Source organism: Piliocolobus tephrosceles, chromosome 1 (assembly GCF_002776525.5).
Source record: "Piliocolobus tephrosceles isolate RC106 chromosome 1, ASM277652v3, whole genome shotgun sequence".
Taxonomy (NCBI): domain Eukaryota; kingdom Metazoa; phylum Chordata; class Mammalia; order Primates; family Cercopithecidae; genus Piliocolobus; species Piliocolobus tephrosceles.
This window is the reverse complement of record NC_045434.1, coordinates 88,198,697-88,259,941: the sequence shown is the minus strand read 5'-3', so window position 1 is coordinate 88,259,941 and position 61,245 is coordinate 88,198,697. Positions and strand designations below refer to the sequence as shown.

At 46.5% G+C, this 61,245-nt stretch overlaps 2 protein-coding genes and 2 pseudogenes across 4 annotated transcripts in view; 3 read left to right on the top strand and 1 right to left on the bottom strand.

The window, feature by feature from the left end:
• The first annotated feature begins 576 nt into the window (after positions 1 to 576).
• On the top strand, positions 577 to 32,185 carry ENSA (endosulfine alpha). Of its 2 annotated transcripts, none has more exons than XM_023213616.3 (4): positions 577 to 782; positions 2,605 to 2,730; positions 4,403 to 4,569; positions 32,099 to 32,185. In XM_023213616.3, exons 1-4 carry the CDS (start codon positions 726 to 728, stop codon positions 32,118 to 32,120), a joined length of 372 nt encoding a protein of 123 aa, XP_023069384.1. In that variant the 5' UTR covers positions 577 to 725; the 3' UTR covers positions 32,121 to 32,185. The 2 variants fall into 2 exon arrangements, with proteins under 2 accessions (XP_023069384.1, XP_023069385.1); XM_023213617.1 differs by lacking the exon at positions 32,099 to 32,185 and adding an exon at positions 7,639 to 8,371.
• LOC111544044 lies at positions 31,234 to 31,308 on the top strand (annotated as a pseudogene).
• A 19,832-nt stretch (positions 32,186 to 52,017) lies between the features above and the next one.
• Positions 52,018 to 53,682, bottom strand: LOC111543619 (annotated as a pseudogene).
• Positions 53,683 to 60,794: 7,112 nt separating this feature from the next.
• The window catches only part of MCL1 (MCL1 apoptosis regulator, BCL2 family member), a 5,209-nt gene continuing 4,758 nt past the window's right edge, over positions 60,795 to 61,245 (top strand). For both annotated transcript variants that reach the window (XM_023213614.2, XM_023213615.3), the window contains exon 1: positions 60,795 to 61,245. This exon is cut by the window's right edge and continues 505 nt beyond it. In XM_023213614.2, coding sequence (XP_023069382.1) covers positions 61,063 to 61,245 — 183 coding nt within the window. In that variant the 5' untranslated portion in view covers positions 60,795 to 61,062.

Sequence of the window (61,245 nt, the reverse complement as noted above, 5' to 3'; positions counted from 1 at the left end):
ATTGGGATTACAAACGCCTGGCTAATTTTTGTATTTTTAGTGTTGGGGGGGGGGGGGGCGTTTCGCCATGTTGGCTAGGCTGGTCTCGAACTCCTGACGTCAGGTGATCCGCCCACCTCGGCCTCCCAAAGTGCTAGGATTACAGGCGTGAGGCAACGCGCCCGGCCTGTTAATACTATTTTAAAATCGAATCTGACCTCCAAATCATTCTCTGGAGCTTGATCATTTTCTGCTAACACTGCGCAAAGTTTAATCCTCTCCACCTGATATGAATAAAGGGTTCCATCCTTTCGCTCTCCAGTTTGACGCCCCACTAAGCCTCTCGGGTGCGGGGCGCTGGAGTGAAGGAAGCCGGAGCCCACCAAAGGGGCAAAAATACCACAGCCAGCAGCCCCGCCCCCAATATCGCCCACAGGCTTCCAATTGGTCCTTGTGTCTCACTCTCTTTCCAGGTTGGTGTTCCAGCTTGCCGGTCGCCTCTATAGAGCCCACCTTTAGACGGCGACTATTGGTAGATCGTTACGTCATTGCCCCATCTACCTCACTCCCACTGGCTCTCATAGGAAGGGGCGGTCGTAACGTCATGGGCAAGCGCCGCCATTTTGACTGAGCAACACTAGTGACAGGAGCCGAAGCAGCAGCGCAGGTTATCCCCGTTTCCCCTCCCCCTTCCCTTCTCCGGTTGCCTTCCCGGGCTCCCTACACTCCACAGTCCCGGTCCCGCCATGTCCCAGAAACAAGAAGAAGAGAACCCTGCGGAGGAGACCGGCGAGGAGAAGCAGGTGAAGTGGAGGGGATGCGGGCGGGCGAGCTGGGGAGACCGTGATGGGGCGGGAGACGGTCTCCCACCAGTGCGGATTGGTCGCCATGGTCTCAGGCTCCGCAGGGGTTGGCCACTTTTTGCGTCACGCAGGGTGAGCTTCAACACGACCTGCTGCTTTGGCGCTGGTTTGTTGGGTCCTTTGTCACTCAGTACTATACTCTTCCTGATTGGCCAATAGGCCTACTGCTCAACCCTTGGACGCTGTGCTATAATTGGCCGAGCATGGACGCGGGGCGGGTGTTTGGAAAGAAGGTGAATGGAAGGGGTGAATGGAAGGGGTCTAGCTGGTGGTCCTGGGTGTGATGTGTGTTATGGGTTAGTAGAGGTAAATGACCCAGCATCCGGGCTGGGGCCCGCAGCCTCAATCCGCAAAGAGAGGGGTCGAGGTAAAGACGTTTAAAAAGGACGAGTATTGGGGGAGGGGAGAAGTGTAATTATTATTATGGCTAGTTTAAGGCGGCAACTTTCTCAAGAGACCTATTTTAGTAGCTAAGGATGGTCTATTGGACCCAACAAGATCGAAGAGGACTAGAGTTCCAAGCAGAATCATGGTGATTAAACTTGGAAAAGACTCCAACAGGGTCGTGAGAAAGACGCCACTCTCTTCCCCTAGACTTCCAAGGCAGGGACTTAGTGCACCCGCGATTCCGTGATGGAAACTTGCCAATAACCCCCTTATTGGGGTTTGTATTTGACTTCTAAAATTTAGCACTGGGTTCAGGCACTCATTAAATACACTTGGTGTTGTATCTATGCGTGATTTTCAAGAGAAAGGAATATAATCCCACTAAAAAGAGCCATACGTTGACTTCAGATCTTTTCAGAAAGTCACTAAAGGGCAGCAGGGACCACAAGAAACAAAAAGAGATTGACTACAGTAGTGAGAGCCCCTGCACCACCAGGGTAGGTATTGATTTTTTTTAATGAAAGCTGGTGGGTAAATACTAGTGAGCCTACTGTATCTTTCTTTTCCTGAGGTTAAAAACAGTGTCATTTTCCTCTCTGTTTATCAGCTTGCTACCATAATATTTGTGGAAATGTTGAAGCAAGGCTGTGCCATTACTCAGGTGGAGATCTTTGAAGAAGGCCACATAGCTAGCCTCCTCCACAGGGAGACCTAACAGGTGGCTTAGACCCTGAATAAGGAAGGAACTGCTTTGTTGTGTAGCGATTTTTAAAAAGAAAGAAAAGAAAAAAATGAATAAGGAGGGAACATTTAGCAAACTGTTTCTTGTTGTTGTAGAGACAGGGTTTCAACATATTGCGCAGGTGGGTCGCAAACTCATGAGCTCAAGCGATGCACCCGCCTCAGCCTCCCAAAGTGCTGGGATTACAGGCATGAGTCACTGTGCCCAGCCCCAAACTATTTTTTTTTAATTTCTCATGTGACATGTAGGATAGCCTAGGGAACCCTCCTACTCATCCTGTATCACCAGAAGCCTGCTAGCTCTTTTTTCTGTCTTTCTTAGCATTTGTGCTGAGTGATATGGCCCATTCTGTGATTAAAGTATTGTGTTTAGTATCACCTTTAGCCCAATACACATAGGTCCCTGGCTGGTTCCTTGGGTGGAGTGTGAGAAGCAGCTTGTCTTTTTCTTCTCACAGTAGTCATCTTGAGCTTTAGGGATTTTAACAAAGATCTGGCTTTAACAGCAGAGTGGAGATAGCATATTTACAAGTGGGTGGATCTCCAGGAGAAGTTGATAGTATAGTTGTTATCAGACGTGAGAAGCAGTTGTTTCTCAGTCTTTAATTTTATTTGGCTCATTTGTTTTCTCCAGGACACGCAGGAGAAAGAAGGTATTCTCCCTGAGAGAGCTGAAGAGGCAAAGCTAAAGGCCAAATACCCAAGCCTAGGACAAAAGCCTGGAGGCTCCGACTTCCTCATGAAGAGACTCCAGAAAGGGGTATGGGGCATAATCTCTTACCCTCTTTCTTTGGAGCCAAAGGGGGTTCTTGGAATGAAGTCTGTAGAGGTTCTACTGGATCCTTTCTGGAGGTTTTGTTGTTGAACAGAAGTAGAGAGGAATTTGAAATTTGAAAAGAGCAAGTCAAATTAATGTAAATCCCTAATGTGGTATCAGTTCCCTCCTGATTTCCTGTGTAGGAAAATTAAGGCCTAAATTGGAGCATTTGGGTATGTGGGGGAATGAGGGAAAGATGTTAGAAACTGAAATGCAGACTGCCCCCAGGCATTTGCCTGTTTGAATGTTGGAGGTTTTAGGATTGTGTACTTTTTAAGCATTAGAGATAAATTTTGGGATGCATCATTTCAGAAGAAGATCAAACCATCTCTCCTACAGAAATAAATCCTCAACTTGAAGTGAATCAGTTTCTTCATACTCTTGAAGTGAGCACCAGCCATTAATTATACTCCTGCAGCAAACGTATTTTTCCTGTTCAGAGTGGTCCTCCTCACCAAGAGAGAGTCTACTTTCATAGCCATGTAGCTCCTGATCATATTTTTAGTTCCCAAAGGTACCTAAAGCTGACTGAGGGATTATATTATCTTTAAAAAAAAAAAAAAAATTTGGGCACAGTGGCTCACACCTGTAATCCCAGGACTTTGGGAGGCCAAGGCAGGCGGATCACGAGGTCAGGAGATCTAAACCATGGTGAAACCCCATCTCTACTAATAATACAAAACATTAGTTGGGTGTGGTGGCGGGCGCCTGTAGTCCCAGCTACTTTGGAGGCTGAGGCAGGAGAATGGCATGAACTGGAGAAGCGGAGCTTGCAATGAGGTGAGATTGCGCCACTGCACTCCAGCCTGGGACTCCATCTTTTGAGAGCGAGACACCGTCTCAAAAAAAAAAAAAAAAAAAAAATATTTCCTTTACTCTCCTCTGCAATGACTGTAAAATTATAAATCATCAAATTGAAGTGTGCTTCTCTGTGTAGATAAAATAGAGGGTGAAACATCCCTGTGGAGGATCCCAATTATTGAGTCTTAGTCACAGATGATAATGTGACGCTGATTTGCATTTACCTTGCTGGAGGCAAGGCAGGCGTGGGCAGGCTGTCACAGTCATGGAACATGTGTGGGAGCTGTGAGAGCCAGAAGGAAAATACATTATCCTCATGAACAGGCCCAGTTTCTATTCCGGGTCTGGGAGAATAATCATCTTGAGGTTGTTGGCTTGTGGTTGATCTCCTGGTGGCTAGGATAGCCCCATATTTATCCTTCTCTATATCTTACTCATTTCTGTCTCTCCAGTTCCAGGTTATTGCCCTGTACCCAGTAAGGTCCTCAGTTACCCTTTATGAATAAGTGATTTGGTTGAACCATCCTATACTGAGTGGGGTACAAAGGATGGTAGGGGCCCTCCCTTGACTCCAAAACTATTTACTCTAGCTGGGAAACTGCTTACGTACCTGAAACAGTCAGAACACACTGGGGAGAAGACATAAGTACATGTAATTAATGTTAAACTGTGTATGCATGAGGTTAATCAAGGAAGACTTCTTGAAAGATCCGAGTGTGCATGAGGGTTTATAATGGATGTGAGATGTGAGTCTCCTTGTTTTTGAGGAAGGCCAGAGTGCCTCACTCACCTAAACCTCCCTCTTATCTCTTAGCAAAAGTACTTTGACTCAGGAGACTACAACATGGCCAAAGCCAAGATGAAGAATAAGCAGCTGCCAAGTGCAGGACCAGACAAGAACCTGGTGACTGGTGACCACATCCCCACCCCACAGGATCTGCCCCAGAGAAAGTCCTCGCTCGTCACCAGCAAGCTTGCGGGGTAACCTGAGCCCCCCTCTCCTCCCCTTCCTCAACCACTGGACTTTTATATATTATAGGCAGGGATGAAATGGGCACCTAGTCAGATCTTGTCAGCTTGCTAGCCAGAAATGACTGTGATTTTGCTGGGGGCTGCTGAGAAGGTAATGTAGGTTGAAAAGGGGCTCTAAGTTGATTTCTTTGGTTAGATTGAGACTTCCACACACTCCCTGTAGTCCAGGTAGGGCCCAGAAATAGGAAAGGCTAGGATTGGATAATGCTGCAAATGTTTTTTTTGTGTGAGAAACTGGAGAGATGTGATTTCTCCTTTTGGGAGAGAATGTCCCAAAATTGATTAGACTGAGCCTTGGGAATAATTTGGCAGGTTTAACATCCCAAGGCTAACCTAACATAGTTGGGAAAGGTAGATTGAATGAGACATGTTTTCTGTGCTTCTAAGTGTTCTGTCCCTTAGGCTGCTATTGCTTCATGTTTCCATTGTGGCAGGTTTAGAGAATCCTTAAAAAGAAAAATTGACTTGCTTGCCTAAAACTACAGTGCCCCCTTAGCCTCCATTACTTAGTATCTCTTACAGTTTGCTCTGGCTCTCAAATAATATAAAGATTGATGAACACTATTCACAGAAAATGGGCACCTTCTCTCTCTTTTCCAGCATGTTGCTTTTGAAAGTATCATGGGATAGTGGGAAGAGCACTGGTTTAGGAGTCAAGATACCTAGGTTCTCGCTCTACTGAGCCCCAGCAGAGCTGATGTATAACCTTGGTTAAGTCGTTTATCCTCTTTGGATTTCTATTTCCTCACCTGTAAAATAGAGTTAAATGTATGTAAGATTGATTCTGATTCTGAAGTCACAACTGCCAACAGAAAAACTCTGTACTGTTCATTGTAAAACTAAAGGTGAGGAAGGCTTGTGGGTGGTGAGTCTCTGCTCTGTAATATTGGGAAAGTACTACAGAGGGGAACCATTTGAGGGATACATGAGGAGAGAGTAAATTGAGGTTTGGGGATTATAAATTCAGGCAAGAGAACTTTACAGATATCACAGTCTTGAGGGTCAAAAAAAAAAAAAAAAACAATAAGCTAGCCATGGAAGCTTCTTGCCTCTGACCCAGCCCACTTTCCCAGCCTACCTCTGGGCCTTAGCTGCTAAAAAGCTTCTCTGGCAGCAGAGCTGCAGGCCTGAGGAAACATGCTCAGTCATGCACATATGTTGACCCATGTTTCAGATGCAATCTGATGCCAGATATATTGTTAGGGAAAGAGGAAGAAGGGTAAACTGAGCTAGCCCCTGGGGCTGAGTACTCCTGCAGGGCTGGAGGAGCAGGTTCTTAGAAGATGATTCACCTTGGAGGAAGCTAGGGAAAGTGGTTAGGGAGGGAGAGGAGGAAGACTGAGAAATCTCTGCATTCCCAGAACTCAGCAACCCAGCTCTTGTGTGATGAGGAGAGGTAGCCTTGCTCATTTGTGAATAGGTGGAGGAAAGGGGTTGCAGGTGACCCGCATCTTCAATCTAGTTATCACCAGCTTAGCTAGAATCTTATTGAATGCAACTTGCTAGTTATGACAGAGAGGGCCAGGGTGAGAACTAATGTTCAAGAGAGCAAGATTCTGTAATCCTCCTGCCCTCCCTCTCACATCACAAATTCTGATATGCCAAACATTTGGCCCAATGAGAATGACTGACAGACTTGCTGATGTGCATGTGGGGGGGATGAGGTGTGTATATACTTTTCTTCTGACTGGCCAGTGTTCAGGCTGTCATTCAGATTGGACAGGAAAAAGTTGGTGAGGAAGGAATGGAGAGAGCAGGATCCCTGGACTCCCTGGTCCCCAAACTCCTTGACTGTCACTTGTAATTGTATATAATTTTTGTGTTTCTTGCTCCATTTCCTCATGCTGTCATCCTTAAAGTCCATGTGGGAAGGGGAAAATGCTGAACACCATTGTATAGTTTCTTCAACTGTCCCAGCCATGTTGTACATAGATATGTCATGTTATTATATATATAAATATATATATAATTTTGTACGTTTTCTTCATCTCCGATCTTCTCGAATTCTGTACTTTTTTTCTTTTCTGTTTGAGCTGCCTTCTGTATCATTCAGCTTGAGTCCTCAAGACTACTGGTCACAATGAGTCTGCTTTTTAGGAAGGAATAGGAGGAGCAGGGAAATTAGAAAAACTGTTGGTCTTACTCTGTCTCACTACCTGGTCATCTTCAAGGCTAAGAAAACAAACAAGCTACATTCTGTATTTGCCAGTTTCCACAGCATGAAGTACATAGCTTCCTTAGCAAGGAAATCCAAATGCAAATTGCTTTGATTAAACCTAGATTATTGGCCAGGCACAGTGGCTCACGCCTGTAATCCCAGCACTTTGGGAGGCCGAGGTGGGCGGATCACAAGGTCAGGAGATCGAGACCACAGTGAAACCCCGTCTCTACTAAAAATACAAAAGATTAGCCGGGCGCGGTGGCAGGCGCCTGTAGTCCCAGCTACCCGGGAGGCTGAGGCAGGAGAATGGCTTGAACCCAGGAGGCGGAGCTTGCAGTGAGCCGAGATCACGCCACTGCACTCCAGCCTGGTGGACAGAGAGAGACTCCGTCTCAAAAAAAAAAAAACACCTAGATTATTAAATCCACTCAGAACAGCATGTATGTGGTCTGGTTCTGGCCTCCACACAGTCACCATGTCATCACTGTGCTACTTCAGTCTTTGCAAGTAGCTGTGGCCATGCCTCTGAAATTGAGCCTGCTCTGAGTCAGGCAGCTTACCCACCTGGAAACCTCCAGTTATTTTCATCTTATCTAAAGAATTGTTTTTCTATGTTTGTTATCCATGGATATCCCAGAAAGGCAGATAATGTTGTTTCGTGGATAGGAAAAGACTGAAATTCTCTTTTTTGATTTTTTGCAACTCCCTTATGGATAGGATTGAGACACATGCCAGGTTGCCTAATGGTTGTTAAATGTGGAGGAATCATGGGGTAGAGACTGGGATGGAGTTCAGGGTTTTTTTCCCCTATTACTTGACAGTGTTTTGTTTTTTTTTTCTTCTGTGTTCGTCCGCAGTGGCCAAGTTGAATGATGCTGCCTGGGGCTCCGCCAGATCCTGAGACGCTGCCCTCCCCGCACCCGGGTCCTGTGCTGGCTCCTGCCCCTTCCTGCTTTTACAGCTGGGGGTCAGGAGGTGGCTCGGGTGCGGGCTGGAGAGGCAGAAGCCCTTGCCCGTTGGTGTCCCAGCACATGGAGCCCCTTGGGCTGAGCACCAAGACCTTGAACCTTTTTTGTTTTACCTTTTTTCCAAATAACAGTTGGGAGAAATCTCAATGAAATTCTGGGGGTGGGGGTGGGGTTGAGAGGGTGGGGTGGGAGATATGGAGGAATATGAATTAGGGCTTGGAGTTGGTAAAAACATTCCTGACTATCCCGCTTAACCACGTGGCTGGTGTGGGGTAGATGTGAGGGGAAGGAGGTGGAGTAGACTAATGAAAAGGGGTTCTACTTGAGCTCTGTAGATAAATGCCTTGTTTCAGTGTGATTGGAGACCTGGTGTCAGATAAAAGAAACTCCATCTGCACAGACAGATGCAAACAGCTCCTCTGGTTCTGCAGAGCTAGTTGAGAACTCAGTGTTAATTATTTTTAAAAGTACTGTCCTTGAAATAGATTTGCTGTGGGGAGAAGAGCAGTGAGTGTGGGAGAAAGGAGCCATGAGCATGGGGAACCCCACAGAGCCCAAAGGACTTTTTCAGTATTTGAAATAAACAAAACAAAAACCCATGAAAAAACCCAACTCAGAAATACTCTGAAGCAGTTGGTGTGATTTATTGGGGTTTGGGAGGGGGAGGAAAACAATACTGAAGACATTGCTAATGTGAGATGCGGCTGAGTTACCCAATACCATCACTTAGGGAAAGGGAGCAGGAATGTTGGCATAAACCTTGTCCATCCCTTTGTTTCTGTAGCTAATGTAGAAGATGCATCAACCTCAGTTTGTGGCTCACAAGATGAGGCATTTAAGGTATTTGATCTAAATGGTTTCTTGACACCTAAGCCTAGTCCAGGCTTAGCAAAAAAGGAGGCCTATTCTCCTTTTTCCCTTTGTCTTCCATTCCTTTTCAAGTTCCCATGTTTGTGAGGGAGACGTTATTTCTTTGTAATAAGACAAAAGAAACTCAAGTCTTTCTGCTGGTGGCCAGCAGGAGGCAGAGTGATTTCTTTCCTCATGATGTCCCAATCTGCTTTGCTGGAAACCTGCTACTGAAAGAAGTTAAAAGCTGCCTGTGAATGTATTATACAAAAGAAAGGTTACCAAAGGAGAAACAAACTCCAGCAGGTACGGTGGCTCACGCCTGAAATCCCAGTACTTTGGGAGGCCAAGGTGGGTAGATCACTTGAGGTCAGGAGTTTGAGACTAGCCTAGCCAACATGGTGAAACCCAGTCTCTACTAAAAATACAGAAATTAGCTGGGCGTGGTGGCGCTTGCCTATAATACCACTTACTTGGGAGGCTGAGGCGGGAGAATCGCTTGAACCCAGGAGGCAGAGGTTGCAGTGAGCCGAGATCACGCCACTGCACGCCAGCCTGGGCGACAGAACGAGACTCCATCTAAAAAAATAATAAAATAAAACAAGTACAAACTCAAACTAGAGACACAAGTTAATGGTGTTTATTGTGGTGGGGTTAGTGAGCCATCCCATGATTTCCTCCTGAGTATATTATCCCTGGTTTGTGTTTGCCAGCTGGGGAATGAGGTGAGGTCTGTGAGGCTATTTCTTTCTCTTTTCTTTTCTTTTTTTTTTTTTTTTTGGCAGAGTCTTGCTCAGAATGGAGTGCAGGGTGCAAACACTCACTGCAGCCTCAACCTCCTGAGCTCAAGTAATCTTCCCATCTCAGCCTCCCAAGTAGCTGGGACTACAAGCACACGCCACCACACCTGGCTAATTATTTTTTGTAGCGATGAGGATTCACCGTGTTGCCCATGTGAGTCTCAGAACACAGGCTTAAGCACTCCTCCCATCTTGGCCTCCCAAAATGCTGAGGTTACAGGCATAAGCCACTGCGCCTGGCTGAGAATATATTTTTTTTTCCTTTCTTTTGTAGACAGGATCTCGTTTTGTTGTGTAGGCTGCTCCTGAACTCCTGGCCTCGAGCAGTCCTTCCACCTCAGCCTCCCAAAGTGCAGGGATTACAGGTGTGAGCCACTACACCCAGCAGTTGGTGCAATTTCATTTTAATACAAGTGAGGAATTTAAGATATAGAGATAAGTTACTTGTAAGGTAGAAAAGCTGATTAGCTGAAGAGCTTGAGTTAGTATCTTAGGCTTTTATATTATTTCTTCCCACTATTCCTGGCTTCCCTGGTCCTCAGTTTTAATTTGTGGCCTTAAGAAGTCTGGGGTGTGGCCAGGCATGTTTGACTCACACCTGTAATCCCAGCACTTTGGGAGGCCGAGGCGGGCGGATCAGGAGGTCAGGAGATCGAGACCATCCTGGTTAACATGGTGAAACCCCGTCTCTACTAAAAATACAAAAAATTAGCTGGGCATGGTGGCAGGCACCTGTAGTCCCAGCTGCTCAGGAGGCTGAGGCAGGAGAATGGTGTGAACCCAGGAGGTGGAGCTTGCAGTGAGCCAAGATTGCGCCCCTGCACTCCGGCCTGGGCGACAGAGGGAGACTCCCATCTCAAAAAAAAGAAGCCTGAGGTGCCAAAAATGTTTAGGGCTATCTATATTTTGTGTTACTCCTTAGCCTTTTTTTTTTTCCTTTTAGTTCTTCACCACTGCACACTTGGCAGGATGTATTTCATTTTAAAACTTGCCAATCCGTGTCCTTCACTCCCATACTATAGGGCTAAGCAACCAAAGCAAACTGATTCTGCAATGCTTCTAAATAGTCATTCCTGCTCATTATTTTAGCTAGATGTATTCTGAAGTCTTTATCCCAAAGAGTTGAATCAAAGATTCGTCCACTCCTCCAACATGATTGTGCTGACAAGCCTCTCAGCTGAGCCATCTAATGTGCAGGGTGGCTGGGATGAAGTCACCATTACTGTCCAACAGCTTTTATTTTAAGCTGGTTGTGGGCTGGGCAATATTAAAGACAGGCAAAAGAAAAATAACTTGGAGAGTTGCCATTGAGGATATATCCACAGTGAGCCAACAGCACCCACACAAGCAGCCCTTGTCTGTATAATGCCTTGTACTGGGTCTTGAGGGAGATTAAAAAGAAAGATCTCTTCCACCCTGGGGAACTTGAGATGTGGCAATAGCACACAAATGTAGTCAGATTTATAGTTTTAAGCAGAGTTCCAATAGCTAAGCTAAGGGAAGGAGAGTCAGGAGATAAGCTGTTAGCTGAATTTTATTAAAGACAGGTGACTTACTAGTAAAGATAAGGTGGGACCTCCCATGCTTGGGCTGCAATATTTTAAGTCCCAAGTGACTGTTGAATTCTCGCTTTGCAATTGGAAAAATAAGCTGTTTTTGGCCAGATAAACAGTGTAAGAGGTCATTTCTGCTCTAGAGGAACATGTAACCTAATTGAGACACTTCTACATATAATGCAAGATAGCATATGGTTAGTCAGGTAGTAGAATTCTGAGAAGAGAAAATCTGACTGGACTCATTAGGTAAATATAAGTGGTGGAAATGGAAATTTAACTGGGCCTTGAAAGGTGGGTAGTATTTAAACAGTCCAGTTACTTAATAAGTGCCCACAATATGCCCAGCATTGTGCTAAAATACAAGGTAAATGATATGTGGCTGCCTCTTTCAAGGAGATTACATTGTAATGGTGGAACTACACATGAAGAAATCATATTACAGTGTTATACTTGCAGCAGTGGTGGTCTAGCTATACAGAGGAATAGGGATGAGTAATTAATAAGACTTGCTTTTTTTTTTTTTGAGACAGTCTCACTTGGTCACCCAGGCAGGAGTGCAGTGGTATGATCTTGGCTCACTGGAACCTCCACCTCTGGGTTCAGGTGATTCTGCCTCAGCCTACTGAGTAGCTGGGATTACAGGCATGTGCCACCATGCCCTGGTAATTTTTGTATTTTTGGTGGAGATGGTGTTTCACTATGTTGGCCAGGCCAGTCTTGAACGCCTGACCTCAAGTGATCCACCCACCTCGGCCTCCCAAAGTGCTGGGATTGCAGGCTTGAGCCACTGCTCCTGGCCTGATTTTTTTTTTTTTTTCTTTTTGAGATAGAGTCTCGCTCTTGTCGACCAGGCTGGAGTGCAGTAGTGAGATCTTGACTCACTGCAACCTCCGCCTCCTGGGTTCAAGCTATTCTCCTGCCTCAGCCTCCTGAGTAGCTGGGATTACAGGCGACTGCCACCGCACCTGGCTCATTTTTGTACTTTTAGTAAAGACGGTGTTTCTCCATGTTGGCCAGGCTGGTCTCGAACTCCTGACCTCAGGTGGTCTGCCTGCCTCAGCCCCCCAAAGTGCTAGGATTACAGGTGTGAGCCACCATGCCCAGCCGTGGTTTTTTGTTTTTGTTTTTGTTTTTGTTTTGAGACAGAGTCTTGCTCTGTTGCCCAAGCTGGAGTGCAGTGGTGTGATCTCAGCTCACTGCAGCCTCCACCTTTTATGTTTAAGCTATTCTTGTGCCTCAGCCTACCGAGTAGCTGGGACTACAGCTGTGCACCACAATGCCTGGCTAATTTTTGTATTTTTAGTAGAGACAGGGTTTTGCCATGTTGACCAGGCTGGTCTTGAACTCCTGACCTCAAGTGATCTGCCTGCCTCGACCTCCCAAAGTGCTGGGACTACAGGTGTGAGCCGCCATGGAGGCCTAGTATTTTGAGTACTTACTATGTGTCAAGCCCCGTGCTAAGTGCTTAATTTACATCTCATTTAATCCTCACAACAATTTTATGAAGTATATACTCTTAGTATATACTTCATATACTATAAGAGTATATATGAAGTATATACTCTTATATGTCCATTATATAAATGGTAACACTAAGACAAAATATAACTTGCCTAAGCCCTAAGTCACACAGCTTCTGAGAGCAGTGACAGGATTTACTCCACTGCCTGCAGAGGGATAGGGAAAAGAATGGTCAGGAAAGGTTTCAGGAGAAAGTTCTGAAGGATGAGCAGGATTTCTCCAGAAAGGTAAGGTGAAAGGGGGCATTTTGGTAGAGGGACCAACAAGTAGAGGAGGATCAGAGGGATGGACTCTTTGGTGTTTCTATAGTGGCAGTATCACGTGAGTCCTGGAGAGTGTCTGGAGACCTGGCCAGGAAGGTAGACAGGAGTCATGTTACAGAGGATATGATATGCAGGCAGGCCTAGGTTACAAACAAGGGATATAGTCAGATTTGTGTTTTAGATAGGTTGCTGCCAAGTTGTGTGGAAAAGAGATTTAAAGGGGGATGGATTTAGTGATGGACTGCTTCTAGTGTTAGACTGCCTGGTGTTAAATCCTGATTTTGGCTGGGCATGGTGGCTCACACCTGTACTTTCAGCACTTTGGGAGGCCGAGGCAGGTGGATCACCTGAGGTCAGAAGTTCGAGACCAGCCTGGCCAACATGGTGAAATCCCTGTCTCTAGTAAAAATATAAAAATTAGCCAGGCATGGTGGCAGGTGCCTGTAATCCCAGCTACTCGGCAGGCTAAGGCAGGAGAATCGCTTGAACCCAGGAGGCGGAGGTTGCAGTGAGCTGAGATCAAGCCACAGCACTCCAGCCTGGGCAATAAGAGTGAAACTCCATCTTGAAAAAAATAAAATTTTAAAATCCCGGTTTGTTTTTTTTAATAACTCTGGACAAGTTTCTTTAACTTTCTGCCTCAATTTACTTACTTGCACAATAGTAAAGATATGGTACCGACCATGAGGGTGACTGTAATGATTAAGCAAGATGAGGCTTATAAAGTCCTTACTTCAGGGACTACAAAAGCGCATAAAACATGGTTCCGGCTGAGTGCAATGGCCCACATCTGTAATCCTAGCACTTTGGAAGGTGAAAGGTGCGTGAATGGCCTGATGACAGGAGTTGGAGACCAGCCTGACCAACATGGTGAAACCCTGTCTGTACTAAAAATACAAAATTAGCCAGAAGTGGTGGTGCATGCCTGTAATTCCAGCTACTTGGGAGGCTGAGGCACGATAATTGCTTGAACCCGGGAGGCATAGGTTGCAGTGAGCCGAGATTGCACCATTGCACTCCAGCCTGGGGAACAAGGCGAAACTCCATCTCCAAAAAAAAATAAAACACGGTTCCTGCCCTCAAGGAGTTTACAGCCTATAGAGGGATATAATAAAAACAAATAGACAGGGAATTAGAAGGGATTGGTGCTGAGACAGGGATAAACACAAAATGCTCTAGAAGCACAGAGTAGGGAAACCTACCCAATTTGAGAAGGTGGTGAAGGACAGGAAAATCCTCTCACAGAAAATAGCTTCTAAGCTGAGATCTGATTAAGTAGAAGAATTTATTCGGGTAAAGGGGTTAGATTGGGAAAGGGGTCTTCTGGGTGGAAAGAACTATGTAAAGTGATTCAGAGTTATTACATTCTGCAAACTGGGACTAATTCAGAGTAACTGTAGTGAGAATCCAAGGGGCAAGGCCAAACTGGGCATAGTGGCAGGTGCCTGTAATCCCAGTTACTCAGGAGGCTGAGGCAGGAGAATCGCTTGAATCCGGGAGGCGGAGGTTGCAGTGGGCCGAGTTAGCACCATTGCACTCCAGCCTGGGCGACAGAGTGAGACTCTGTCTCAGAAAATAATAATAAATGAAGTATCAATGGTGAAGTTTGAAGTAACTCAGGTGAAGTAACACCTAAGTGGAAATTCCATACTCCACTCAGTAAACCATTATCATGGGCTAGTTGAATTGTAAGACACTTTATTATGTTGCTACAATATTTCAGGTGAGAGATGGTTAGGAACCAAGGAAAGTGATGACAGTGGGTATAAAGAAGAGTAGACAGGGCTGGGCACGGTGGCTTATGCCTGTAATCCCAGCACTTTGGGAGACAGGTAGGCGGGGATCACCTGAGGTTGGGAATTCAAGACCAGCCTGGCCAACATGATGAAACCCCGTCTCTACTAAAAATAGTAAAAATTAGCTGGGCGTGGTGGCGGGTGCCTGTAATCCCAGCTACTACTCAGGAGGCTGAGACAGGAGAATCACTTATCGCAGGGGGCGGAGGTTGCAGTGAGCCAAGATCGCACCATTGCACTCCAGCCTGGGCTACAAGAGCAAGACTCCATCTCAACAAAAAACCCAAAAACCAAATACAAAAGAAAAAGGACTTGAGTATCCATTTGATTTGTCAGTTAATAACCTTTTTGAGACCAATTTCAGTGGATTTGTAGAGGTGAAATCTGGCTTGTAGAACTAAGTAATGTGGAGAGGTTTTGTGGTTGTTTTAGGATGGGAGCAACTCAGGTATATATTTATTGAAACAGTGAAAGGAATAAGTAAAACCTGGAGCTCAGTAGAGAAGGATAACCAAAAAGCAGGGTTCTGAAGAGAAAGGAGCTGAAATGAGCACAGGTGGATATGGTTTAGTTACATGGTCTACTTCTGCAGACATTTGCTGAGCACTTACTATGTGCCAGCTGTGTGGGGTTAGCCTAGTTGGGAAGCCAACTGAGTAAGAAAGTGGTCTCAAGTAGGACTGTATATGCCTCATCCTGCTGGAGACTCAAGGTGAAAATATAACAACAGTACACTCCCAGCTGTTTGTTATTGACTCGGGCTAAGTAATTTATAGGAGTCCTTGTCTGACAGCTTTAGTCAGACTTGTAAAGTAGGATGTTAGAGAGGTGGGAGTGTAAAAAGTATAGACATAAAAGGACATAGAAGAGAGGAGGGGCTAGGCCCAGTGACTCAGGCCTGTAATCCTGACAGTCTGGGAGGCTGAGGCAGGATTACTTGAGTCCAGGAGTTCAAGACCAGCCTGGACAACATGGTACGAACTCATCTCTACAAAAAATAAAATTAGCCAGGCCTGGTGGCACACGTCTATAGTCCCAGCTACTTGGGAGGTTGAGGTAGGAAGATCTCGACCCAGGAGTTCGAGACTGCAGTGCACAATTACCATGCTTGTGAATAGCCACTGCACTCCAGCCTGGGCAACATAACCAAACTCCATCTCTTTAAAAAGGTGGGGAGGGGCGGTTAGGAAGCAAGCAGTGTTGAGGTTCTAATAGATTGGTACCATAAACATGTGCCAATCCATATCTTTGTGCTATTTTCTCGAGAAGCACCTAGCTCCCTGGGCACAATAGCAGGGAAGACATTATTGTTTAGATCCTGGGTCGTGATTTGTAGATGGATAAAGTATACTAAGAAGGAAGCAAGGGGTTGAAAGTGCTGGTGAAAGATTGTAAGCCGGGCGCGGTGGCTCAAGCCTGTAATCCCAGCACTTTGGGAGGCTGAGACGGGTGGATCACGAGGTCAGGAGATCGAGACCATCCTGGCTAACAGGGTGAAACCCCGTCTCTACTAAAAACTACAAAAAACTAGCCGGGCGTGGTGGCGGGCGCCTGTAGTCCCAGCTACTCCGGAGGCTGAGGCAGGAGAATGGCGTAAACCCGGGAGGCGGAGCTTGCAGTGAGCTGAGATCCGGCCACAGCACTCCAACCTGGGTGACAGAGCAAGACTCCATCTCAAAAAAAAAAGAAAGATTGTGTAAGGAATCTCTCTGATTATGGCTTGATAACAAAATAGGCTAAGGAAGGGGTGATAAACTGGTCAAGCCAGGTGCAGTGGCCCACACCTGTAATCCCAGCATTTTGGGAGGCTGGGGTTGGTGGATCACGAGGTCAGGAGTTTGAGACCAGCCTGGCCAACATAGTGAAACTCTGTCTCTACTAAAAATACAAAAAATTATCTGGGTGTGGTGGTATTCCCCTGTAATCCCACCTACCAGGGAGGCTGAGGCAGGAGGATGTCTTGAACCTGGGAGGCGGAGGTTGCAGTGAGGCAGGATCGCACCATTGCACTCCAGCCTGGGCAACAAGAGCAAAACCCTGTCTCAAAAAAAAAAAACCTCTGGTCAAGAGATCTATTTGTTTCTTTATTATTATCTATTTTTAAGAGAACCCTTTATAAAGTCAAAGAGCAGATGATTTAGAAGCAGAAATGATTAACCTGGAAGTTCAGCACATTGTAGCAAGAATATAAAATTTTAGATTGGAGCCAAGTAGTGGCTCATGCCTATAATCCGAGCACTTTGGGAGAGGAAGATTGCTTGTGCTCAGGAGTTCGAGACCAGCCTGGGCAACAAAATGAGACCCCCCCCCCCCCCCCCCCTCCCTACAAAAAAATTAAAAAATTAGCCATGCATGATGGCATGCGCCTGTGGTCCCAGCTACATGGGAGGCTGAGGTGGGAGGATAGCCTGAGTCCAGAAAGTGAAGGCTGCAGTGAGCTATGTTTGCACCAGTACACTCCAGCCTGGGCAACAGAGTGAGACTCTGTGTATAAAGAAATAAAACTAAGGGAGTTTCTTCACATCCAGCTCTGAAGGTAGTTTGCTAATGTATCTGGAGTTTTACTGTTATCTGTTGTTAAAAATCAGCTTGCTTAGGCTGGGCGCGGTGGCTCAAGCCTGTAATCCCAGCACTTTGGGAGGCCGAGACGGGCGGATCACGAGGTCAGGAGATCGAGACCATCCTGGCTAACACTGTGAAACCCCGTCTCTACTAAAAAAATACAAAAAAAAAAACTAGCTGGGTGAGGTGGCGGGCGCCTGTAGTCCCAGCTACTCCGGAGGCTGAGGCAGGAGAATGGCGTAAACCCGGGAGGCGGAGCTTGCAGTGAGCTGAGATCCGGCCACTGCACTCCAGCTTAGGCGACAGAGCGAGACTCCGTCTCAAAAAAAAAAAAAAAAAAAAAAATCAACTTGCTGGGGTGAGGTGGCTCACGCCTGTAATGCCATCACTTTGGGAGGCTGAGGTGGGAGGATCACTTGAGTACAGGAGTTTGAGACCAGCCTGGGCAATGTAGGGAGACCCTGTATGAAAAATTTAAAAAAAAATTAGCCAGGAGTGTTGTGTGCCTGTAGTTCCAGCAATGGGAGGCTGAGGTGGGAGCATCGATTGGGCACAGGAGGTTGAGGCTGTAGTGAGCTGTGATTATACCACCGCACTCCAGCCTGGGCTACAGAGCAAGACCTTGTCTCAATAAATAAAATAAAGTGCATCAAATTGATACATATCCTAGAGTAGTTACCTTTTTTTTTCTCTGAGCTCCAACAGGAAACAATAGTATTTACATTTTTAACTGGAGACAAAACTCTGCATAGGAGAAATTCAAACATCAGACATACAAGGGTGTTTTTTGGCAGAGGCAACTTACTGTCAGTAAAGTCACCCCTGGGGAATACCACCTGCTCAAATGTACAAAAGGAAAGTCATATAGTGATCATGAGTCCTGCTTTGACCTTAAGGTCCATGTCCGAAGTGTCGTTTATGAGTAGGGAAGTCTGAGTCATCCTTAGGCTTCCTCTATTGCATTTGAGTCATTTCCTTTTCTACACACCCAAACTGTACAGCCCAGGATATTTCTTAAAAGAAATATTCAAAATTACAGAGTTTTGGAACTAAAGGGACATTTGAAATCATTGAGTTCAGTATACTCGTTTACAAATGGTGAAACTAAGGCCACGAGGAGCATGTCTTTGGCCTGATTGCACACGGGGCAATTTTGCCTATATCAAGAAGGGTATAGGAAAATATCCTATTCTCTAGAACCACCTGATTTCACAGCAAATCTGGATTCTGGCTTGAATTTATTTCTGTCAGAAGTAAACTAAAAATATTTGGTCTGAAAGTCTGAGAGGGACTCAGGGCCCAGGGGAATAAGCAGGCATCTGTAGTATATCCCCCTCAAATGGTTTTTGGTTTGTTTTAGACAGAGTTTTGCTCTTGTTTCCCAGGCTGGAGTGCAGTGGTGCAATCTTGGCTCACTGCAACCTCTGCCTCCCGGATCCAAGCGATTCTCCTGCCTCAGTCTCCCGGGTAGCCACCATACCCGGCTAATTTTTTGTATTTTTAGTAGAGACAGGGTTTCATCATGTTGGCCAGGCTGTTCTCGAACTCCTGATCTCAGGTAATCCACCCGCCTTGGCCTCCAAAGTGTTGGGATTACAGGCGTGAGCCACCATGCCCGGCCCCCCTCAAATGGTTTTATCTGTCACACTGGTGCCCCTGCAGTGGACAAAGGAGACGTTTCCTGTAGGACCAGCATCTCTGTACTCAGGTTTTTCAGTCTTGGAACTGCTGACATTTTGGGCCAAGTAATTCTTTGTTGCAGGGACTGTCCTGTGCATTTCAGGATGTTTAACAGCATCTTTGTCCTTTACCCATTAGTTGCTTAATCAGAACAATCAGAAAAGTCTGGGCCCAGACATTGCCAGATGCCCCCTGGAGTTGCCTGGTTGAGAATCACTGTGCTGACTTAAGAAAGGGGCTCTTGTAATTCCAGCACTTTGGGAGGCCGAGACGGGCGGATCACAAGGTCAGGAGATCGAGACCATCCTGGTTAACACAGTGAAACCCCGTCTCTACTAAAAATACAAAAGTTAGCCAGGTGTGGTGGCGGGCATCTGTAGTCCCAGCTACTCGGGAGGCTGAGGCAGGAGAATGGCCTGAACCTGGGAGGCGGAGCTTGCAGTGAGTGGAGATCGCACCACTGCACTCTAGCCTGGGCGACAGAGAGAGGCCCTGTCTCAAAAAATAAATAAATAAATAAATAAATAAATAAATAAATAAATAAAATGTGGGGGTGCTCTTGTAACTCGGGTTTGGGCCCATTTAGTCCTTATGGCAATATCTATATTTATTCCTGCATCCCCATGCCTAACTGCCTTTTTCTCACCTTTCTTTCTGGTGCTACCACACCTTTATCAGATGAGATCCTCCAACCTCTTTTTACCCTCAGTAGCTCCAAAAATGCCACCTGGGTTGAAAATGAGAAGCAAAAGCATCTACCCTTCCCCCTCTTGCATCAAGGATGTCCCTTATTAGATAGGAATTTACATAATTGGTAAAAATAAGATATCATGGGCTGGCCACAGTGGCTCACACCTGTAATGCCAGCGTTTTGAGAGGCTGAGGCAGGAGAATTCTTGAGCCCAGGAGTTTGAGACCAGGCTGGGCAATATAGTGAGACCTTGTCTCTACAAAAAATTTTAAAATTAACTGAGAGTGGTGGCAGGTGCCTGTAGTCCCAGCTACTCAGGAGGCTGAGGCAGGAGGATTGCTTGAACTTGGGAGGAGGAGGCTGCAGTAAGCCAAGATCACACCACTGCCCTCCAGCCTGGGTGACAGAGCCAGACTCTGTCTCTAAAACAAAAAACAAAGTGCATACAGGGCTCAGCTCTTAACTATGACTGCTGTGAATCAAGGAAAGACCCCTTCGTTGAGGGTGTGCTGGGAGAGGGGGATAGATGAGAGCATACCAAGAGAATCTGCCTTTTTTGCACAATTTCCCCTTGACTCAGCGGTCACACTTCCCTTCCCCAGCCCACACTTGTCCTCACCAGTGCCTGTATTTAGAAATGCAAGCCCGTGTTGTCATAGAAAAACAGAAACCAGATGGTTGCTATGGAGATTTGTTTAAATACACCTAGAACATGGCCCAGACTCTGGCAGTGGTGAGTAGCAATTCTTACTAGGACCTGCATTTTTCTTCCTCTTAATTTGCTATTTCCCCAACCTTTTCTATTCTTGCTACATTTTCATGCTTCTCACTCCTGCTCCCAAATGCCACTTCCCACCTACCAGTACTGTTCTTAAACATCTCCTGTGTCTCAGGAAGTCACTGTTTAAGAACAGACTTATTTACCCTTTTGAGCCATAGTCCCTTAATCTGTAATATGGGAATAATCTGTAATATGGGAATAATGACAATAAAAACTTTATATGGGGCCAGGTGCAGTGGCTCAAGCATGTAATCCCAGCACTTTAGGAGACCAAGGCAGGCGGATCACTTGAGTTCAGGAGTTCAAGACCAGCCTGACCAACGTGGTGAAAACCTGTCTCTACTAAAAATATAAAAATTAGCTGGACATGGTGGTGCACACCTGTAATCCCAGCTACTCAAGAGGCTGAGGCAGGAGAATTGCTTGAGCCCGGGAGGCAGAGGTTGCAGTGAGCTGAGATCGTGCCACTGTACCCCAGCTTGGGCAACAGAGCGAGACTGTCTAAAAAAAAAAAAACCCTGTATGGGCTGGGCTGGGCATGGTGCCTCATGCCCACAATCACAATCCCAGCATTTTGGGAGGCCAAGATGGGAGGATCACTTGAGCCCAGAAGTTTGAGACCAGCCTAGGCCACAAAGACAGACCCCATCTCTACAAAAAAAAAAAAAAACTTAAAAATTAGCCAGGTGTGGTGGCGCGCACTTGTGGTCCCAGCTGTACCAGAGGCTAAAGGAGGAGGATCCCTTGAGCCCAGGAGGTCAAGGTTGCAGTGAGCCATGTCTACACCACTGCACTCCAGCCTAGGCAACAGCCTGTCCCAAAAACGAAACTAAAAACCTTATATGCTTCGTTAGAATTTAAAAAGAGGGGCTGGGCAGGGTGGCTCACGCCTGTAATCCCAGCACTTTGGGAGGCCGAGGCAGATGGATTACTTGAGGTCAGGAGTTCGAGACCAGGCTGACCAACATGGTAAAACCCCGTCTCTACTAAAAAATACAAAAATCAGTCTAGCGTGGTGGTGGGCACCTGTAATCCCAGCTATTCAGGAGGCTGAGGCAGGAGAATTGCTTGATCCCGGGAGGCAGAAGTTGTGGTGAGCTGAGATCATGCCACTGCACTCCAGCCTGGGCAACAGAATGTCTCAAAAAGAAACTTGTATCATGGCTGGCAAAGTAGATAATAAATGGAATTTGGTTTTATGCTAAAATAAAATCCTAGAGCCAGGTGTGGAGGCAAGTGCCTATAATCCCAGCTACTCGGAGGCTGAGGCAGGATGATTAGTTGAGCCCAGGAGTTCAAGACCAGCCTGGGCAACATAATAAGACCTCATCTCCAAAAAAATAATAATAAAAATCCTACTCTAGGGCACCTGGGAACCAAGGTGGGAACAGTGGGTGCCTTTGGAAATCCTGGTTTATGCTTCCTCTCAGACAGTGGGAAAAGCTATTGTGGGAGTTTCCCCTGCCATGTAGACTGATGGAAGAGCAGAATTGTGGAGGAGCAGGGTTGCTTTGTTTTGTCTTTGTTGTACTCAGCTGGAATGCTGTTTAAGGAAAGAATCTGGTCATATGACCTCCTTTCTGCAATTGGAAATGAACGCCACAGGGAACAGAAGATGTAAGACACAGAATCCTCCTTGCCTGGCTAAAATGGAAGAGGATAAAGGAAGCAGAATACTTTCCGGGCTTTTGGCTCTTACTACCCTCCTCTGACAGACTCCTGTCCAAGAGGCTGGCTGTGGTGTTGTGCCAGGCCAGAGCTTGTTCCTACTATAAAATCTGTGTGTGATGTCTGTTGAGTTTTTTAGAAAACAAAAAACTTATATTTTAAAATGCAAGGTATTAGAGGGCAGATAATTCCACCCTTGGAAATAAGAAAGATTTTCTTTTCTTCAGCTTGAATGTACTGTACAGCTGTGTTTCTGCAGTAGGTCTCAGCTCTTAGTGAGGAACGAGAAAAAGGAAAACATTACCCACTTTGCATTTCACTTCAGTTCTTTTCCTGTGAGACAGATATTACCATCCTATTTTTACAGGTTAAAAAACACAGATCAATTGAAAAAGAACTGGATGGATAACTACTAAACTGAGAATTGTTACAGCCAGGCACACTAGCTCACGCCTGTAATCCCAACACTTTGGGAAGCTGAGGCGGGTGGATCACGAGGTCAGGAGATCAAGACCATTCTGGCCAACATGGTGAAACTCCGTCTCTACTAAAAATACAAAAATTAGCTGGGTGTGGTGGCGCGTGCCTTAATCCCAGCTACTCGGGAGGCTGAGGCACGAGAATCGCTTGAACCCAGGAGGTGGAGGTTGCAGGGAGCTGAGATCACACCACTGCACTCCAGCCTGGCAACAGAGCGAGAAAAAAAAAAAAAGAAAGAAAGAATTGTGGTTACTTCCGGAAGAGAATTAGGGGAGTGAGATTGGAAGTGGTAATCATAGGAACTTTAGTGCCATCTATATTTTCCTTCTTTCCAAGGAAAATATTCATGTATTTATTGTTTAATTAAAAATTAAATTTTAAGCTTTGTGCAGTGGCAGTATCATAGCCATTGAGGTTTGTCCAAGGTACAATTATTGCTAATTGAAAGCGTTTCGGGCCAGGCGTGGTGGCTCACGCCTGTAATCCCAGCACTTTGGGAGGCCGAGGCAGGTGGATCACGAGGTCAGGAGATGGAGACCACCCTGGCTAACACTGTGAAACTTCATCTCTACTAAAAATACAAAAATTAGCTGGGCGTGGTGGCAGGCGCCTGTAGTCCCAGCTACTCGGGAGGCTGAGGCAGGAGAATTGTGTGAACTCGGGAGGCGGAGCTTGCAGTGAGCCAAGATTGCGCCACTGCACTCCAGCCTGGGTGACAGAGTGAGACTCCGTCTCAAAAAAAAAAAAAAAGTTTTGAACCAGGCACGGTGGTTCATGCCTGTAATCCCAATACTTTGGGAGGCCAAGGTGGGTGGATCACCTGAGGTCAGGAGTTTGAGACCAGCACAGCCAACATGGAGAAACCCCATCTACTAAAAGTACAGAAAGTAGCCGGGTGTGGTGGCACACTACTGTAATCTCAGCTAGTCGGGAGGCTGAGGCAGGAGAATCACTTGAACCTGGGAGGTGAAGGTTTTAGTGAGCCAAGATTGCACCACTGCACTCTAGCCTGGGCGACAGAGTAAGACTCCAGAGTTGAGACTCTGTCCAAAAAAAGAAAAAAAAAAAAGAAAAGGTTTCTGTTGGGCCAGGCACAGTGACTCACACCTGTTATCCCAGCACTTTGGGAGGCCAAGACAGCCAGATCACTTGAGTCTAGGAGTTTTGAAACCAGCTTGGGCAACATAGAGAGACCCCGTCTTTACAAAAATTTAGCCAGACATGGTGGCACGTGGCGTGGAAGGATCACTTGAGCCTGTGAAGCCGAGATTGTAGTGAACTGTGATCTTGCCACTGCACTCCAGCCTGGGTGATGGAGTGAGCCCCTGTCTCAAAAAAAAAAAAAAAAAAAAAAATTTTCACATATCCCACTGTGCTGACTTACAATATAGTTGACATTAGCAATTTTTGACAGTCTCTACAGAAACTGACTAAAAAAAAAAAAAATTAAATTTCAGGCTGAGCATGGTGGCTCATGCCTGTAATCCCAGCACTTTGGGAGGCCAAGGCGGGTAGATCACCTGAGGTCAGGAGTTCGAGACCAGCCTGGCCAACATGGTGAAACCTTGTCTCCACTAAAAATACAAAAATTAGCTGGGTGGTGACGCATGCCTGTAATCCCAGCTACTTGGGAGGCTGAGGCAGGAGAATCACTTGAACCCAGGAGGCAGGAGGTTGCAGTGAGCTGAGATTGCGCCATTGCACGTTAGGCTGGGTGACAAAAGTGAAACTCCATCTCAAAAAAAAAAATTTTCAAATTAAAAGGTAAGGCTATTTTATAATTTTTTTTTTTTTTTTTTTTTTTAATTTGAGACAGAGTCTCGCTCTATCACCCAGGCTAGAGTGCAGTAGTGCAATCTCGGTCCACTGCAACCTCCACCTCCTGGGTTCAAACGATTCTCCTGCCTTTGCCTCCCAAGTAGCTGGGATTATGGGCACCCGCAACCACACCTGGCTTATTTTTGTATTTTTAGTAGAGATGGAATTTCACCATGTTGGCCAGGCTGGTCTCAAACTCCTGACCTCAAGTGATCTGCCCGTCTCGGCCTCCCAAAGGCTCATGCCCACAGGCATGAGCCACGGCACCTGGCCCTATTTTATAAAATTGTAATGAAACTCAGAAAAGATAATTCATCTAAGATCACTTGATAAATGACAGACTCCAAAGCCCATGGCTACTTGACCAAATCACTTTGCTCTGTGTACATCGTTATAGAGAACTAGTTTTGGAGCCAAGAGGAACTCCTGATTTATCCCTCTCATGGGCAGTAGGTTTGTTCTAGTGGGCCCTTGGCCTTAGCTTGGTTTTCTTTATCGGTAAAGGAGAGCGTGACCAGATCATGCCATACCAACTTGATGGCCTAGGCCTACGGCTTGGCTTGTGAGGTGTGACTAAATCACATAACCTCAGATAAGGAATGAGGGAAGATTTAAAGCAGGATTGATAAAGGAGATTATGTTTTACACTTAACAAAATCTTAAACTGGATGTTTCAGCTGGGATATCAAGATCTAATAGATTTGAAACTCCAAAGGGAGACAGCAAATGGAAATGCAATATTTGAAAGGAAGTTACCAAGGAACAGTTGAACCCCCTCACCCATTTCAAGAGTATAAAAAGTGAAGATAGAAGGCCAGATGCAGTGGCTCACCCCTGTAATCCTAGCACTTTGGGAGCCTGAGGCAGGAGGATCACTTCAGGCCAGTTCAAGACCAACCTGGGCAACATGGTGAGACCTTGTCTCCACAAAAAAAATAAAAAAATAAGGCCGGGCGCGGTGGCTGTCGCCTGTAATCCCAGCACTTTGGGAGGCCGAGGGGGCAGATCACAAGGTCAAGAGATTGAGACCATCCTGGCCAACATGGTGAAACCCTATCTCTAGTAAAAACACAAAAAATTAGCTGGGTGTGGTGGCATGTGCCTGTAGTCCCAGCTACTTGGGAGGCTGAGGCAGGAAAATCACTTGAATCTGGGAGGTAGAGAGATTGCAGTGAGCACTGAGATCGTGCCACTGCACTCCAGCCTGGTGACAGAGCGAGACTCCATCTCAAAAAAAAAATAAAAAAATAAAAATTAAAAATTAAAAAGCCAGGGGCAGAGGCTCATTGCGGTAATCCCAGCACTTTGCGAGGCTGAGGCGGGTGAATCACTTGAGGTCAGGAGTTCAAGAGCAGCCTGGCCAAATGGTGAAACTCCATTTCTACTAAAAATACAAAATTAGCAGGGTGTGGTGACAGGCGCCCTGTAATCCCAGCTACTCTGGAGGCTGAGGCAGGAGAATCACTTGAACTCGGGAGGTGGAGGTTGCAGTGAGCTGAGATCGCACCAGTATACTCCAGCCTAGGCGACAGAGCAAGAATAATCCATCTAAAAAAAAAAAAAAAATTAGCCAGGCATGGTAGTGCATGCCTGTAGTCCCAGCTACTTACTACTCAGGAGACTGATGCAGGAGGATCACATGAGTTTGAGGTTGCCAGGAGTTTGAGGCTGCCGTGAGCCATCATCATCCCACTGCACTTCAGCCTGGGCCACAGAGTGAGACCCTGTCTCAAAGAAACAACAAAAAAGTGGAGATTGGGATTACAAAATAGCTTTCTTTGGAGAGAGCTACTACCATGCTGTGAGCCCTATTCAATCCCAAAGAGAAGAGGTGGGGAACGGCCAGGCCAGGTGCCTGACGCCTGTAATCCCAGCACTTTGGGAAGCTGAGGTGGGTGGGTCACCTGACGTCAAGAGTTTGAGACTAGCCTGGCTAACATGGTGAAAACCCGTCTCTACTAAAAATACAAAAAATTAGCCAGGCACGGCGATGGGTGTCTGTAGTTCTGGCTACTTGGGAGGCTGAGGCAGGAGAAACACTTGAACCTGGGAGGTGGAGGTTGCACTGAGCTGAGATTGTGCCACTGCACTCCAGCCTGGGCAACGAGAGCAAAACTCCGTCTCCAAAAAAAAAAAAAAAAAAAAGAGAGATGAGGAGTAATTCTGTCTTCTCAATCCTAAAGAGAGTGGCTTCAAGACTACTGAAACATTTTGTATTTGTCCTTGGATAAGGGATAATCATTAGACTGTGTATGACTCATGGTAGAGGAATTTCAAGGCAAAGACAGAGCCTGAGGTAACAAAGTAGAGAGTCACATCCTGGAAGTCGCCACACTGGCTTCTGATAAAGGGTCACATATACATGAATCCTGTGGACCATGTGTGGAGCCAGTTTAAATCCTACTCAAGAGCAGTATATGGATGCATAGTGGGGCTCTTCATGTGGAAAAGACCACTGGAAAACAAAAGGATAGTGAGAGTGGTGGCCATAGAAATGGAATACATCACCTCACTTCAGGAAGTTGCCACTGCCTTTGGAAAGTGCCCCCAGGGAAGCCTCTGATGGAGACGTACAGATGCTCATGAGATAATTCTTAACATCAGCCAGGCCTAGACAGCATGAAGCCACTAATAACCCTCCTTCTTCATTCTGCCCCATTCCTAGAAATATCAGTGTAGCAACAGGAGAGAAGCCAACTACCCCTCTTTCACAGAGGCAAGCTGGCTGGCTCTGTTGACCCTAGCTGTGGGGTAGAGAGATTCTTACCAATGATGAAAGCTGATGTGTTAATATATTTCTCAACCGAGAGTATGTTTTGCTACTTAAAGTGATTGCAAAGACTGTTACCTAAAGGTGATCCACATCTGAGGAAAACCTCTCCCACTGAAATAAATTGTGCAGAGACAGGGAAAAACAAATTAAACTTTAATTTTCATTACATTTCTTCAGTTGATACTTGTTAAGCATTCCAGTTACAGTCATCTTTGTATTCTCTTAGGCACTTAATTGGCACTCGTGATATTGAGATTATTCCTTCCAGTTTGTAGTGTGCCAAAGTACCTTTTGGTTAATATCCTCTCTATAATAAAACAACTCAAAAGACAGTTTTAGGGACTTAAATTTCAATAAATCTGGTTGAGGCCAAGGAAACTTGAAATACATTGAAATAAAGTTAGTTGGAAGCTAACTATAAGATCATCTAGCTCCAGGCCAGGCACGTGGCTCACCCTGTAATCCCATCACTCTGGCACTTGGCTCACCCTATAATCCCATCACTCTGGCACGTGGCTCACCCTGTAATCCCATCACTTTGGCACACCAAGGCAAGCGGAGCTCTTGAGCTTAGGAGTTAGAGACCAGCCTGGGCAACATAGCAGAACCCTCTCTTTTTTTAAAAAAAAAAAATCTAGTTCCAACGAATGCCTCCTCAGTGAATCTTTCTCACAGTATCCCTGGAAAGTGAACATTTAGTCTCTTGAATAACTCCAGTGTCTTGAAATCTACTATCTTCACCCTCATGAAAACTTCAAGAGTTTGAGGACCACTTCTTTCTTTTTTTTTTTTTTTTTTTGAGATGGAGTCTAACTCTGTCGCCCAGGCTGGAGTGCAGTGGCCGGATCTCAGCTCACTGCAAGCTCCGCTTCCTGGGTTTACGCCATTCTTCTGCCTCAGCCTCCCGAGTAGCTGGGACTATAGGTGCTCGCCACCTCGCCCGGCTAGCTTTTTGTATTTTTTTTTTTTTTTTTAGTAGAGACAGGGTTTCACCATGTTAGCCAGGATGGTCTCGATCTCCTGACCTCGTGATCCGCCCGTCTCGGCCTCCCAAAGTGCTGGGATTACAGGCTTGAGCCACCGTGCCCGGCCGAGAACCACTTCTTTCTACATCAACAGCCTAAACATTCTCCTTCCCTTTAGCTAGTCCTCCTTGACATAGTGTGGACTCCTGGCATCACCTTGTCCACTCTCTGGATGAGCTCAAATGTGCCAATGTGCCTGTCTAACTTTGGTCCAGATGTGGCCTCACCAAGCCAAAAAGAACTAAACCATTACCTGCTTGCTTGTAGACCGGGACCATAAGAGAGCCCAAGGCCCCCTTAGGTTTTCTTCACTACTTATGCTACTGACTCACATCAAACTGATGTGGACAAACTAAGCTGGACATGGTGGTGCACACCTGTAGTCTTAGCTACTCGAGAGGCTGAGGCAGAAGATAGCTTGAGCCCCAGGAGTCTGAAACCGGCCTGGGCAACATAGCAAGATGCCCATCTGACTACTAACAAAAGCCTACAGGTGTTATGTTGGGGGTAAGGTAGGGTTGTTTTGATTTCATAATAATGCATTAATTTTATACAACATATAACAGATTAAAAACCACTCAAAAAAAAAAAAAAAAAACAAAACTACAGGTTGGGCGTGGTGGCTCATGCCTATAGTCCTAGCACTTTAGGAGGCCAAGGTGGGCAGATTGCCTGAGCTTAGGAGTTTGAGACCAGCCTGGGCAACATGGTGAAACCCCATCCCTACTAAAATACAAAAACTTACCTGGTCGTGGTATGCTCCTGTAGTCCCAGCTACTCAGGAGGCTGAGGCGGGAGAATGACTTGAACCCAGGAGGTGGGTTGCAGTAAGCCAAGATCATGCCACTGCACTTCAGCCTGGATGACAGAGCAAGACTCCAACTCAAAAAAAAAAAAAAAAAGGCTGGGCGCGGTGACTCATGCCTGTAATCCCAGCACTTTGGGAGGCCAAGGCAGACGGATCACTTGAGGTCAGAAGTTTGAGACCAGCCTGGCTAACATGGTGAAACCCCATCTCTACTAAAAAAAAAAAAAAAAAAAAAATTAGCTGGCCATGGTGGCAGGCACCTGTAATCCTAGCTTCCTAGCTACTCGGGAGGCTGAGGGGGAGAATTGCTTAAACCCAGGAGGCGGAGAGGCGGAGGTGCAGTGAGCTGAGATGACACCACTGCACTCCAGCCTAGGCGATAGAGTGAGACTCCTCAAAAACAACAACAACAACAACAAAAAAAAACTACAAACAAGGCCAAAGTCTTCCTTGCTGTTATTCCAAGTCCTGGTCCTTTCCTTCCAGAGATAAACACTGTTTAATTTTGATTAAATATCCTTTCAACCCTTTTTCTATGTATTTACATGTAGAAATACATGGGACTTTTTTTTTTTTTGAGACGGGCCCACTCTGTTGCCCAGGCTGGAGTATACTGGTGTGATCTCAGCTAACTGCACCCTCTGCCTCCCGGATCAAGCAGTCCTCCCACCTTGGTCTCCAGAGTAACTGGGACTACAGCACATGCCACCACGCCTGGATAATTTTCGTATTTTTTTTGTAGAGACAGTTTTGCCATGTTGCCCAGGCTGATCTCGAATTCCTGGACTCAAGTGATCTGCCTGCCTTGGCCTCCCAAAGTACTGAGATTATAGGCATGAGCCAACACACCTGGTTAGTTGTATGAGACTTTTAAAACATAAATGGACGGGGCATAGTGCCTCACACCTGTAATCCCAGCACTTTGGGAGGCTAAGGCAGGAAAATCACTTGAGGCCAGGAGTTTGACACCATCCTGGGTAACATAGTTTTGTGTCTATAAAAACTAAAAAACAGCCGGGTGTGGTGGCACACACTTGTAGTGCCAGCTACAGGGAGGCTGAGGTGGGAAGATTGCTTGAGCCCCGGAGGTCAAGGCTGCAATGAGCCATGATAGTGCCACTGGATTCCAGCCTGGACAATACAGCCAGACTGGGTCTCAAAAAAAAAAAAAGTATCACATGGTTTGTATTATTCCAGATCTTCTTTTTACATTTAACATGTTTCAGAGAACTTGCATCTCAATATATATAAAGCTGTCTCATTTATAAGAACTGCTGTATTGTATCCTATAGTATGAATGTATCACAGCTTACTTAACCATTCTGTTGTTGGACATATAGATTGTTTCCAATTGTTTGCTATTACAATGTTTCAGTGAAAATTATTTATGCCTCTTAGTGCTATATGGGAGTATTTCTCTAGGGTAAAATAAAAATAAAAAAATATATATATAAAATATTATTTTATTTTAGACAAAGTTTTCCTCTTGTTGCCCAGGCTGGAGTGCAATGGGATGATCTCGGCTCATTGCTACCTCAACCTCTTGGGTTCAAGTGATTCTCCTGCCTCAGCCTCCTGAGTAACTGGGATTACAGGCATGCAACACCATGCCTGGCTAATTTTTTAATTTTTTTGTAGAGATGGGGTTTCATCATGTTGGCCAGGCTGGTCTCAAACTCCTGACCTCAGGTAATCCACCCACCTCGGCCTCCCAAAGTGCTGGGATTACAGGCATGAGCCTGTACCTGGACTCTCTAGGGTAAATATTGAAAGTTGCTGGGTCACAGGGTATGCACGTTTAAAAATTTTTTTAAGGGACGGAGTCTTGCTCTGTTGCCCAGGCTGGAGTACAGTGACGCAATCTCGGCTCACTGCAACCTCCACCTCCTGGATTCAAGCGATTCTTCTGCCTCAGCCTCCCGAGTAGCTGGGTCTACAGGTGTGTGTCACCATGCCCAGCTAATTTTTATATTTTTAGTGGAGACAGGGTTTCACCATATTGGCCAGGCTGTCTCAAATTCCTGACCTTATGATCCGCCCTCGGCCTCCCAAAGTGCTGGGATTACCGGTGTGAGCCACTGCACCCGGCATTTAAAAATTTAATATGGGCCGGGGGCGGTGGCTCAAGCCTGTAATCCCAGCACTTTGGGAGGCCGAGACGGGTGGATCACGAGGTCAGGAAATCGAGACCATCCTGGCCTACACGGTGAAACCCCGTCTCTATTAAAAAATACAAAAAAACTAGCCGGGCGAAATGGCGGGCGCCTGTAGTCCCAGCTACTCGGGAGGCTGAGGCGGGAGAATGGCGTAAACCCGGGAGGCGGAGCTTGCAGTGAGCCGAGATCGTGCCACTGCACTTCAGCCTGGGCGACAGAGCAAGACTCCGCCTCAAAAAAAAAAAAAAAAAAAAAAAAAATTTAATATGTACTTTTTGCAACCTAGAACTCATTGTTCAGTATGAGTTTTGATACATATAAGAAGGGATATTATGATACCTGAGACAGTTAACTGATGGGAGTATTGATAGCCGTAAAGGTTGATTCCAGGCCAGGAGCAATGGCTCAAGCCCTCAATCCCCACACCGAAGTGGGAGTATTGCTTGAAACCAGGAGTTCAAGACCAGCCTGTGCAACAAAGTAACAAACACCTCATCTCCACAAAAATTTAAAAATTAGCTGGTATTGGGGCATGTGCCTGTAGTTGCAGCTACTCAGGAAGGGGAGGCTAAGGCAAAAGGATTGAGCCCAGGAGTTGGAGGCTGCACTGAGCTTTGATGGCACCACTCTACTCCAGCCTGGGTAACAAAGACTTTGTCTCTTAATAAAAAAAGATTGATTCTAGGACTGTAGAATAGATGGAACAGCATGGGATATGAGGGAAATCCTCAGCAGTATTAATTTTGCATTCCAATTTCAGGTTGACGGTACTTTGTTGGCTATCGGTGGCTTTTTGTTTTAAAGGCTTTTATCTTGAGAACATGATGTCTGGAGTTAAAGGTATTGGCATATTCCACACATCTGTACTATTCTTGAGTGTGATCACTTAAGGTGTCAAATTAAGAACCAGGCAGATCCCCACCACCTACAGTATAAAGGACCCTAAAGTAAATTGGTTGAAGAAATTAGATCCCAAAGATTCTTGGTGAATTTTGAAGTCTTCATCAGTATATCCATATTAAAAGGAGATGACAGGAAGCCAAAGTAATTATGGGCTGACAGGACAGCTGGATCAGTTTCATTAAAAAAAGACTAACTTGAAGATAAATCTTTTTACTCCAGCTCTTTAGAGGATCTGAAGTGACCTTGATGGACGGTGGAAGAAATCACAACATGGAATTCCTTGAATAAATATTTATTGACTTTAAATAATTTGGTCTAATGTTACATATACACAATATAAAAACTATTTACCGCCAGGCACAGTGGCTCATGTCTGTAATCCCAGCACTTTGGGAGGCTGAGGCAGGCAGATCACAAGGTCAAGAGATCGAAACCATCCTGGCCAACATGGTGAAACCCCGTCTCTACTACAAATACAAAAATTAGCTGGCGTGGTGGCGGGCACCTGTAGTCCCAGCTACTTGGGAGACTGAGGCAGGAGAATCACTTGAACCCAGGAGGCAGAGGTTGCAGTGAGCCGAGGTCATGGCATTGCACTCCAGCCTGGCAACAGAGCAAGAATCCATCTCAAAACAAACAAACAACAACAAAATAAAACCTTTACACTGTTAAAAAAAAAATTGTAATATATACTTACAGATTGCCCTAAATTGATTTAGATTTCCACCAACCTTGTAAGACTGCCATAAGCCATTTGCTCATACTTTCCTAATACTTGATGTTAGATATGAGTGGTCATTTAATTTTTTATTTTATTTTTTTAAGAGGCAGAGTCTCACTCTGTCGCCCAGGCTGGAGTACAGTGGCATGATCTTGGCTCACTGCAACCTCCACCTCCTGCGTTCAAGCAATTCTCCTTCCTCAGCCTCCTGAGTACCTGGGATTACAGGTGCATGCCACCATGCCTCGCTAATTTTTGTATTATTTAGTAGAGATGAGGTTTCACTATATGTTATCCAGGCTGGTCTTGAACTCCTGACCTGAGGTGAGGCCTCGGCCTCCCAAAGTGTGGGGATTACAGACGTGAGCCACCGCACCTGGCCTAGTCATTTAAATTTTTGCCAGCATGAAACATAAGCAAAGGTTATATATACACACATATACATACATGCATATGTAGAGATTATAGGTACATGTGTCATGTATGTATATGCCATTTGTATTGTCCTCCATTTTAACTGCTTATTTTGCCTATATTTTTGCTGTCTCTCCTAAGTTATTTTTTAGAGACAGGATCTTGCTCTAGATATATTGCAGGCTGGTATACATGGGTGAGATCATAGGTCACTGCAGCCTTGAACTAGGCTCAAGAGATCCTCCCACCTTAGTCTCTCCCAAGTAGCTAGGACTACAGGCACACAGCATCTCAATATCCTGGCCTCAGGTGAATTGCTTGACCCCAGGAGGTGGAGGTTGCAGTGAGCCGAGATTGCATCACGCCACTCCAGCTTGGGCAACAGAGACTGACTGTCTCAAGAAGAAAAAAAAAAAATCCCGAACGCAACTGATCCTCCTGTCTCAGCGTCCCAAAGTGCTGGGATAATAGGTGTAGGCCACCATGCCCTGGCATTTTATATTTATTTATTTATTTATTTATTTATAATTTTTTTTTTTTAGACGGAGTTTCGCTCTTGTTGCCCAGACTGGAGTGCAACGGCATGATTTTGGCTCACTGCAACCTCCGCCTCCCAGGTTCAAGCAATTCTCCTGCCTCAGCCTCCTAAGTAGCTGGGATTATAGGCGTGCACCACCACGCCCAGCTAATTTTGTATTTTTAGTAGAGATGGGGTTTCTCCATGTTGGTCAGGCTGGTCTCAAACTCCCTACCTCAAGTGATCCAACCGCCTTGGCCTCCCACAGTGCTGGGATTACAGGCATGAGACTCCGTGCCCGGCAACTTTATTTTTTTTTTTTAACTTTTGCACTAAACTTTGCATTTGACCCATTTAAACTGCATCTTAGCTGGGTGCAGTGGAGTATACCTATAGTCCCAGCTACTTCAGAGGCTAACATGAGAGGATCATCTGAGGCCAGGATTTAAGGCTGTAGTGTGCTATGAATGCACCTGTGAATAGCAGCTGTGCTCCAGCATATAGAGACCCTGTCTCTAAAAAATGAAAAAACAAAAGAGAAAAAAACCCCGCCTCATTAGATTTGGTTCTGCCTGCCAAGATCTCTTTATATTCTGATTCTGCTATCCAACATATTATCTCTACCAGATTATTGATGTCTACAAATGTGATAATCTGTCATCAACGTTCTTAACTAAACCATTTGTACAAACATTGAATAGGACAGCATCGGAACAGTATGAACTAGACACTTGTAACTGGGTATTAATCCATTATTAGTTAATAGGATTCTGAGTATTGTTTGCATTGCCTCCTCAGCCAATAGCAACTGGGAGCCTAGTTCAACTGGAATGTGCAGCTGCAAGGCCCCATTGTAGACTTCACAGAAGAGAGGTCTGAGTTCTGTGTCTCAAGCCAAAAGGAGAAAAAAAATTTTTTTTTCTTTGAAACGGAGTTTTGCTCTTGTTGCCCAGGCTGGAGTGTGATGGCATGATCTTGGCTCACCACAACCTCTGCCTCCCGGGTTCAAGCGATTCTCCTGACTCAGCCTCCCTAGTAGCTCAGATTACAGGCCTGAACCACCACGCCTGGCTAATTTTGTATTTTTAGTAGAGATGGGGTTTCTTCATGTTGGTCAGGCTGGTCTCGAACTCCCGACCTCAGGTGATCCACTCACCTCGGCCTCCCAAAGTGCTGGGATTATAGGTGTGAACCACTGCGCCCAGCCCAAAAGGAGAAAAATTTAAATTGAATAGTAAGCAAGTTTTCTACCCATTTCTTGGGCTTTTGTCATCTGGGTCATTTCCTCTAAAGATCTGCTTCTTTCATTTCAGAACCCACAAATTTTCTAAACACTGATAAATTGCCATTCATTCTTCAATTTTGTATCACCTAGTTTGGGTCAACTACAGTTCCAATCTACCACATCCTTTCTGGCTTCACTTCTTTCCTTATCCACCTTGGACTTCATGGACTATGATCTCAAGACACTTTTTTTTTTTTTTTTTTGGAGACGGAGTCTCGCTTTGTTGCCCAGGCTGGAGTGCAGTGGCCGGATCTCAGCTCACTGCAAGCTCTGCCTCCTGGGTTCACGCCATTCTCCTGCCTCAGCCTCCCGAGTAGCTGGGACTACAGACACCCACCACCTTGCCCGGATAGTTTTTTGTATTTTTTTAGTAGAGACGGAGTTTCACCGGGTTAGCCAGGATGGTCTCGATCTCCTGACCTCGTGATCCGCCCGCCTCGGCCTCCCAAAGTGCTGGGATTACAGGCTTGAGCCACTGGGCCCGGCCTCAAGACACTTTTATCACACCCTTAGTTACCTTTGTCTTTTGTTCTTTGGTCCCAACCACCTCACCCCTCCCCAGTTCTAGATCAATGTAACCTTTATGTTTATTTGCTTATTCAATAAGTATTTATTGTGTGCCTGTTGATATGTCAACAGTTGTTCTAGGTATCGAGGACACAGATGTATTTTCTCTCCTTCTGAGTGTTGGCTTCTGTTTTATGGGAGAGCATTAGTTAATCAGGAGTTGGAACTGGTATCAATATGTGGTTTCCAGCCTTAACTTGGAAGGCCTAATGGGGAGCCAAATGCCTTGTCAATTTCTCACAGCTGCTCTCCTTAAGCACCTCTTTCTAGTCCCAGCCTCTGCCTTTTGTAGACCACCTTACAGTCTGCCTCAAAAGGATAATAGACAAACCAGTGCCACATTCCCCAGCTTTCCTTTTCCTTTTCACCCTCCCCACCCCTACCCTCCCCCAGGCTGGAGTAGTACAGTGGCACAATCTCAGCTTCCTGCAACCTCCGCCTCCCGGGTTCAAGCGATTCTCCTGCCTCAGCCTCCCCAGTAGCTGAGATTACAGGCGCCCGCCACCATGCCTGGCTAATTATTTTTGTATTTTAGTAGAGACAGGGTTTCAAATGATCTACCTGCCTTGGCCTCCCAAAGCACTGGGATTACAGGCATGAGCCAGCACACCTGGCCTCTTCTCTTTTCTCTTTTTCTTTTCTTTTTACTTTTCTTTTCTCTCTTCTCTTCTCCTCTTTTCTCTTCCTTATTTCTTTTTCCTTTTTTCCCCTCACTCTGTCACCCAGGTGGAGTGCAGTGGCATGATCTCGGTTCACTGCAACCTCCACCTCCCGGGTTCAATCGATTCTCCTGCCTCAGCCTCCTGAGTAGCTGGGATTACAGGCACCCACCACCATGCCCGGCTAATTTTTGTGTGTTTAGTAGAGACAGGGTTTTGCCATGTTGGCCAGGCTGGTCTCCAACTCCTGACCTCAGGTGATCCACCCGTCTCGACCTCCCAAAGTGCTCTTTCTCTGTCTCTTCTTTCCTTCTTTCTCTCTCTCTCTTTGTCTTCTTTCTCTCTCTCTCTTTCTCTCTTTCTTTCTTTTTTCCCCCCTAGACCAGGTCTCACTCTGTAGCCCAGGATGGAGTATAGGGGCGCCATCACAGCTCACTGCAGCTTCAACTTCCCAGGCTCCAGCAATCCTCCCACCTCAGCCTCTGAGGAGCTAGGACCACAGGTACACACTGCCACACTTGGCTATTTTTTTTTTTTTTATGTTTTTTTAGAGACAGGGTCTCACTATGTTGCCCAGGCTGCTCTCCTGGGCTTGCGGGATCTTCCCATCTCAGCCTCCCAAAGTGCTAGGATTACACACATGAGCCACTGTGCCTGGCCACATTCCTCCTTTTGACCTCTAAACTGTGAGGGCACCCATCTGTATGTATCTTCCTGCCTCGCTGAAGAAGAGGATCTCCTTACAAAGGCCTTATAACTCAGACCTTTACCCTCCCATCTGTCTCTTCTGAAATACTGCACCCTAACACTTATCCTTTCTCACTTTTATAATGTATTTTATTCTGCAAGGTCATTCTCTTTAACTTACAAGTATGTTTGATTCCCTCATTCTAAATAATCTTTCTTCAACCCGACCACCCTTCTGCTTTCTCTTCACCCTCACATTTCTTGAAAAAGAAGTTTTATTTTCTTTTGAGATGCAGTCTCACTCTGTCACCAGGCTGGAGTGTAGTGGCACAATGTTGGCTCACTGCAACCTCCGCTTCCTGGGTTCAAGCAATTCTCCTGCCTTAGCCTCCTGAATAGCTGGGACTACAGGTGCGCACCACCACACCCAGCTAATTTTTGTATGTTTAGTAGAGATGGTGTTTCACCATGTTGGCCAGGATGGTCTTGATCTCTTGACCTTGTGATCCACCCACCTCGGCCTCCTAAAGTGCTGGGATTACAGGCCTCAGCCATCGCGCCTGGCCAGAAGTTTTCTTTTCTTTTTTTTTTGTTTCTTTTATTTTATTTGTTACTATTTTTTTTTTTTAAACAGAGTTTTGCTCTTGTTGCCCAGACTGGAGTGTAATGGCGCAATCTCAGCTCACCGCAACCTCCCTCTCCTGGGCTCAAGCGATTCTCCTGCCTCAGCCTCCTGAGTAGCTGGGATTACAGGCGTGCACCACCATGCCCGGCTAATTTTGTATTTTTAATAGAGACAGGGTTTCTCTGTGTTGGTCAGGCTGGTCTCGAACTGCTGACCTCAGGTGATCCACCCACCTTGGCCTCTCAAAGTGCTGGGATTACAGGTGTGAGCCACCGCACCGGGCCTGGAAGTTTTATTTTCTTTCTTTCTTTTTTTTTTTTTTTTTTTTTTGAGACAGTCTCGCTCTGTCGCCCAGGCTGGAGTGCCGTGGTGTGATCTCGGCTCACTGCAAGCTCCGCCTCCCAGGTTCATGCCATTCTCCTGCTTCAGCCTCCCCAGTAGCTGGGAATACAGGCGCCCGCCACCACCCCTGGCCAATTTTTTTGTATTTTTTAGTGGAGACAGAGTTTCACCGTGTTAGCCAGGAGGGTCTCGATCTCCTGACCTCGTGATCTGCCCACATCCGCCTCCTAAAGTGCTGGGATTGCAGGCATGAGACACCGTGCCCGGCCGGAAGTTTTATTTTCTATACCTTCTTCAGCTCTCTTAATTTGGCAACCCACTGAAATTAAGCTTTTGTCCTTATTACTTTACTACATCTATTCTCAAAATGCCTAACTGCCAAATACAATAGCCTATTTTCAGTCCTTATCTGAATTTTTTTCCAAACTCCTGACTTTCTTCCCAATTTCATATATTCAGTGAGACAGAGGTCCCCAAACCCTGGGCTGCAGACCAGCACCAGTTCATGGCCTGTTAAGAACCGGGCTGCACAGCAGGAGATGAGTGACTGGCAAGTGAGCATCAGAGCCTGAGCTCCGCCTCCTGTCAGATTAGCAGACATTAGTTTCTCATAGGATTGCAAACCCTATCGTGAACTATGCCTGCAAGGGATTTGGGTTACATCCTCCTTATGAGAATCTAATGCCTGATGATCTGATGGAACAGTTTCATCCCAGTACCATTCCCACCTCCCACATCCCCACCCCCAACAGATCCATTGAAAAATTGTCTTCCACAAAACCAGTCACAGGGCCAGGTGCCAGAAAAACAGCAGTGAAGCCGGGCGCGGTGGCTCACACCTGTAATCCCAGCACTTTGGGAGGCTGAGGTGGGCAGATCCCTTGAGGTCAGGAGTTCAAGACCAGCCTGGCTAACATAGTGAAACCCTGTCTCTACTAAAAATACAAAAATTAGCTGGGCATTATGGTGGGTGCCTGTAATCCCAACTATTCAGGAGGCTGACACAGGAGAATCGCTTGAACCCAGGAGGCAGAGGTTGCAGTAGGCCAAGATCACGCCACTGCACTCCAGCCTGGGTGACAGAGCGAGACTTTGTGTCAAAAAAATATACACACACACACACACACACACACACACACACATACAGTGAGCAAGATAAACCAAGCTTCTGTCCTCATAGAACTAACAGTGGAGGTATAAACATTCACCAAAGAATGAGACTTCCATTTCCAGCAATATAACAGACTAGACACTCTGAATAATTATTCTACTATACATAATTATTCTACTATAAAACACCTAAAACCAGGCAGGCCAGACATGGTGGCTCATGCCTGTAATCCCAGCACTTTGGGAGGCCAAGGCAGGCAGATCACAAGGTCAGGAGATCAAGACCATTGTGGCTAACATAGTGAAACCCCGTGTCTACTAAAAATACAAAAAACTAGCCGGGCGTGGTGGCGGGCGCCTGTAGTCCCAGCTACTTGGGAGGCTGAGGCAGGAGAATGGCGTGAACCCAGGAGGTGGAGCTTACAGTGAGCCAAGATCGCGCCACTGCACTGCAGCCTGGGTGACAAAGCAAGACTCCATCTCAAAAAAAAAAAAAAAAGAGGGTAAACCAGTAAATACCCATCTTGAAAAAAGAGACAGCAAGGAAATGTCCCTACCACAATCTTGGCTCTGAATCAGGGCTGGAAGTGGGGGATTGTGAAGACCTCCCCTGGGTATTCACAGGCTAGTCTTCATGAGTTTATAGTCTAAGTTTATTTATTTATTTATTTTTTTTTTTTTTTGAGACAGAGTCTCGCTCTGTCGCCCAAACTGGAGTGCAGTGGCCAGATCTCAGCTCACTGCAAGCTCCGCCTTTCGGGTTCACGCCATTCTCCTGCCTCAGCCTCCCGAGTAGCTGGGACTACAGGCGCCGGCCACCTCGCCCGGCTAGTTTTTTGTATTTTTTAGTAGAGACGGGGTTTCACCGTGTTAGCCAGGATGGTCTCGATCTCCTGACCTTGTGATCCGCCCGTCTCAGCCTCCCAAAGCGCTGGGATTACAGGCTTGAGCCACCGCGCCCGGCCTATAGTCTAAGTTTATACTCCCTGAATAGACAGAAACACTTCAAGCCCAGAATTTTATGTATGTATGTATGTATGTATGTATTTATTTATTTATTTGCTTACTTACGTACTGAGATGGAGTCTCCCTCTGTTGCCCAGGCTGGAGTGCAATGGCGTGATCTTGGTTCACTGCAACCTCTGCCTCCCGGGTTCATGCCATTCTTCTGCCTCAGCCTCCCAGGTAGCTGGGATTATGGGCACCCACCACAATGCCCGACTAATTTTTGTATTTTTAGTTGAGAAGGGGTTTTGCCATGTTGGCCAGGCTGGTCTCAAACTCATGACCTCAAGTGATCTGCCCACCTGGGCCTTCCAAAGTGCTGGAATTACAAGCATGAGTCACCAAGCCTGACCAAGCCCAGAATTTATTTTGAAGTAGTTATAGGGTGATAGTGACCTAATTGTTAGGCACTGCAGAGAACCAAATACGAATCCTCTCTGGAGAAAGCTGCCTTCAAGGCAAACCTAAAAAAAATTCCTGAAGTTCAGATGATAAACTATAAGGAAAAAAAAAAAATCCCTAGTGTTAAGTTCCTTTGAATATGTGTTCACTAATAAAAATCCCACAAACACAAAGCAACAGGAAGTAGGCCACCATGAATGAGAATGAGCAGCAATCATAAATAGCAGAATTACGTCCACAGAGACTTTGGATATTAGAATTATATTGCTGCATATAAAGAAGTATGTTTGCCAGGCACAGAGGTTCATACCTGTAATCCTAGCACTGTGGGAGACCAGAGGTGCGTGGATCCCCTGAGGTCAGGAGTTCAACACTAGCCTGGCCAATATGGTGAAACCCCATGTCTACTAAAAACACAAAAATTAGCCAGGCATGGTGGCGCGTGCCTGTAGTCCTGGCTACCTGGGAGGCTGAGGCAGGAGAATCACTTGAACCCGGGAGGCAGAGGTTGCAGTGAACCAAGATAACACCACTGCACTCCAGTCTGGGTCACAGAGCAAGACTCCATCTCAAAGCAAAACAAAAAAGAAGTATGTTTAATATATATGTAAGCCTGATTCAAGCACCAGACAGAAAAAAACAATGTATCGCTAGGGAATAAACAACTAAAAATGACAAGACTTCCATAACCATTGCTTGGTTTAAAAAAAAAAAAAAAAAAAAACAGGCCAGGTGCGGTGGCTCATGCCTGTAATCCCAGCATTTTGGGAGGCCAAGGTGGGCGGATCAGGTGGTCAGGAGTTCGAGACCAGCCTGGCCAACATGGTGAAACCCCGTCTCTACTAAAAATACAAACATCAGCTGGGCGTGATGGCACATGCCTGTAATCCCAGCTACCTGGGAGGCTGAGGCAGGAGAGTTGCTTGAACTCGGGAAACAGAGGTTTCAGTGAGCCGAGATCACGCCATTACATTCCAGCCCGGGTGACAGAGCAAGAATCTGTCTTAAAAAAAAAAAAAAAAGATTTTTAAAGGAACAATTTCTAGAAATGTAGATACAATAATTCAACAAATAACTAAGAAATAAAATAATTACATATATACTATGTATATGTGTGTATGTGTATGTATATATAATATATACTGTGAAGGAAAACAAAGGGTGCCATGAAAACATATCATACAGTGTTAGGGACTGAATTTTGCCTCCCTTCTCCCCACCCAAAATTCCTGTGTTGAAGTTCTAACCCCCAGCACCTCAGTCTGGGATTGCATTTGGAGAAAGGGTCTTTTTTTTTTTTTTTTTTTTTTTGAGACAGAGTCTCGCTCTGTTGCCCAGGCTGGAGTGCAGTGGCCAGATCTCAGCTCACTGCAAGCTCCACCTCCCGGATTTACGCCATTCTCCTGCCTCAGGCTCCCCAGTAGCTGGGACTACAGGTGCCCGCCACCTCGCCCGGCTAGTTTTTCGTATTTTTTAGTAGAGATGGGGTTTCACCGTGTTAGCCAGGATGGTCTCGATCTCCCGACCTCGTGATCCGCCCATCTCGGCCTCCCAAAGTGCTGGGATTACAGGCTTGAGCCACCGCGCCCGGCCAGTTTTTTGTATTTTTTAGTAGAGAAGGGGTTTCACCGTGTTAGCCAGGATGGTCTCCATCTCCTAACCTTGTGATCCACCCGTCTTGGCCTCCCAAAGTGCTGGGATTAAAGGCTTGAGCCACCGCGCCCGGCCAAGAAAGGGATTTTAAAGAAGTAACTAAGGTTGACCAGGCGCAGTGGCTCATGCCTGTAATCCCAGCACTTTGGGAGGTCAAGATGGGCAGATCACATGAGGTCAGGAGTTTGAGACCAGCCTGGCCAACATGGTGAAAACCTGTGTCTTCTAAAAATACAAAAATTAGTCAGGCGTGGGGGCATGTGCCTATAATCCCAGCTACTCAGGAGGCTGAGGCAGGAGAATCGCTTGAACCTAGGAGACAGAGGATGCAGTGAGCTGAGATTGCACCATTGCACTCCAGCCTGGGTGACAAGAGTGAAACTCCATCTCAAAAAATAAAAAAAGGGCACCAGACAAGATACAGCCATTTACAAGCGGCCCCAGAAGAAACAACCTTCAATACCTTGACCTTGGACTTCTAGCCTCCAGAAGTGTGAGGAAATAAATTTCTGTTGTTTAAGCCACTTAGCCTTTGGTACTTTGTTATGGCAGCCCTAACAAACTAATACTTAGACAATTCATCTCTGGTTCTTCTTTCTCTTTTCCTGCCCACCTCTTAAACATTGATATTCCTCAGAGTTCTACATGGTCCTCCTTTCTCCTGCTACATAGTCTTCCTGGATAAGAAAGGGCTCTACAATTAGACTTGAATTCAAATGCTGGCCATCAGTTAAAAGCTGGCTATAAATTCCCAAATCTACATTTAGTTTTCTTTTTCCATAAAAAATGGGGACAAGAATATGGTATGTTTCTCTTAAGAGTTGTTGGGAGGACTAATAATAATAGGGTGGGTGAGGTGGCTCACGCCTCAGCACTTTGGGAGGTTGATGTGGGAAGCATTCTTATTTATTTTTAATATTTTTTTTTTTTCGGTGGGTGTTTTTCTCTTGTTGTCCCGGCTGGAGTGCAATGGCGTGATTTTGGTTCACCACAACCCCTGCCTCCTGGGTTCAAGCAATTCTCCTGCCTCAGCCTCCCTAGTAGCTGGGATTACAGGCACCCGCCACTGTGCCAGGCTACTTTTGTATTTTAGTAGAGACGGGTTTCTCCATGTTGGTCAGGCTGGTCCCAAACTCCCAGCCTCAGGTGATCCGCCCACCTCAGCCTCCCAAAGTGCTGGGATTACAGGTGTGAGCCACCGCGGCTGGTCCATATGGGAAGATCTCTTGAACCCAGGAGTTCAAGACCAGCCTGCGCAACATAGCAAGACTCTGTCTCTACAAAAAAAAAAAAAAAAAATTTAATTACCTGTGTGTGGTAGTGTGCGCCTTTAGTCCCAGCTACTTGGGAGGTTAAGGCAGGAGGATCACTTGAGCCAAGGAGTTCAAGGCTGCAGTGAGCTATGATCAAGCCACTGCTACTGCCACTTGCCTAGGCAACAGAGTGAGACTGTATCTCAGAAATAATATCTTTTCTTTGCTGGGTGCAGTGGCTTACGTCTGTAATCCCAGCACTTTGGGAGGCTGAGGTGGGTGGATCAGGAGTTTGAGACCAGCCTGGCCAACATAGTGAAACCCCATCTCTATTAAAAATACAAAAAATTAGCCAGGAGTGGCGTCAGGCGCCTGTAATCCCAGCTACTCAGGAGGCTGAGGCAGGATAATGGCTTGAACTCGGGAGGCAGAGGTTGCAGTGAGATGAGATTATGCCATTGCACTCCAGCCTGGGTGGCAGAGTGAGACTCTATCTCAAAAATAATAATAATAATAATATCTTTTCTTCACTAATTATGTGAAGGGACTGAACTAATTTTTTACTTTCATTATTCATTTAATCCATAATAACCCAGCAAGGTAGTTATTTTACTTATTTTATAGATGTGGAAACAGACCAAGAAGGTTAAATTACTCAGGCAGGGTCACTCAGCAGTAAGGGGCAGAAGCAGATTCAAACCCACATCTATCTGGCATCAAAGCCTATGCTCTTCAACTGTGAAAATAGCTAAATTTCAAAGGTAAAGTAGAAATGATCTTTGATTTCCATTTCATGAGAAGACAGTATCACCAAAGACAGGAGCATTCTCTGCAAGAATGATAGTGGCCAAAGGAGCAGTCCCAAACTCTTCTCATCAAGACTGCCCAAATGCCCCGCCCCCCAGTCCCTTAGAGGGTTTCTGTTTCTTTTTCTTTTTTTTTTTTTGAGACAAAGTTTTGCCCTTATTGCCTAGGCTGGAATGTAATGGCACAATCTTGGCTCACTGCAGCCTGTTCCTCCTGGGTTCAAGCTATTATCCTGCCTCAGCCTCCCGAGTTCTGGGATTACAGGCATGCACCACCATGCCCAGCTAATTTTGTATTTTTAGCAGAGACAGGGATTCTCCATATTGGTCAGGCTGGTCTCAAACTCCTGACCTCAGGTGATCCACCCGCCTCGGCCTCCCAAAGTGCTGGGATTACAGGCATGAGCCACTGCGCCAGGCTGAAGGTTTCCTTTCTTTTTCTTTCTTTCTTTTTTTTTTGAGACAGACTCTCACTCTGTCACCCAGGCTGGAGTGCAGTGGTGCAATCTCAACTCACTGCAATGTCCGTCCCCCGGGTTCAAGCGATTCTTCTGCCTCAGCCTCCTGAGTAGCTGGGATTACAGGCGCCTGCCACCATGCCCGGCTCTAGCTAATTTTTGTATTTTTAGTAGAGACAGGGATTCACCATCTTGGCTAGGGTGGTCTTGAACTCCTGACCTTGTAATCCACCCTCCTTGGCCTCCCAAAGTGCTGGGATTACAGGTATGAGCCACCACGCCTGACCTGGTTTCCCTTTCAAAGAAAATTGAGGCCATCAATTATCAGTGCCTTACCCATGCACAAACACCAGAGTGTCTGCCATTTAACAGATGCTCAGCAAATGTTGTCTTCTCATTAAACTAAATCTACCTCTTGACAACTCCTGAAATATTCCTGTAGCCCTGACCATTCCTGTAGCCTTAATCCTGCATTTCTGCCTGCCTGTTGGATTCCTTACCTACTGAGTCTCACAGCACTTCTGGCTCAGTATGTATCATCTTTCCCAACAAAGCTTGTCTTCCAAATATATACACCCTTATTTAAAAGCATCACTTGGTTGGGGCAGTGGCTCATACCTGTAATCTCAATGCTTTGAGTTCGAGACCAGCCTGAGAACACAGCAAGACCCTGCCTCTACAAAAAAAAAAAAAAAAAAAAAAAAAAATGTAAGCCAGGTGCAGTGGCTCACTCCTGTGATCCCAGCACTTTAGGAGGCTGAGGCAGGTAGATCACTTGAGGCCAAGAGTTCGAGACCAGCCTGGACAACATGGCGAGACCCATCTCTACTAAAACAAAAATTAGCCAGGTGTGGTGGTGCACGCCTGTAGCCCCAGCTACTCGGGAGGCAGAGGCAGGAGAATTGCTTGAACCCAGGAGGCGGAGGTTGCAGTGAGCCAAGATTGCGCCACTGTACTTCAGCCTGAGCAACAGAGACCTGTCTCCAAAAAAAAAAAAAAAAAAAAAAATTAAAAATAAGTGTGGCCAGCACCTGTAGTCCCAGCTACTAAAGAGGCTTAGGCAGGAAGATTTCCTTGAGCCCAGGAGTTCAAGGTTACAGTGAGCTATGATGGCATCACTGCACACCAGCCTATGTGAGACAGCAACCTGTCTCTAAAAATATATAAAAAATAAATAATTGAAAAAGCACCACTATGTACCCAGCCTCCCATTATGGAAATCTCTCTCTCTCTTTTTTTTTTTTTTTTGAAAGAGTTTCACTCTTGTTGCACAGGCTGGAGTGCAATGGTGTGATCTCAGCTCACTGCAACCTCTGCCTCCCAGGTTCAAGCAATTCTCCTGCCTCAGCCTCCTGAGTAGCTGGGATTACAGGCATGCGCCACAACACCCGGCTAATTTTTTGTAATTTTAGTAGAGACAGGGTTTCTCCATGTTCATCAGGCTGGTCTCGAACTCCCAACTTCAGGTGATCCACCCGCCTCGGCCTCCCAGAGTGCTGGGATTACAGGCTTCAGCCACTGCGCCTGGCCAGAAACCTTGGAAGTTATCTTAAACTTCTTCCTTTCTCTTTGGTCACACATTCAATTTTTTATCAAATCCTGCTGATTCTACCTCGAGAAATGCTTCTCAAATTAATGTCCTTTCATCTTTTCCCATTCTTTTTTTTTTGAGACGGAGTCTCACTCTGTTGCTAGGCTGGAGTGCAATGGCACCATCTCGGCTCACTGCAATCTCCACCTCCCAGGTTCAAGCGATTCTCCTGCCTCGGCCTCCTGAGTAGCTGGGATTACAGGCGTGTGCCACCATGCCTGGCTAATTTTTGTATTTTTAGTAGAGACGGGCTTTCACCATGTTGGTCAGGCTGGTCTCATACTCCTGACCTTGTGATCTGCCCACATTGGCTTCCCAAAGTGCTGGGATTACAGGTGTGAGCCACTGCACCGGGCCCCTTTCCCATTCTTGATATATTTGTTCAATTCCCTGTCAGGTTTTCCCTAGACAATTGCAACAACTCCCTAGCTAGATTCCCATGGACCAGCCTCCCCACCTCTTTGCCCACCACTCCTAGACTTGGCTTCCTAAATTACAAAATTCACTCATGTCATCCCTGCTTAAAATTTTATCAATAGCACTGAAAGCCCTTTACAATCTGTCACCAAACTTCAAACTTTGCCCCCACCACTCCCCTATGCTCCTACTACATATTAACAGGTACTACTGGCTGGACATGGTGGCTCACACCTGTAATCCCAGCACTTTTGGAGGCTGAGGCAGGCGATCACTTGAGCCCAGGAGTTGAAGAGGGAGCAGTGGTGCACACCTGTAGTTCCAGTTACTGGTAGCCAGGGGAGGGGGGCGGCTGAGGTGAGAGGGTGGGAGAATCACCTGAGTCTGGGAGGTCGAGGCTGCAGTGAGCCATGGTCATGCGCCACTGCACTCCAGCCTGGGCAACAGAGTGAGACCTTGTTCCCAAAAAAGGAAAAAGAAAAAAAAAAAAACTACTACTACTTATTTGAGTGTTTATACATTAGATACTGGGATAAGCAAGTATATATAATCTCTTTTTTGTGTATGTGTGATGGGGTCTTACTCTGTCACCCAGGCTGGAGTGCAGCACTGCAGCCTCCACCTCCCAGACTCAAGAGATCCTCCCAAGTAACTGGGACCACAGGTGCACACCACTGTGCCCAAGTAATTTTTTGTATTTTTGATAGAGATGGGGTTTCATCATATTGCCCAGGCTGGTCTCCAACTCCTGAGCTCAAGCAATCCCCCTGCCTCAGCTGGGATTATAGGCATGAGCCACCATGCCCAGCCTGTATATACTCTCATATATCAGTGTTTCTCAATTTTTTTGTCTTAGAACTCCTCTATATTATTATTTTATTTTATTTTATTTCTAATTAGTATTTTTAGTAGAGACAGAGTTTCCCCATATTGGCCAGGTTGGTCTCAAACTCCTAACCTCCAGTCATCCACCCGCCTCAATCTCCCACAGTGCTGGGATTACAGGTGTGAGCCACTGTGCCAGGCCTCTTTTATTTTTTTTGTAGAGACAGGGTCTCACTGTTGCTCAGGCTGGTCTCGAACTCCCTTGCTCGAGCTATCCTTCTGCCTCAGCCTCCCAAAGTGCTGGGATTTACAAGTGTGAGCCACCATGTCTGGCCTATATTCTTAAAATGTATTAAAGACCCCAAAAAGCTTTGTGTTTATGTAGGTTGTATCTACCAACATTTGTCCTAATGGAAATTAAAACTGAGAGACTTTTCTTTCTTTCTTTTTTTTTTTTTGAGATGGAGTCTCGCTCTGTCGCCCAGGCTGGAGTGCAGTGGCCGGAACGCAGCTCACTGCAAGCTCCGCCTCCTGGGTTTACGCCATTCTCCTGCCTCAGCCTCCCGAGTAGCTGGGACTACAGGCACCTGCCACCTCACCCGGCTAGTTTTTTTGTATTTTTAGTAGAGATGGGGTTTCACCGTGTTAGCCAGGATGGTCTCGATTTCCTGACCTCGTGATCCGCCCGTCTCAGCCTCCCAAAGTGCTGGGATTACAGGCTTGAGCCACCGCGCCCGGCCTCAAAACTGAGAGACTTTAAAAAATATAGGATCAAAAAAGAGAGACAGAGAATTAGAGTCAGGTGCGGTGGTTCACACCTGTAATCACAGCACTTCGGGAGGCCAAGGCAGAAGCATAGCTTGGGCCCAGAAGGTCTAGACCAGCCTGGGCAATATAGTCAGACCCTGCCTCAAAATAAATAAATAAATAAATAAAAATATAGAATCAGATTTTGAATCCAAAAATCCAAAATCTGAAACTTTTTTTTTTGAGACAGGGTGTCTGTCACCTAGGCTGGAGTACAGTGGCACGAACACAGCTCACTGCAGCCTCAACCTTCTGTATTCAGGATATTCTCCTACCTCAGCTTCCCTAGTTGTTGGGACCACAGGTGCATACCATCAAATTTTTTATATTTGATATTTTGCCCAGGCTGGTTTCAACCTCCTGGGTTCAAGCAATCCTCCCTGCTCAGCCTCCCAAAGTGCTGAGATTACAGGCATGAACCACGTTGCTCAGACAGGTGTTTTTTTGTTTGTTTTAATCATGCATGGATGTTGAACTTTATTTAGTGCCATTTTTTTTTTTAACTGTTAATTGCATGCATAGGCTGGGGCAAGGTGGCTCATACGCCTGTAATCCCAGAATTTTGAGAGGCTGAGGTGGGAGGATTGATTCAGGTCTAGACCAGTCTGGACAACATAGCAAGACCCTGTCTCTACAAAAAATTTTTAAAAATTAACCAGGTGTGGTGGTGCACCCCTGTGGAACCAGCTGTTCAGGAGGCAGAGGCAGGAGGATCACTTGAGCCCAGGAGATCAAGGCTGCAGTGAGCCATAGTTATGCCACTGCACTCCAGCCTGGGTGACAGAGCAAGACTCTGTCTTCAAAAAATTAATTAATTTTGTTTTTTTGTTTTTGTGTGTTTTTTTATATGGCATTTTGCTCCTGTTGCCTAGGCTGTAGTGCAATGGTGTGGTCTCAGCTCACTGCAACCTCTGCCTCCTGGGTACAAGTGATTCTCCTGCCTCAGCCTCCTGAGTAGCTGGCATTACAGGTGCCTGCCACCATGCCCAGCTAATTTTCTTGTATTTTTAGTAGAGACAGGTTTCACTAGTTGGCCAGGTTGGTCTCAAACTCCTGACCTCAGGTGATCTGCCCGCCACAGCCTCCCAAAGTGCTGGGATTACAGGTGTGAGCCACTGCATCCTGCCTGTGACAAAGTTTTATTAACATTTCCAGGGCGGCAAGGGAGTCATGGAAAGATAAGCACATTGTAATTCTGGAAAAAAAAAAAAAAAATTGGGGTTCTGTCAGAAAGGAAGAAAGGGAGAATAAATATTGGATAAGACAACTGGGCGCGGTGGCTCACACCTGTAATCTCAACACTTTGGGAGGCCGAGGCGGGTGGATCACAAAGTCAGGAGTTCGAGATCAGCCTGGCCAACATGGTGAAATCCCGTCTCTACTAAAAATGCAAAAATTACCTGGGTGTGGTGGCGGGCACCTGTAATCCCAGCTACTTGGGAGGATGAGGCAGAGAACTGCTTGAACCCGGTAGGCGGAGGTTGCAGTGAGCCGAGATTGTGTCACTGCACTCCAGGTAGGGTGACAGAGCAAGACTCTATCTCAAAAAGAAAAAAAAAAAAAAAGAATCCTTTGAAACTTCCACAAACATTTCCTCCTAAAAATGTGTCTTTGTTTCAGAGAATTCATTTACATCATTTTTTTTTTCAAACGGGAAAAAAATTAGGCCCCAGTGTAGGAACAAGATGTACTCAACAGCTTTGTTCTCCAGGCTTTGGGAGCCTGAAGTTGGACATACTTAATATCTCATGTTGCCTTCCCCGATCTTCTAGTTGAAAAACTCTTTGTTCTTATCTCAATTGCCTCTCTTAATTACTCAACCCCTTTATTCCTTAGCCTGGTAAAGCAGTGTTTTTCTTTTTATCCTTTTTATGCCCTATATATAATTTGTGCTTTGGGAAGCTCTCAACTCTGCTGATAGAAATTTCTGGAACTATTGGAGCACCATATTCTCTTCTCCTAATTTGAGGCTAATCTTTACCCTTTAATCTCTAAGGCCTGTTTATGTCATATTCTTTTTTTTTTTTTTTTGAGATAGAGTCTTGCTCTGTCGCCCAGGCTAGAGCGCATTGGCGCAATCTCGGCTCACTGCAATCTCCGCCTCTCGGGTTGGGGCGATTCTCCTGCCTCAGCCTCCCGAGTAGCTGGGATTACAGGCTCACGCTGCCAGGTCCAGCTAATTTTTGTATTTTCAGTAGAGATGGGGTTTCACCGTGTTGGCCAGGCTGGTCTCAAACTCCTGACCTCAAGTGATCCTCCCGCCTCGGCCTCCCAAAGTGGTGGGATTACAGGCGTAAGCCACCGCCCCTGGCCTATGTCCTACTCTCTCATACTGTGTCACCAGCACAGCACCTCCCATCACAATACCATAATCAATCATTTTTACATACTCAATCATTTTCACATATAAGATCATAATTTGGCCAGGCGTGGTAGCTCACGCCTGTAATCCCAGCACTTTGGGAGGCTGAGTGGATCACCAAAGGTCAGGAGTTCAAGACCAGCCTCGGCCGGACGCGGTGGCTCAAGCCTGTAATCCCAGCACTTTGGGAGGCCGAGATGGGCGGATCACGAGGTCAGGAGATCGAGACCATCCTGGCTAACACTGTGAAACCCCGTCTCTACTAAAAAATACAAAAAACTAGCCGGGCGAGGTGGTGGGCGCCTGTAGTCCCAGCTACTCGGGAGGCTGAGGCAGGAGAATGGCGTAAACCTGGGAGGCGGAGCTTGCAGTGAGCTGAGATCCGGCCACTGCACTCCAGCCTGGGGAACAGAGCGAGACTCCGTCTCAAAAAAAAAAAAAAAAAAAAAAAAAAAAAAAAAAAGACCAGCCTCGCCAACATGGTGAAACCCCATCTCTACTAAAAATACAAAAATTAGTTGGGCGTAGTGATGGGTGCCTGTAATCCCAGCTACTGGAGAGGCTGTGGCAGGAGAACTGCTTAAACTCGAGAGGCAGAGGTTGCAGTGAGCTGAGATTGTGCCACTGCACTCCAGCCTGGGTGACAGAGGAAGACTCCGTCTCAAAGAAAAAAAAAAAAATTCCGGCCCAGGTCTCCACAGGTAACACTAGCATATAACTGGGGTTCAGTAGCCTCTCAGGAGGTGTGACAGACATTGCTACTTGTTTTAGCTAATATTTATTTTTTAATTTTTTGAGACAGAGTCTCACTGTGTTGTCAGACTGGAGTGCAGTGGCGCAATCTTGGCTCACTACAAACTCCACCTCCCGGATTCAAGCAATTCTCTGCCTCATCCTCCCAATTAGCTGGGATTGCAGGCGCCCACCATCACACCCAGCTAATTTTTGCATTTTTAGTAGAGATGGGGTTTCACCATGTTGGCCAGGCTGGTCTCGAACTCCTGACCTTGTGATCTGCCCACCTTGCCCTCCCAAAATGCTAGGGTTACAGGCGTGAGCCACCATGCACAGCCTAATTTTTTTATTTTTAGTAGAGAGAGGGTTTCACCAGCTTGGCCAGGCTAGTCTTGAACTCCTGACCTCGTGATCCACCTGCCTCGGCCTCCCAAAGTGCTGAGATTACAGGTGTAAGCCACTGTGCCCAGTTGTCTTATCCAATATTTATTCTCCCTTTCTTCCTCTCTTACAGAACCCCAATTTTTTTTTTTTTTTTTCAGAATTCCCGGGTTCACGCCATTCTCCTGCATCAGCCTCTTGAGTAGCTGGGACTACAGGTGCCCAACACGCCCGGCTTATTTTTTGTATTTTTACTGGAGACGGGGTTTCACTGTGTTCGCCAGAATGGTCTCGAAATCCTGACCTCGTGATCTGTCCACCTCGGCCTCCCAAAGTGCTGGGATTACAGGTGTGAGCCACCCTGCCTGGCCGGGATTCTTTATATATATGATTATGTAAAAATGATTGATTATGGTGTTGTGATGGGAGGTGCTGTGCTGGCAGCACAGTATGAGAAAGTAGGGCATAGGCCGGGCATGGTGGTGTGTATATATATATATTATATTTATAAATATATATAAGTATATATTATGTAAATATATATATATATTTTGTTACTTTTTACAAAAGGTAGGCTATGTTTATTAGAGTCACAAGCAGTTCACTGTCTCAGTGTGACTCAAGACCACAAAAAACCCATTTCTCCCTCATTTCATTCTGAGTCCTGGGATTGAGACCTAGACCAGCAAGTGAACTGCTTGGGGCCCATTCACAGGTTTACAAGTTTCTCATTGAAGGCAGTCTGTGACTGTGTGGCATTGACCAGGTAGGTCACCATCAGCAGGTCATTGATGTTGCTGCTGAGCATGGTCTCAAAATCATTGGGAACTATTTTGGGTACTTGCTTAACCAGGCTGGTTAAGAAGTGGCCCACAGTATTGTCAGCTGACATCTTTCCAGACGGTACATCCTCTACATATTGCAACACTGTGCTTAGGGCATCCTGGATGCAAGCTGATGCCCCTCCTACTTGTTGCAAGTCACTTGACAGTCCAACACCTTAGTTGGGGTTAAAACAGGTCTTCGGCTGGGCACAGTGGCTCAAGCCTGTAATCCCAGCACTTTGGGAGGCCGAGACGGGCAGATCATGAGGTCAGGAGATCGAGACCATCCTGGCTAACACGGTGAAACCCCATCTCTACTAAAAATACAAAAAAAACTAGCCGGGCGAGGTGGCAGGCACCTGTAGTCCCAGCTACTCCGGAGGCTGAGGCAGGAGAATGGCGTGAACCTGGGAGGCGGAGCTTGCAGTGAGCTGAGATCTGGCCACTGCACTCCAGCCCAGGAGACACAGCAAGACTCCGTCTCAAAAAAAAAAAAAAAAAAAAAAAAAACAGGTCTTCATAATCAGGTCAACTTCAATGTGTTCAGTGTCATAGTATGCATGTATCACTGTCAGAGGTGTGAACATCACTCCCATGGTCCTCCCAGGGACACCCATTACAGTGCTGACACAGGGTTTGATGCTCACGCAGCGGTTCTGGAGACTTGTGACCAGTGAGGTGGATGAGGTTGGAGGCCATCAGGCTATAGTACTTATGAATCACCACAGAGTGCTCTATGATGTCATGGCCTACCAGCCCAGGATGAGCTCATTTTTTATGCAGCTCATACATGTTCTTAGCAAACTGCATGTCAACAGCCACTTCATCTTCTGACTCATTGTGTGGCACTGAAAACCAATTGGTGACCTCCACTGAGTGTTTATCAACAATTCCCAATAGGTTCCTGATAACTCAGGCAGCTCCCTCATTGCGTCACTCTTAGCTGTCTACAATGGAGGCCAAAATGGCAGGATGCAGCCTGACCACGCAGCCCCCGGGAAAGGGTCCTGGGATAGCAGGACCAGACAGAGCAGGGGTCTGCGCTGGAGCTCGCGCTGAGACTGGGGTCTGGTCCAGAGCCGCAGTCTTAGCCACTGTTGCTGTACGGTCTGAAGATGAGGCTGGAGTTGCAGCCACTGCTGGTGCTGGCGCTGGGGCTGGCGCTGGGGCTGGGACCGAGGCTAAGGCTGCCATCAGGACTGGGGCAGCATAGCTGGAGGAACACTTGCTGGTACCACCAGGGTGGCCATCTTGTCACGAGAGAAGCTATATATTAATTTTTATTTTTTTGAGATGGAATTTCGCTCTTATTGCCCAAGCGGGAGTGCAATGGCGCGATCTCAGCTCACCGCAACCTCCGCCTCCTGGGTTCAAGCGATTCTCCTACCTCAGCCTCCCGAGTAGCTGGGATTACAGGCGCCCACCACCATGCCTGGCTAATTTTTTTGTATTTTTAGTAGAGACAGGGTTTCTCCATGTTGGTCAGGCTGGTCTCAAACTCCTGACCTCAAGTGATCCTCCCACTTCGGCCTCCCAAAGTACTGGGATTTATAGGCATGAGTGACTGTGTCCGGCGTTTTTTTGAGACAGAGTCTTGCTCTGTTGCCCAGGCTGGAGTGCAATGGTGCGACCTCGGCTCACTGCAACCTCTGCCTGCAAAGTTCAAGCGATTCTCCTGCCTCAGCCTCTTGAGTAGCTGGGATCACAGGTATGCACCACCCCATATGGCTGATTTTTGTATTTTTAGTAGAGACAGGGTTTTGCCATGTTGGCCAGGCTGGTCTTGAACTCCTGACCTCGTGACGTCCGCCTCGGCCTCCCAAAGTGCTTGGATTACAGGTGTGAGCAACTGCACCTGGCCAACAATGGTTTCTTTCTTTCTTTTTTTTTTTTTTGAGGTTCAGGACTGTGGCCAAGATATTTATCCTAAGAATAAGAGAGATTCTTAGGGAGTGTGGACAAACCTAGAGGTTCCTATGAGTGACTAATACTAAGGACCAGGAGACCTAAGTGAATTAAAATTCCCTGAGGACAGGCCCTCCCAAGAGATCATGCTGACTCCTTGCCTCCTTGATGCACAGGGTGAGAGCATTGGTTCTCTAGGGCAGTCCATAGGAGTCTAGAAGGTGGTCTGCCTGCTGATCTTATATAATATGATGTCTATCTGATGATATGTTACACTCTGTTAGCTTGTTAGTCATCAAGCCCTATAGACCCTGCTCCACAGTGTCTCTAAATGCATCTTTTCCATTTCTACTGCCATCACCCAACTACATGTCACCATTATTTTTTTCCTTTTTTTTTTAACAGAGATAGGGCCTTGCTATGTTGCCTAGGTTGGTCTTGAACTCCTGGGCTCAAGCAGTCCTCTCACTTCGGCCTCTCCAAGTGCTGGGATTACAAATGTGAGCCACTACACCCAGCCCTAACATTATTTTATGACTGTTATACTGCAATAGCGTCAACATTTATTTCTTTGCCTCCAATTCTCTCTCCCTTAATCCATTCTAAAGCCCACCTTTAGAGTAAATGAAACAAAATTAGACCATGCATCATGGTACTCTAGGGCTTAGTGGTTCCCAATTGCTTAGAAAAGTTCAAAACCCTTTGACTTTCAAAGGCCTTAATAGTATGTCCCCATCTCACTTTTTTTTTTTTTTTTTTTTTTTTTAAGACAGAGTCTCGCTCTGTCCCCAGGCTGGAGTGCAGTGGTGTGATCTTGGCTCACTGCAACCTCTGCCTGCTGGGTTCAAGCGATTCTCCTGCCTCAGTCTCCCGAGTAGCCGGGACTACAGGCGTGCACCACCATGCCCAGTTAATTTTTTTTTTTTTTTTTTTGAGACGGAGTCTCACTCTGACCCCAGGCTGGAGTGCAGTGGCCGGATCTCAGCTCAGTGCAAGCTCCCAGGTTTTCGCCATTCTCCTGCCTCAGCCTCCCGAGTAGCTGGGACTACAGGCACCTGCCACCTCACCCGGCTAGTTTTTTGTATTTTTTTTTTTTTTTAGTAGAGATGGGGTGTCACCAGGTTAGGCAGGATGGTCTCGATCTCCTGAGCTCATGATCCGCCCGTCTCGGCCTCCCAAAGTGCTGGGATTACAGGCTTGAGCCACCGTGCCCGGCCTGTGCCCAGTTAATTTTTGTATTTTTAGTAGAGATGGGGTTTCACCATGTTGGCCGGGATAGTCATGATCTCCTGACCTCATGATCCCACCAGCTCGGCCTCCCAAAGTGCTGGGATTACAAGCATGAGACACCACGCCTAGCCTGGCCCCATTGCACTTTTCTATATATCCCATGTTGGTAAACATTCAGGTTCATCCATTCAACAATGGAGTGTCTGCCATGGGTCAGGTATGGCTGGGGTTACGAAGAAAAGTACGTTAAGTGCTCTCATCCAGTGGACAACCAGAGAGAGTAATAAAACTGAAGAATAGCCAGTATAGAAGAAGGAAAATCAGGAGTGTGTGGTACACTAAAAAGCACAGGAAGAAAGTGTTTCCATACAAGAATGATCAACCAAGTCAAATACTGCTGAAAAGTATAAGGAGGCCTGCAAATTGACCACTGAGACATGGCAATGTAGAGGTCACAGATAACCTTGACAAGTTTCAGTGGTGAGAATCAAAGCTTCATAGAAGTGGGTTCAAGACAGAAAAGGAGGTGAGGAGGTTGCTATACAAAGGAACATCAGGCTGGGCACAATGGCTCATGCCTGTAATCCCACTTTGGAAGGCCGAGGCGGGAGGATGGCTTGACTCCAGGAGTTTATACTAACCTGGGCAACAGTGAGACCCCATCTCTGCCACAAATAAATTTTTAAAAATTAGCTGGATGTGATGGTACATGTCTGTAGTCCTAGCTACTTGGGAGGCTGAGGTGCTCAGATGTTCAGTGCTGCAGTGAGCCATGATTGCACCACTGTACTCCAGCCTGAACAGAGCAAAACCATGTCTATGCCGGGCGTGGTGGCTAACGCCTGTAATCCCAGCACTTTGGGAGGCCGAGGCAGGTGGATCATGAGGTCAGGAGTTCAAGACCAGCCTGGCCAACATGGTGAAACCCCATCTCTACTGAAAATACAAAAACTAGCTGGGTGTCATGGCACGGGCCTGTAGTCCCAGCTATTCGGGAGGCTGAGGCAGAATTGCTTGAACCTGGGAGGTGGAGGTTGCAGTGAGCCAAGACTGCGCCATTGCACTCCAGCGTGGGCAACAAAGTGAGACTCCATCTGAAAACAAACAAAACAAACAAACAAACAAAAATCCTTTCTCTAAAAATAAAATAAAATGGGCCGGGCACAGTGTCTCATGCCTGTAATCCCAGCACTTTGGGAGGCTGAGGCGGGCAGATCACAAGGTCAGGAGTTCAAGACCAGCCTGACCAATATGGTGAAACCCTGTATCTACTAAAAATATAAAATTAGCTGGGCATAGTGGCACGGCCCTGTAATCCCAGCTACGCAGGAGGCTGAGGCAGGAGAATCGCTTGAACCTGGGAGGCGGAGGTTGCAGTGATCCGAGATCGCGCCACTGTACTCCAACCTGGGTGAAAGAGCAAGATTCCATCTCAAAAAAAAAAAAAAAGCCAGGTGCAGTGGCTCACATCTGTCATCCTACCACTTTGGGAGGCCAAGGCAGGCAGATCACAAGGTCATGAGTTCGAGAGTGGCCTGGCTAACATAGTGAAACCCCATCTCTACTAAAAATACAAAAATTAGCCGGGCATGGTGGTTGTGCACCTGTAGTTCCAGCTACTTGGGAGGCTGAGGCAGGAGAACTGCTTGAACCCAGGAGGCGGAGTTTGTGGTAAGCCAAGATTGTGCCACTGCACTCCAGCCTGGGCAACACAGCAAGACTCCGTTTCAAAAAAATAAATAAATAAATAAAATTTATTTGAAACTGGGTGTGGTGGCTCATGTTTGTAATCCCAGCTATTCAAGAGGCCCAGGTGGGAGGGTCCCTTGAGGCCAGGAGTTGGAGACCATCCTGGATAACATAGCAAGACTTTGTTTCTTTTTTTTTCTTTTTTTTGAGACAGAGTCTCAGTCTGTTGCCCAGGCTGGAGTGCAGTGGCACGATCTTGGGTCACTGCAAGCTCTGCCTCCTGGGTTCACACCCTTCTCCTGCCTCAGCCTCCCAAGTAGCTGGGAATACAGGCACCCGCCACCAGGCCCGGCTAATTTTTTGTATTTTTTTTTCAGTAGAGAGGGGGTTTCACCGTGTTGGCCAGGATGGTCTCGATCTCCTAACCTGGTTATCTGCCTGCCTCGGCCTCCCAAAGTGCTGGGGTTAACAGGTGTAAGCCACCACGCCTGGCCAAGACTTCATTTCTTAACAAATACAGCCAGGTTCAATGGCTCATGCCTATAATCCTAGCACTTTGGGAGGCCAAGGAGGGCAGATGGCTTGAGGCCAGGAGTTCGATATTGGCCTGGACAACATGGTGAAACCCCATCTCTACAAAAAAACACAAAAATTAGCCAGGCAAGGTGGTGCTGGCCTGTACTCCCAGCTACTTGGGAGGCTGAGGTAGGAGGACCACTTGAGCTCAGGAGGTCGAGGTTGCAGTGAGCTGAGATTGCGTAACTGCACTCCAGCCTGAGCAACCTGGTGATACCCGTCTCAAAAAATAATAATAAATAATGAATAACATGCAATTTATTTTAAAGTGTAACTTACATTTCCCTTTTTAGCCTCTGTAAAAGGAAAAACCATTGCTCTTCCTATTTCCTCAATCTCTTTCCACTTTACCACCTGAAAAATTTAACTTTATAAAGCATGACAGCAAAGCTACCTCCTCCATAACACTTTCCTCTAGCTCTCTCAGCCCAAAGTGAATTTCCCAACCTCATAACTCCTAAATGAAGTTGTTAATGCCTTGTGTGGAGCATACATTCCATCTCACATTATGGTTAGTTGCTGTATACGATTAGACGTTCCTTAAATAGAGAAACTATTTCTTTTTTTTGTTTTCTTGTGTTTTGAGGCGGAGTCTGGCTCTGTCGCCCGGACTGGAGTGCAGTGGCCGGATCTCAGCTCACTGCAAGCTCTGCCTCCCGGGTTTATGCCATTCTCCTGCCTCAGCCTCCGGAGTAGCTGGGACTACAGGCGCCCGCCACCTCGCCCGGCTAGTTTTTGTATTTTTAGTAGAGACGGGGTTTCACCATGTTAGCCAGGATGGTCTCGATCCCCTGACCTCGTGATCCGCCCGTCTCAGCCTCCCAAAGTGCTGGGATTACAGGCTTGAGCCACCGCGCCCGGCGAGAAACTATTTCTTATTCACTACAACCACAGAATGCTCTATCCTCACCGCTCATACTATAAACCCCTATGGTTGTAGGTCCTGCCCAAAACATAACTGGGTGGTATGGACACCGTATTGCCTTACTGAACTGTGACATTTTGGGGATTAGGAACTTTTGGCCAAGCGGGTGACTCACGCCTATAATTCCAACACTTCATTTATTCTGAGATGGCGTTTCGCTCTTGTTGTCCAGGCTAGAGTGCAATGGCACAATCTCGGCTCACTGCAACCTTCTCCTCACAGGTTCAAGCGATTCTCCCGCCTCAGCCTCCCAAGTAGCTGGGATTACAGGCAGGTGCCACCACGGCCTGGCTAATTTTGTATTTTTAGTAGAGATGGAGTTTCTCCATGTTGGTCGGGCTGGTCTCAAACTCCCTACCTCAGATGTTCCGCCCACCTTGGCCTCCCAAAGTGCTGGGATTACAGGCGTGAGCCAGGCCTCATTTTTTTTTTTTTTTTTTTTGAGACGGAGTCTTGCTCTGTTGCCCAGGCTGGAGTGCAGTGGCACTATCTCAGCTCACTGCAACCTCCGTCTCTCAGGTTCAAGCAGTTCTCCTGTCTTAGCCTCCAGAGTAGCTGGGATTACAGGTGTGCACCACCACACCCATCTAATTTTTGTGTTTTTAGTAGAGACAGGGTTTTGCCATGTTTCCCAGGCTGGGCTCAAGCAATCCACCCACTTCAGCCTCCCAAAGTGCTGGGATTATTGGCATGAGGCACAGAGCCCGGCCTGTAATCCCAACACTTTGGGAGGCCAAGGTAGGAGGATCACCTGAGCCCAGGAGTTCAAGACCAGCCTGGGCAAAATAGCGATACCCCATCTCTACAAGAAATAAAAAAATTAGCCAGGCCTGGTGGCATGCACCTGTGTTCCTAGCTACTCGCGAGGCTGAGGTGGGAGGATCACTTCAGCCCAGGAACCCAGGAGGCTGAGGCAGCAATGAGCCCTGATGGTGCCACTGCACTCCAGCCTAGGTGACAAGGCAAGATTTCATCTCAAAACAATTTTTAAAAAGTGAGCTTGCTTACCTTTCCTATGTCTCTCAGCACCTTGCTTTCAAATTTTAGCTATTATTTTTACAGATCTTTTAACAAAAAGGCTGCTTTAATTAACGTTAACATACATGGCATATAACAGGATCCTTTTTCCCAAGGGCTTTACAAACCTCTAGAGTCAAATGTGCCTTACTATCAGCACAAAAATAAATGGTGTCAACTGGGTGCGTTGACTCACGCCTGTAATCCCTGCACTTTAAGAGGCTGAGGCAGGCGAATGACCTGAGGCCAGGAGTTCGAGACCAGCCTGGCCAACATGGTGAAACCACATCTCTACTAAAAATACAATAATCAGCCTGGCGAGGTGGCTCACAACTATAATCCCAGCACCTTGGGAGGCCGAGACATGTGGGTCACTTGAGGCCACGAGTTCGAGACCAGCCTGGCCAACATGGTGAAACCCCCCCCATCTCTACTAAAAATACAAAAACTAGCCGGCTGTGGTGGCGCACGCCTGTAATCCCAGCTACTCCGGAGGCTGAGGTACGAGAGTCATCTGAACGTGGGAGGCGGAGCTTGTAGTAAGCCGAGATCACGCCACTGCACTCCAGCCTGGGCAACAGAGCTAGACTCTGTCTCAAAACAAACAAAAATGGTGTCAAGACTCTCAGACGGGTTGCTAATGCAGTAAGGCCTATATGTAAATAGCGCCAAAGACTACGCAACAGAGATGGAAGAAGCAAGCAGGGAGGCAGGAATAGTTTAGTCGTGGCAGTTTTAGCTTAGTCCACTTATATAAATGGTTCTTTAGGGTAGTACATGGAGCATCCTCATTTCCAAACATTGAACTGAGAGCTGTGCAAAATAACCACAAGTCTCCAACTATGCCCCCTTAATTATCCCTATCATCTAAGACTCTTGTTCCTATCCATCACTAAACTTCCTGGTCCTCTTCCTTCAACCCCTGTTAGTCAATGGCTGAAATTTTGATTTGGTAAAAAAGCTCTGGCGAAAACCAGTAAAAGGGGCACGCGAATCAGGTCTCAGGGAAGCACAGAGGTAGCCACTAGAAGGCCCGAGGTGCTCATGGAAAGAGCTCGAGCCCGAGAGCCCAGGCGCTCGGAGCCGCCGTTACGTAACCGACACCCAGAGCCTCCGAAGACCGGAAGGCCCAGCTCAGGCCCCGACCCCGCCCCGGCCCGGCAGCCGGTAGGTGCCGTGCGCAACCCTCCGGAAGCTGCCTCCCCTTTCCCCTTTTATGGGAATACTTTTTAAAAAAAAATTAGAGTTCGCTGACGCCACCCCGTAGGACTGGCCGTCCTAAAACCGTGATCAAGGAGCTCCTCGCCACTTCTCACTTCCGCTTCCTTCCAGTAAGGAGTTGGGGTCTTCCCCAGTTTTCTTGCCAGGCGGCGGCGGCGGCGGCGACGACTGGCGATGTTTGGCCTCAAAAGAAACGCGGTAATCGGACTCAACCTCTACTGTGGGGGGGCCGGCTTGGGGGCCGGCAGCGGCGGCGCAACCCCTCCGGGAGGGCGGCTTTTGGCTACGGAGAAGGAGGCCTCGGCCCGGCGAGAGATAGGGGGAGGGGAGGCCGGCACGGTGATTGGCGGAAGCGCC

Bases quoted from the DNA above. Each gene is read 5' to 3' on its own strand.
- ENSA (XM_023213616.3), top strand. From the start codon at position 726: ATGTCCCAGAAACAAGAAGAAGAGAACCCTGCGGAGGAGACCGGCGAG. The intron at 2,731-4,402 runs GTATGGGGCATA...CTTATCTCTTAG, and splicing joins TGAAGAGACTCCAGAAAGGG to CAAAAGTACTTTGACTCAGG. The intron at 4,570-32,098 runs GTAACCTGAGCC...TTTTTACTCCAG, and splicing joins GTCACCAGCAAGCTTGCGGG to CTCTTTAGAGGATCTGAAGT.